We start from the raw sequence: 72,089 nt of genomic DNA, 5'->3' as shown, positions 1-72,089 counted from the left end.
ATCTAGAACCAACTCAAATTTTGACGGTTGTCACTGTCTCCCCCGGTTGAAAGAATTTTGTCCTGAAATTCAATTCCTGACGTATTCTATTATAACTCAGCCGAATACAATTGTATAGTTTGAGAGGTGGTGACTTGAAGTGTTCTTTGATTATTTTGGGTTTATTTCCTCAAAGGAAGATCCCAATTCTTTAGCTATAATCAAATTAGTGTTTCCTTAATTCGAGTTCTGTCGTCTAGATTATGGAAAATTTTGTTCATGGAATCAGGATCCAACCATGGCGATATAGACGAAAAGATTATATAATTAGATATTATCTTAATTAAGAGAGCTCTATAAGTTTGGCTGAAGCACTAACTACATTGAGTGTTAAATCCGTATTGATCCTTAAGTCGCATCCTAAATCAGCACTAAGTGTAAATTCGCAGCCTAATAAAGAAGAGATTAGGGAAAATTTGCTCACTTTCGTGTGGGCTACTAAATGTGGAAAAGATATATTCCGAAATAAGAAGGGGGTAGCACGAATGAAAGAGAAAAAATCGAGGGTAAGTTCCTAAAGATACGTGCCAAGGGTAGCCAACGAAGTTTTGGTTCATTTCAAACGTAAAGACTATTTAAGTGTCGTCTACAAAATAAATTACGAAATGATTTAGGATCTTCGAGGATATAATTACTACTATGGTTACTCTTACAATAATAGAACCATTTTCAAAGAGTATATATAATTAGAGAGTCATTGTTGCAAATGGAGGCGATGAACGTTTATGCTAAATTAAATCACATTGTGTAGATAGCATTTTGAGTGCTTAGAAACGATAAGTCATCTCACTATTATCAAAATGTGTAATAATTCCAAGAAAATGAAGATACATGTGTGGAGATCAAACGAAGTAGTAAAATAATAAGGAGATTAATCAAGGTTAAAGGTTTATGTCTTCAATAAGGGAGTTTATACAAAAAATATTTAGATTACGCTTTTGCAAAATTGCATAATTTTTTTTAAGGCAAGACAAATAAAAGTTTACGAGGAGTCATAATATTTATGGAAACAAGATTGAGAGTTTAGGAACTCACTGAAAAATGCAAAGTAAAATGCTATTTTAAGAAAGGTGTAAAAATGTCGATCTTTGAAAATAGTGCATTCGTAGTTTAGTGTTTCTACAAAAACAATCATTTAGAGAATAGATAATCATAAAATTCAAAACTTTTGATGTATTTAAAGAAAATAAAAACATATGGAACATATCCTTCACATATAATTTCCGAATATAGAAAAATGATAAGCATAAGAGTATTCATCTTGCGTATTAATTATAAAGAAAAATACAATGAAAATTGCATTTTAAATCAAGTTTCTGAATTTAGAACGAAAGAACAAATGTAAATAAGGATCACTTGTTTATATAGATTTCAAAATAAAAACAAGATGTATATGATAAAAGGCGTAATTGAATATATCAAATTTGACTAAATCAAAATTATGCCTCACGACTATACATGTATTAATCGCTCAAAACGAAAGGGTAGACTTCTAGTCCGTATGTGTACGAACATGATACCAGGAGAAGCAAAATATACAGAAACAAAGTTAGACAATGTATTATGTTACTATTATGGCCGTGCGAGATCTAAAATCAGAAGGAGAGCGAGAAATCAAGTTCGGGGGAAAGAAAAAGGAAGGTAGCGGCGGCAATGATTGCTATTGTTAAAATTATAAGAACAATACCTATAGGTAGATTTAAAACCAGGTTGAGATATATTTCAAACTTCAATATTTGACGTATGTTGATTATTAAATAGACATGTGGAAGTTTTAAAGTGTTTGCCAATAATTCGTGAGTTATCAATTAAGTTAAACTTCGTCTGTGAAAAAGTAAAAGCACTACAACTAGTAATTGAAAATCTGACAGTTTTGACCTTTTAGGCTTGAGTCCAACAATGGTTAAAACGGATAAGCTAAAACTCAGTATATTTAAAAATAATAATTACGTTTTGTTAAAAGTGAATCACTGGAAATTTAAAAGTGAACACTAAGTTTTCAAACGTTGTAAATTTTAGAAACTTTATAGATTATAAAACTAATTTGAAATAAAATAAACAAATAAGGTGTGTTTTGAAATTTAGGCATCAGTGATGTCTTGTAAACACATTTGGATTAGAAAGTTGTAAAAATACGATGTTGGGTTACAACAAAACACATTTAAGTAAACTACAATGCCTAAATGAGAAAGTGGTCAAAAGAGTCAAAACAAATGTGGTTTCAAGATCCGATGAAGCTTTTACACATAAAATGAACTTCAATGTCATATGTTTTAAGTTTTTTCATAGGGTTTAAACACATTATAAAGAAAATCTTTCTAAGTTTTTCGAAAACGTGCCAAAATGGTAATCAAGGTTTAAAATGGTGTATATGCCGTTAAAAGCACATATATCCATTGAAATGGATTTGAAACGAAACTGAAATTGCAAGGTTAAAACCAATATTGTTTAAATTGAGTTTTAGATAAAAGTGTTAAGTTAAAGCAAGTTTTCAAAAGTAAAGTGGGTTGTTTTTAGCGAGAAATATGGCTTACATTGTTAGGAAAGGTCTAATAAGTTGTATGAGGTGGTTATAAAGTATTTTATCGATGATAAATAAAACCGATGAAGCAAAATGACTTTTCGACGGAAGATGAAGAAGTAAGGAATAAGCAGATTAGTTTAGTTGATCGTACCTAAATACTAAGACGAGTACAAGACGCGTACCGACGTCTTTTCCCTAAGATAAAGGACAAGAAAATTTGTTTGTAAAACGTTTTATGGTGTTAATGCAGTTTTACAGCCTTTTATAGGGGTCAAAGGTTAAGTTATAGGTTTGGCGTCTGGCTCGCAGCGTAAGAGGATGTAATCCTTTATAACGATAGGAATGTTAGTAATGTCACTAAGGCTCAACCGGATGTATGAAAATAATAAAGTTCGAAGGAGGATTTGAAATTTGTAGGAAGGATTCGTAAAACGAAGTAGTGCGATGTTTGATCGGGCATGAAAATTTAAGTTTAAACGTTGGGCATGAAACATGCTAGCAAATTGGAAAGTGTAAGATGGTTGTATACTCGAGATGATCATTAGTGTATCTGGGAGTCTCGAACTAAGACTTGTAAGTTTTTCCAGAAGGGGATGGCTTGTACTTGAATACAAAGTAAAGATGTTAAGGTAAGAATCGCCAAAGATAAGTTTTATAATCAAAGAGGTATCCTAGACTAAGTTTTAAGGTCAAGATGGAAACAAATAATAACTAAAATCATAGCGTAGAAGAGAAGTCTCACGTATCAGTAGCAATGGGTTAAACTTATGTGTCTCCTCGTAAGTTGAATCGGGAATGCTCGCCAATGGTATTCATGTGACTACTCGTGACGACTCATATACCTCCTAAGGCGATGGTCCAATTGTCAATCATGTCGGTATCGAAACGCTTTCTTAGTTGTAACTCTAGTACGAAGACGATGAAGAGGTATTGAGGAATAATTGGTATAGGTTTCGACTAAAGATTATTACTAGTGTTTATCTAGCTACTAACCTTACATCTAAAGTTAAAAGCTACCAAGGAATATTCATTCTCGGTACTAAGTGGATTTCTCCTAGAATGGCTAGTGAGATAACCTAACTGCTTAGCCTAGCACTTGATAAGTATAAGAATATTTCTAAATAAAGACATTGTGATAAAAGCGCACTTAGTGTTTAAGTGTACCTAGATGCATGCCTATAATATACAATGCCCATATGTAACACCCCTATTCTCAGGTATTGTTTTTTGGTTATAAGATTTTCTTGATTTCAAGTTCTACTCGACAAGTTGGTTGCCCTGACTTGTCGAGTAGCAGCGGGTTGGTCCACGTGTTTAATTGACCTGTTGGGATTAAAACCCTAATTGAGATTTGATGAACAAGATGCGGAAAATAAGAACAAAAACAAATATGAAGATTATGCCGAATGATCACTCGATTAATTCAATTATGAGGAATAGATTACACTTTAAGAATAAGAATCTAACTCTACAATAAACCTCACAATGTTGCGGCTACGTTTTATCTCACTCTTAACCCTAATTATGAATAATACATGACTATTTATAGGGAAAAGACAAGTCTTGGGCTTTTAAGCTACACTTCATCAAGGGGGCCCATTTCCATAATCCATGGGGTACTTTGAAACCCTACAATCTCCCCCTCAAAGTATGGAATGGATGACAAGACTTCAACTTCCAAAACAAAGCATCTAGCAAATAAGAAATGATCTCGCAACGAGGAATATTTGAAGCAATCCACAAATCTTGATTCTTCAATAGTCTTCAAAAATGGGTTCTAGGATATATGAACTAAGCACTGAAGTAATGTTTTTAAACTTCATTTTCTGATGTAATCCCAAAGATCTTCAACAAAGCCTAACCCGCCAAAAAACCCATTTCTGAATTAAGAAACCAAATCACTTCTTGTCTTTGAAGAACTCCCCCTCCAAGTCACAATGATATTCAAATAAGCTAATGACATAAGCCATAAAAAATTATCATGTAACAACCCAAATTTTAAGATTTGTAACGTCACTTGATCGAGAAAATACTAGAAGTCGGAGATATAACAAGTCCTTAGAAGAGCTCGATGAAGAACTGCTACTGTAAAGGATATTTCTCTGTAAAAGCTTTAGAAGAGCTCGATGAAAAACTGCTACTGTAAAAGCTACCTTCATAATTCCACCACAAGCTTTATAAAAAATCTTCAAATTTAAAAAGTCACAAATCCAATTTCGAATGGCCATACCAAATTCTCCCCCAATTTATAATAAAAAAACATGATTATAAAGCCTTCAAATGGTCATGAGAATGATCTTGAATGGATAAAAAATTACTATGCTCTCCCGTGACAAAATGATATAACCGATGAAGTATAAAATCCGAAAAAGTCGAGAAAGTTTGACTTTATTGCGAAAAACGACTTTCCGAACCGCCAAGACTTGATGGAATCCATAATTTTCTGTTCACGAAAAAATATGTGAATTAAAGAATTCAAAACTATTCACCAACCCTCAAATTTGTAAACTTTTTGAAAAAATGGGCTGAAATTGTCACTTTGCAGAAATTCTGGGACTTAAATTGTAATTTTGCATCAATATTCCCCTCTATTTGTGACAAAAACTGGAAATGGTCCAAAAATGCCAAACTGTGAAAGCAACAGGGACGAAAAGTGTCAATTCGCTGATGTTGCAGGGACCATAAATGATACTTTGAGTTATCTTCCCCATTTAAGCTTTGACATATGAATACAGCGACTCAAACGAATGTTCGCAAATGAAAGCCAAAAACTGATTCCAATCAATTTCGTGTAGACTTTCGTTCCGAGCACACCGATACCAAAGCGAATCTAAGTTCGTTCCAAGCATCACGATGCGAATCCGATTCCATGACCTTTCGCTTCAACTCAATAGATCACAGACCAAATGTGAATCCTTAGCCAAACTGAATCCAATCACAGGTTTGCTTTCTGTCCTCCCTTCTTTCGTTCCAAGCACAATCACACGAACCCAAGTTCTTTCCAGGTTCGTTCCAAGTCCGTCGATTATACCCCCAAAGCGAATCCATGTCAACGAACGTTAGAGTGAGCCTAGAAATCAATTCCAAATCTTTTTGCTTTGAATCAATCGACCACAGTTCCAATGTGAATCACTGTCAACGAACAATATGAGTGCGAGTCCAAAAAAAACGAGCTTCGATCGTTCGCAGGTAAGGATTTTCACAACAATTTTGACTTTTGAGGTTTGACTCGTAAGAACATGTGTTCAATTTCCAACTGCAGAAGAATGTTGAGATTCCAGACATTCAAATCAATTCCGAACACAGTGAATACTAAACTCAGTATCACGATAAGCAACAGAGAATCTGACTGTTATAGGAACTTGATTCATTTCGACTAGAAAACCATCATCGATTCGGAAGACAATAAACAACAACCTCAAAACATAGATTAATTTTCAGATTAACAATCTCCATGTTCTTCATCGGTCCTTCATCTCAAAGAAAATTTCCAGAAAATTTCATCCACAAATTAAATCATAACTGGAGACACCATAAACTACACTCATCCAGTTAGATTTTCATCAAAAATCAAAAAAAAATTCATCTACATCAATCGTATTAGAATCGATTACAAGAGTCGATAAAAAAAATTAAGATTCATGATATAATTGAATCACGAAATCGATTTGATTAAGAAAATAAGATTGATAAGCTGGAACAAAAACATTAGATGATCTGGATAGAAAAATCGAGTGATAAAATCAAACAAGAGAATTTTATGAATCTGAATTTTCATTGAGACCTGATAATGTACGTTCCAAACGATGAACAATAGCGACAATAATGGGCTTAAGAACAGAAAGGGATTGGCTGAATAAATATCGATCAAAACAATTAGATCAAAACAATCCAGACAATAAAATCGATATTGGATCAAAGAATTGATCAGATTTAATCACAACATGCAAAACGGATTCGAATCGGATAAAAAGAAAATTACCCAGATGAATAGTAGAAGAAAATCATAGATCTTCATGAACAGTGGTTTGAACAAAATTTTGATTCCACAACGCCAAAACACTAAAAATCTTCAATATATGTGCAGAAAATCACCAAATCAAGAACCGATACTTCAAAAATCAATAGATCTTTTAAAGAGCCGCTCTGATACCACTTGTTGGGATTAAAACCCTAATTGAGATTTGATGAACAAGATTTGGAAAATAAAAACAAACACAAATATGAAGATTATGTCGAATGATCACTCGTTTTATTCAATTATGAGGAATAGATTACACTTTAAGAAAAAGAATCTAACTCTACAAGAAACCTCACAACATGGCGGCTACATTTTGTCTCACTCTTAACCCTAATTATGAATAATACATGACTATTTATAGGGAAAAGACAAGTCTTGGGCTTTTAACCTACACTTCATCAAGGGGGCCCATTGCCATAATCCATGGAGTACTTTGAAACCCTACATGACCTACTCGACGAGTCCAAGAAGGGACTCGACGAGTAGGAGCTGGAGGATAAAACCCTAATTTCCCGGTTTTTTTCACCCTATTTAAAGGATCATTGGCCTCCTCAGCCTCCCCTTATAGCCTCTTGATATACCATAAACCCTAATTCGTGTGAGTGTGCTCCATTTGTGTGTTCAAGCTTTGGAAGAGGATTTTTGGTGAGAAAAGCTTGGAGAACAAGTGACTAGAAGCAAGGAACGTGTGGGAATCAGAGATCTACCTCAGTTGGCATCCTTTAGAAGGTATTAAGCCGTTATCTTGACCTCATTTAATTCTAGATCTCATTTGGGTGGATTTTAGGGCTTTTGTAGCATATTAGGAAGCCTTTCTTGTGTTTGAGCTAAGATCTGAACTTGCAACTTCAAATCTGAACTCCCTTGGGTCTCTAAGTCCATACACCTTCCAGGTTTTGCAAGAATGAGACTCTCCTAAGGTGTAAAACTCCATTGCTGTAACAACGTAAATTTTCAAAACAGTTTTTCATTTTTCAAACAACATGATTTTCATTTAAACACTCTCAAATCTCATGTTCAACAATAGTCATCAAACAAAACATATCCCAAGATCACAAAACATAAACTCCATATGTATGTACTGATCATGCCGGCGCCTTCCCGCGATCCTCACTGGTACCTGAAACACATAACACAAAACACTGTAAGCATAAATGCTTAGTGAGTTCCCCAAAATACCACATATAACACATATTAGCCACTCGAGGCTATAACTCTGTGGGCCCACTGGCCCTAACTCTGTGGACCCTCTGGTCCTAGCTCTGTGGACCTTCCGGTCCTAACTCTGTGGACCTTTCGGTCCTAACTCTGTAAACTCTGAATCATACATAACACAGAATCACATAGATATCACATCATATAATACCATACAGCATACTCTGTCACATACTCTAATTACCACTCTAAGTAAAGTATAGTGAGAAGACTCACCTCGGGTATCTCGGATAATCTCGCACACGAACACACTGATCTAGCCCCCACCTAAACACATAAACAGTACTCTCGAGTAAATAATGGCTCACAAAGGCTAGATTACATCCACTCCTACAATCCCACAGAAGGGTAAAAGACCATTTTACCCCTCCCAGACCCCAAAAGTCCAAATGTTGACCAAAACCCTAAAAGTCAACGAAAGTCAACAGGGGCAGTACGCGGCGCGTACCAGGTCTTGTACGCGGGGCGTACTCCGGCGATCCAGAATCGGGGTCTCGGACCCTTACGCTGCGCGTACTAAGATTTACGCCCAGCGTAAGTCTCAGTTTCAGCCTTCCTTCGATTTTAGTCTTAAACGGTTAAGACATAAACTTAAACTCTAGATCTGACTTCTCTAAGATCACTTAATCCATAAAGTCGAGACCTTTAAGCCTTTGCATGGCTGTAAAGGTCCTTAATCACTCTAACACCTTTCCTTCTTCCTCATAAGGTCTAGATCTCATGCATGGCTCACTATTCACGTCCAAGATTGGATTTTTATGAACATACAACACCTATTACTCTGAAATATGGCAGATCTAGGCCAGTGGAGACCATTTGCTCATAAAGTCTCCACCTTGGGACCAAAAACTCTAAAAATTGGTCCAAGAAGCACAAATCACAAATGACAAGGAAAGCTTTGAGCTTTTTACCTCAGAAAGAAGCTTCAACCTCTGTAGAACTCAGATCTATTCTTGTCCACCAACTTCTAGCTCTTAAAATGGCCTCCTCTTCTCTTCCACCACCTTGGAATGATACTTTGAAGCTTAGAACTCACACACACAAGCTACAAACGAAGGGTAGCTCTCTATTAGGGTTTCACTCTCTGAAATGGTGGCTGAGGATAAGGCCTCAACATTCCTTTTATAGGGCACAAGCCACAATTAGGGTTTGCATCTGGGCCCGCTACGCCCAGCGTAACCCTGGGTACAGCCAGCGTACCTAGGCGTGTCCGCGTCCAAAATAAGCGCATGAGTACGCACAACATACTCTTCAGTATGCCCAGCGTACTCATTTGCCATAAAAATTCCTTTAAGGGCTAAACTTGTCAACTTGGAAAAGAAGAAGGGTTAAATGGATATACCTGAATTTCGGGATGTTACAATTCTCCCCCACTAGAACCAGACTTCGCCCTCGAAGTCTCATACCAAAAACAACTCCGGATGCTGCTCCCGCATCTACGACTCCGGCTCCCAAGTCAGCTCGGACCCTCTCCGATGTTGCCACTGGACTTGAACCAGGGGCACCTCCTTGTTCCTCAGAACCTTGATCTTCCGATCCACCATCGCGATTGGCCTCTCAACATAATTCAGGTCGCATCCACCTGAATATCCTCTAGTGGTATCATTACCGTCTCGTCGGCAATACACTTCCTCAACTGAGAGACATGGAAGGTATCATGAATCTGACTCAACTCTGCAGGTAGCTCCAAACGATACGCTACCCTGCCCACCCTCGCGGTCACCCTGAATGGACCAATATACCGGGGCCCTAACTTGCCCCTCTTCCTGAATCGGATCACTCCTTTCCAAGGAGATACCTTCAGGAGAACGAAGTCTCCCACCTGAAACTCAAGCTCGGACCGTCGCCTATCCGCATAACTCTTCTGGCGACTCTGAGCTGTCAACAACCTCTGCCTGACCTGTTGTATCTGCTCAGTCGTCTGAAGCACTATCTCAGTGTTACCCATCACACGCTGCCCTACCTCTCCCCAGAAAATGGGAGTCCGACATCTTCGCCTATACAACAACTCAAAGGGAGGCATACCAATACTCGAATGGTGGTTGTTGTTATAAGAAAACTCAGCCAACGGCAGATACGTGTACCAACTCCCTCCAAAATCCAACACACATGCGCTAAGCATATCTTCGAGCGTCTGAATCGTCCGCTCGCTCTGACCGTCCGTCTGTGGGTGGTATGCGGTACTGAAATGCAGCCTCGTACCCAACTCCTCATGGAATTTCTTCCAGAACCTGGAAGTAAAACGCACATCTCGGTCCGACACGATCGAGATCGGTACTCCATGCCGCGATACCACCTCTCTCACATACAACTCTGCCAGCCTCTCCGTAGAAGAGCTCTCACTGATAGCAAGAAAATGAGCGCTCTTCGTCAGCCGGTCAACAATCACCCAAATTGCATCGACACCTCTCGCAGTCCTCGGCAATTTGGTGATAAAATCCATGGAAATCTGTTCCCACTTCCACTGGGGGACCTCAAGTGGCTGCAACTTGCCATGCGGTCGCTGGTGCTCGGCCTTAACCCTGCGACAAGTCAAGCACCTCTCCACAAACCACGCAACATCCCTCTTCATACAGGGCCACCAATAGTCTCTCTTCAGGTCCAAATACATCTTAGTGGCCCTGGGATGGATCGAAAACCTCGATCTGTGCGCCTCCTCTATCAAAATGGTACGTGCCCCGCCCTCAAATGGCACCCAAATCCGACCCTGAAAGGTCATGAGCCCTCGGCTATCGGTAGTGAACTCAGATACCTGCCCGATCACTCGTTCTCTCTTGCGGTTCTCCGATCTCATGGCCTCTACCTGGGCCTCCCGAATGGTGTCCAACACCGGAGTCATTACCGTCAACCTCATACAAACATCTCGTATCGGGGCACTCTCCGCCCTACGACTCAAGGCATCGGCTACAACGTTAGCCTTGCCCGGGTGGTACAGGATCTCGCACTCATAATCCTTTACCACATCCAACCATCTCCTCTGGCGCATGTTCAGATTAGGCTGATCCATCAGATACTTCAAGCTCTTGTGGTCCGTGTAAATGGTACACCGAACCCCATACAAATAGTGATGCCAGATCTTGAGGGCGAACACCACAGCCCCCAACTCCAGATCGTGAGTAGGATACCTCGTCTCATGAGGCTTCAGCTGCCTCGATGCGTATGCTATCACATGCCCTCTCTGCATCAACACCGCACCCAAACCCGATATCGATAAGTCACAATACACCACAAAATCCTCCATCCCCTCCGGAAGGGCTAACATTGGGGCTTCTCATAATCTCTGGCAAAGTGTCTCGAATGAGGCCTGCTGCTCCGGGCCTTAACTGAAAGCCACGCCCTTCCGGGTCAACCTGGTGAGAGGAACAGCAATACTGGAGAAATCCTTGATAATTCTCCGATAATAGCCGGCCAACCCTAGAAAACTCCTGATCTTTGAAGGGGATCTCGGTACCTCCCAACTCATCACAGCCTTAATCTTGGCCGGATCGACCAATATCCCATTCTGGTTGATGAGGTGTCCTACGAACTGGACCCCTCGTAACCAGAAATCGCACTTGGAGAATTTGGTGTAAAGCCTCTCCGATCTCAGAACTCTGAGGATTTCCCTAAAATGCTCCTCGTGCTGCTCTCTGGATCTCGAATACACCAATATATCATCAATAAACACGATCACCGAACGATCCAACATCAGCCTGCACGCCCTGTTCATGAGATCCATGAACGCCGCTGGAGCATTGGTGAGCCCGAAAGGCATCACCACGAACTCGTAATGCCCATAACGAGTCCTGAACGCTGTCTTCTGGATATCCTCATCACGCACTCTCATCTGATGATATCTAGACCTCAGATCAATCTTGGAGAACCAAGACGCTCCCTACAACTGGTCGAATAAATCGTCGATCCTCGGCAAGGGTAACGGTTCTTGACCGTTAGCTTGTTCAACTCCCGGTAATCAATTCACATCCGGTGTGAACCGTCCTTTTTCTTGACAAAAAGGATCGGCGCTCCCCACGGCGAGCTACTCGGCCGGATAAACCCCTTCCCCAGCATCTCCTACAGCTGCGAGGATAACTCTTGTATCTCGGGTGGGGCAAGGCGATAGGGCGCCTTGGCGATAGGTGCTGCCCCCGGAACCAAATCGATACGGAACTCTACTTGCCTCTCGGGAGGCACTCCCGGCAACTCCTCGGGAAAAACGTCCGGGAACTCACGCACTATCGGGACCTCTTCGACCGACCTCGGTCTCTCTGCATCTACTCTCGTATCCACCACATAAGCCACAAACCCACTACAGCCGTGCTGTAGACTCTGCCTTACTCTAGCGGCCGAACAAAATGCTGACCCAGAACGGGTACCCTCGCCATAAACCATAAGAACTCCCCCACTAGGGTCTCGTATGGTCACCAACTGTCGCTCGCAGTCAATAACCGCTCCAAACCGGCTCAACCAGTCCATGCCCACGATGACACAGACATCTCCCATCGCAATCGGGACCAAATCAATCGGAAACTCAACGCCGAAGATCTCGAGTACACATCCTCGAATCACATCAGTGGCATACACCGCTCTCTCGTCAGCTATGGAAACTCGCAAAGGTCGACTCAACGCCTCTCGACAAATACTGATGTGCTGACTAAAGGCTAAAGATATAAAAGACTGACTCGCACCCGAGTCAAATAACACCAAAGCAGGCACAGAACTCACAAGAAATGTACCTACGCATATCATAATATAAGCATAACATCAAAACTCAAAATAAATAGATGAAAGAACACATACCAGCCACAACATCTGGCGCTGCGCGGACCTCCTCCGTTGTCAACTGGAAGGCTCTCCCGCGAGCCTTTGGCGCCTCGGCCTTCACTGGCCGACTCTCTGCAGCTCGAACGGCAGCAGGGGCAGATCCCTGCAACTGCGGACACTCGGCCTTCCGTTGTCCGGTCTGGTTGCAGTGAAAACAGACTGCAAACCCCTTGGGGCAATCCTTGGCCATGTGCCCCTCCTTGCCACACTTGTAGCAAGACTCCGCTCTGGAAACCCTCTCATGACTCTTGCCGCACTTGCCACAAGTGCGGCTCTTCTGTTTCCCTGATCTTGAATCGGCGGGCTCGGCCCGCTTGGCTGCCGGCTGGGACTGTGCCGGTCGTCGATCCATCCATTGAGACTCCGCCTCCTCCCTGGCCTGAGTCTCAAGCTCAATCTCCCTCTTCCGGGCATTTGCCTGAAGCTCGGCAAATGTCCGGTACGACGATTTCGCCACGAACTCGCGGATGTCTCTCCTCAAAATGCTCAAATACCGACTCATTCGTGCCTGCTCGGAAGACACGTGCTCAGGGCAGAACATCGCCCTCTCATGGAACATCCTGGTGATCACTGTAATAGACTCGGTACCCTGCTTGAGGGTCAAAAACTCCTGGGCCAAACGTTCCCTTTCCACCGGGGGATCGTACTCATCACGAAACATAACGGTGAACCTCTCTTAGGTCACCGCGGCAAGCTCTACAGGAGAGTAGTGCGCTGTCACAAACTTCCACCAGTCCTTCGCTCCCAAGCGAAGCTGGTTCAGCACGAACCAAACTCTCAGATGCTCCGGATAAGAACACATATAGAAGCATCCCTCGATGTCAGAAACCCATCTCATCGCAGCAATCGGATCCTGCGTCCCGTCGAACTCTAGTGGCTTCGTGTTGCTGAACTCCCGGAACAGCAACGCATCACCACCCTGAGGTCTAGGAGCAGCAACAGCGGCTGCAGCCTCATTAACCGCTGCATATATCTAATCAAAGGTCTCAATCAATGTGGTCTTAATAGACCCAAACATCTCCGGAATCTCTGCGCGGATAGCCGCGGCCACCTCCTCGTGGATCATCTGACGAAGCTCCTCGTCACTCACACCGCTGGTCTCTGGTCTATGGTGTGTCCCAACCATGATGTCTCTCTGAAATACAACATAAAAACATCAGAGACCCGCTCGAGCATACTCGCACTCGATAACTCAACCCTACTTGCTCTTCAGTACCCTAAGGATTCTTACTTGGACTGTGCACTTATCCGATGTCTTCAGTAGTACGGGCCCAATACTACCATCCACACCGCATCAGTATTCACCCCAAGTCCTCCTCCTAGCATCCCAAATCCCAAGCACTCTACTCTCACTATGCATAGGCTACTCTCTAGCAGACCTCTCATAAGCTCCTCGCTGCTATCTACTCACTCTCAAGCATCTCCCAGCAGCAAAACCTCTAGGCTAAGGCATCACGAATCAGGCCACTCTAGTCCTAATAAGAATACCTAGCCTACTCTAGCATATCATATCATATCTTATAACACATAATATAAGGGTATTTTGGGAAATCACCGTTCGGGCGCTGGCTGATCGTACACACTGCTCTGCTCTGCTCTTTTCAAAACCTTTATTCCTTTAAAACTTTTGTTTTATTTTGAAAAATTCCTCAAATGCTCAGTTTGAGTTCAAATGCGCCCGAAGGTGCATCCGAATCCCTCAAACCAAGGCTCTGATACCAACTTGTAACAACGTAAATTTTCAAAACAATTTTTCATTTTTCAAACAACATGATTTTCATTTAAACACTCTCAAATCTCATGTTCAACAATAGTCATCAAACAAAACATATCCCAAGATCACAAAACATAAACTCCATATGTGTGTACTGATCATGTCGGCGCCTTCCCGCGATCCTCACTGGTACCTGAAACACATAACACAAAACACTGTAAGCATAAATGCTTAGTGAGTTCCCCAAAATACCACATATAACACATATTAGCCACTCGAGGCTATATCTCTGTGGGCCCACTGGACCTAACTCTATGGACCCTCTGGTCCTAGCTCTGTGGACCTTCCGGTCCTAACTCTGTGGACCTTTCGGTCCTAACTCTGTAAACTCTGAATCACACATAACACATAATCACATAGATATCACATCATATAATACCATACAACATACTCTGTCACATACTCTAATTACCACTCTAGGTAAAGTATAGTGAGAAGACTCACCTCGGGTATCTCGGATAATCTCGCACACGAACACACTGATCTAGCCCCTCGCCTAAACACATAAACAGTACTCTCGAGTAAATAATGGGTCACAAAGGCTAGATTACATCCACTCCTACAATCCCACAGAAGGGTAAAAGACCATTTTACCCCTCCCTGGCCCCAAAAGTCCAAATGTTGACCAAAACCCTAAAAGTCAACGAAAGTCAGCAGGGGCAGTACGCGGCGCGTACCAGCTCTTGTACGCGGGGCGTACTCCGGCGATCCAGAATCGGGGTCTCGAACCCTTACGCTGCGCGTACTGAGATTTACGCCCAACATAAGTCTCAGTTTCAGCCTTCCTTCGATTTTAGTCTTAAACGGTTAAGACATAAACTCAAACTCTAGATCTGACTTCTCTAAGATCACTTAATCCATAAAGTCGAGACCTTTAAGCCTTTGCATGGCTGTAAAGGTCCTTAATCACTCTAACACCTTTCCTTCTTCCTCATAAGGTCTAGATCTCATGCATGGCTCACTATTCACGTCCAAGATTGGATTTTTATGAACATACAACACCTATTACTCTGAAATATGGCAGATCTAGGCCAATGGAGACCATTTGCTCATAAAGTCTCCACCTTGGGACCAAAAACACTAAAAATTGGTCCAAGAGGCACAAATCACAAATGACAAGGAAAGCTTTGAGCTTTTTACCTCAGAAAGAAGCTTCAACCTCTGTAGAACTCAGATCTATTCTTGTCCACCAACTTCTAGCTCTTAAAATGGCCTCCTCTTCTCTTCCACCACCTTGGAATGATACTTTGAAGCTTAGAACTCACACACACAAGCTAGAAACGAAGGGTAGCTCTCTATTAGGGTTTCACTCTCTGAAATGGTGGCTGAGGATAAGGCCTCAACATTCCTTTTATAAGGCACAAGCCACAATTAGGGTTTGCATCTGGGCCCGCTATGCCCAGCGTAACCCTGGGTACGCCCAGCGTACCTAGGCGTGTCCGCGTCCAAAATAAGCGCATGAGTACGCGCAGCGTACTCTTCAGTACGCCCAGCGTACTCATTTGCCAGAAAAATTCCTTTAAGGGCTAAACTTGTCAACTTGGAAAAGAAGAAGGGTTAAATGGATATACCTGAATTTCGGGATGTTACAATTGCAAGCTTGGATTTGTCATTTAGAGTCTCTAGAGCCTTGCATGCACGTAAAGTTTGCAACTTTACGTGATAACCATGCCTTGGGGATTTGGATCTGCAATATGGAACCTTAGCATGGCTTAAAAAGCATCTGTTTGGATGAAGGACTGAAGGGACTCGGCAAGTTGCATAGTCAACTCGGCGAGTCTAATGAAGATTGTCGTAGAATCGGCGAGTCAGTAGAGTGACTCGGCGAGTCAGCTAGGGTTCTCTCAACCTTTAGACACGCATGAACTTGGCGAGTTGCAAGGAAAACTCGATGAGATGGCCAAGGAGTTCACGGACATAAACATTAGCAGCTCGACGGGTCACTCAAGTGACTCGGCAAGTTGACGAGGTATGAAAGGAACTCGGCGAGTGGCTGTTTGTACTTGACGAGTTCATGTCAACATGAACTGTTGACCTTGGAAATTGACATTGACTATGACCAAGGGTTGACTATTGGCTTCTGGGGCATTTTGGGAATTTATGAACATGGTTGTGTGGCGAATATAGGTGGTGGAGTTGGTGGCGGTGATCCGAGAGTTTGAGCTTATCTTTCGAGTCGACAGTTGCGAGGTGAGTTATCCTCACTATACTAAGGGGTTTAAGGCACCAAGGCCAGCCCATTGGATATGATTTCCTAGCAGTTGGTAGTATGTTGAGTATGAGTTAGTGTTGCATGTTAGTTGCTATGCCAGTTAGGTAGATCTGTAGGACTACCTGTAGTATCATGTGATTATATGTATGTGCATTAGTTGTGTTATATGTCGACATATTATGTGAGATGGGTTGAGGTGATACAGCTTCGCGCGGTAACCAACAAATTCGGGAGCATTCCAGATACGAGCTGAGGGAGACTCGTACTGTGGGCTCGGTGTCAATCCAGATGTGAGCTGTGGGCCTGGAAGGCAATCCAGACTCACACTGTGGGCCCAGGGGGTAATCCAGTCTGTAAAGCTGTGGACCCAGTATATGTTGTTGTTTGTATATGTTGTTGTTTGTATATGTGTGTATGAGCAGTGTATCGGTATTTTGGTGGAACTCACTAAGCTATCGGGCTTACAGTTTCAGTTTATTGTTTTAGGTACATCAGGGATCGCGGCAAGGTGAAGGCATGATCGTACAGCTCCTCATGTTTTGTTTATGTTTCTAGGAAAACTCTGATATAGACTATTTTGAAAACCAGTCTGTAATAACTGTTGGTTTTTAATGTTTTGAAAAGTTTTAATTTGGCTTGAATTTTATGGGTGTTACAAGTTGGTATCAGAGCCTTGGTTTGAGTGAATTTGAGGAGCACTCGTGTGACTCCAGTCTTAAATCAAGGAAAATATTTTTCAAATGGTTTTCAAAATATGTAAAGGAGGATGCAGGGTGTACGATCAACCGGAGCTAGTAAGTAGACCCCAAAATACCATACGATTATTTGATGTTGTGATATGTTATAACAGCATGCTAGTACTAGGCTAGGGATCTTCAGGAATTGCATGATAGAATTGCCTGATTTCATGATGTCTGCTAGCCTAGGGTTTCCTTATATGAGATTGACATCATTACTGTAGTTACTTGTGTATGTACCACGGCTGTACATAATTAAGATCTTATAGCCTAAGAATGCTTGATTCGACCTTATGTTCTGTTCTCGTCGATTAGGAACTTAGTGTAGGATCAGATATTCGAAAGTCTATAGGGTACAGTGTTATGTATGACTAGCATACGCTACTGCTGCAGGGTTGGTGGAAGTTTCATAGATGAGCGGGTTGTGTGAGGCCGGTAGGTCAGTTGTGAGACAGTTAGCCTTCCTCTAGGGGTGAGGTTGAGCGACCACCAGGTGCATGTGTATTGTTAGGGTGTTGTGGTGATACTTGAGACAAATATGGGTAGGTGTGGAAGGTAGTATGGGCCCGTACTACTGAAAGCACATGACCCATATGCGTAGCAAGGAAGTCACAACCCTTAGGGTCTAGTCGGGAGTTGGTTCCCATTTATTATCTTATATCTTTTGGTATGTTTCAGAATGGTGATGACGATACGCTTTGTGACTGGATCCGGTTCAGGATCAGGATCAGGAGACGAAGGCCAGGAGGGGCCAACAGCACCTGAGCCTGTGGTGTAGACAGGGACAGATGAGTTAGACGCCAGGATTCGGGAGATCCTGCATGATGAGGTTGCCACTTTGTTATGGGCACAGTTACCAGAGATGTTTGGGTCTATTAAGACCACCATGGTCAATTTCTTCGACGAGCGATACACAGCCCTTACAGAGACGGCTGCCGTTGCGGCTGCATCAGCTGTAACAGCGGCAGGGGGAGGAGTAGGAGCCACTCGGGGATTCCAGTATAGGGACTTCGATAACACGAAGCCCCCTACTTTTGATGGGACACAGGACCCCATCAAGGCTATGAGGTGGGTTTCAGATGTGGAGGGGTGTTTCTTTACTTGCTCGTGTCCTACTGACCAGAAGGTCAGGTGTGCTCTGAACCTGCTAAGGTTCGGGGCCAAGGACTAGTGGAGATTGACGACTGGGTCGTACACTGATGATCAGAGAGCTGTTGTTACTTGGGAGCAGTTCAGGGATGTGTTCCTCGCCCGATACATTCCACGGGTTGAGCGAGAACGGTTGTCACAGGAGTTTTTGAGTTTTAGACAGGATGGGGAGTCGGTGACGGAGATCACCCGCATGTTCACAGAGATGGCGATGTTATGCCCAGAGTTTGCTTCCGAGCAAGCTCAAATGACCCGTTATCTGCGCATGCTCAACACTGACATCCGTCAGTTTGTGTCTACCCAGCGATGTGATACTCTGTTGGAGTTGCAAGAGACTGCTAGGCGGCGTGAGTTGGAGATTGAGCTGCAGTTGAGGGAGCAACGGCAGGCCCCGACACAGTCGCAGCCGACGCCTAAGCGGTGTAAGACCTCCGATTCTAGGACCAGTGGTCACCAAAGCCATACTTGTGGAAAGTGTTGCAAGGGTCATTCTGGGGTTTGTCGAGCTGGTAGTGGGTGCCACAGGTGTGGCAAGGAGAGGCATTATGCAAAGGATTGTTGTCACTTTGTAGAACATGAAGCAGCAAGAACACCCCCTGGAACATGAGAATTGAATAAATTTGGATGATGTGTTTTGCTTTCGTTAACTCCTTCCCCTTTCATGTTATGTTGATCGGACAAGAAGAGATGACTGGCCCATGAATACCAACACCTTGCTTTAATAATTGAGACTATTTGATAATCAAGACTACAAGATTCACTCAAGCAATTAATCGAAAACTTAGTGGGCAGATGGTTTCATACACAAACCAACATCACTAGCACTTCTACCCTACCTGTTACAACCAGAAACAACAAGGATCCTGGAAGTAACTTACATACATACATAATCACGAGTTATTGTAACTACAAGTTTCTAACATTGTTTCAATTCAACAAGATTCAACCTGGTAACATATGTACATACATATCCCTGAACTCAACTGAATTCTATAGCACTTGATTAAGAAATTAAAAACCAAATAATCTTACATAATTAGGAAAACGAACACTTGGTGTCGACGGGAAAATGAGGTTGTGTCGACTGTGTGTCTGCGATTCCGCAATAAGTGAAATAACTCTCCAATCAGACAGCAATCGGTGACTAGCGAGCCTGCGAGAGAGATCCGTATGAGTTTGAATTGAAGGTGAATCTGAGTCGATTTCAATCAAAATGTTCCCGGATAGCAGTGGGGTTGTTCGATTGAGAGAGAGAAAGGAGGTTAGATCGAGAGAGAAATATGGGGAAGGAGATGCAAAGTAGGGAAGAAAGAGATTCATAAAAGATATATTAAACAATTAAAAGTTCATCCCACATCGTTGGTAGGATAGCAGATGAATGCAAAAGTTATTCTATAAAAAAAGAGGCTAGCTCCTTTGAGACTCAAACCCAGCTAAGCTTTGGGCTAGCCGGCTCCTTTAAGCTAGTGGGTCTTTTAGAGTTAGCCGAGCTGTCACACCCCACTAAAGTGGAAATACGGGGCATGGCAGTACAAAGGGTTTCATAGCAAAAGTTAAAAGAAAACACCAGCCATAGTATTAAAAATCATTACAAATTTACAATGAGTTTGAACGAATTTTTAAAAGAAATTACAATGTAAACTGAAATACAACACATGCGAATGCTCCTAAAAGTGAAGTGTCCCTAACTTCCACTTACTCGATGATTTCTAAAAAAGCATGTAAAACGAGCGTCAACTATAAAAATAGTTGGTGAGTACTCACAAGTTTATAACATAGTATAGTTTGAAATCATGATAATCAGAATATTGATAATAGTTTCCATAAACAAATGTTCATTGCTAAAATAAGTAAATAAGTTTTCATAAATAAAAGTTCGTTGCTAAAGCGAGTAATAAAGTTTCCATAAATAGAAATGTATTGCAAAAATGAGTAATAAGTTTGCATAGACCAAGTTCGTTGTCATCATGAGAGATGAAGTATGTTGCTCAAATGAGATGCAACGTTCATATTCTCATGGGAAATAAAGTTCGTTACTAAAACGAGTAAACAAGTTTCATTGCTACAATGAGAAAACAAGTTCTTTACTAAGACAAGTAAATAAGTTTCTAGTAACAAAAGTTCGTATTTATAATGAGAAACAAAGTTTATTGCTATAATGAGAAACAAAGTTCATTGCTATAATGAGAAACAAAGTTCATTACTATAATTAATAAGCAAGTTTGTATGTGTATGAGCAAACGATGAGTTCACAACCAGACCTATGAATGATGCCCTATCAAGATCTGTGCTTATCGTTCCATAGATTATATGGTATCATGCACTCAAACAATCAGGCGAGTGAGGAGTTGTCAATTCCTAATAGCGCTATCCATAATGACCATTTGCTCAAAGAGTTAATGGTTGGATTAAAGTATAAGGGAAGGGACTTAAGACGACAAGTTCTCATGTTTCGTGTTGCATAGACATACATAGCAAAATATAGCAAATTATAGCAAAATATAGCAATCAAGTTTGATACAATTCAATTTAAATACAATGAATAATAATTAGCTTTTCGTCCATGCTTTTCCACCCCAAAACATAAAAACCGAAAATAGGGGGAGTCGTAAATACTCACAATGAATTGATATGATGCAAAATGGTGCCTTGAACTACATTCCACTTGTACCACTACCGATTCCTTCAAGAACACCACAAGATGGTGAAGATTTTGAGTTTAAGGAGTGTTATTGAGTCCTATTCTCTGTAAATTTCGTGGTTTAGAGGGTGGAGAAGATAGAGAATGAAGTTGATGTTAGAGAGTGTGAGAGAGAGTGAAGTGTGGAGAAAAGGAGAAATGATTTAAATTTTTGGGGAAATAGAGTATTAGGGTTTTCAAGTAAGAGAGAGAGGAGAGAGGTCCGAATTTAAGAGGCTTATTACCATCTTTTTCTCCTTTTTATTTATAAAATTTAAATCTTTTATAAAAATATCAACTATTTATAAAATATGCAACTTAACCAACTTTTTATGCATAAAACTCTTGATTTTTGATTTATAAATTAAAGGTAAATGTTAATGAGTTAAATTTTATTTTCCTTGAATGCATTTTCATAATTTTTATTATTATAAAATCATATTATAAGGTTCATAACTATTTTTATAAAAATTTTAGGGTTAAATTTTATAAATTTAGGTTTTTAGGGCATTTAGGGTTTTTGAGAGTTTGTAAATCTTTGGATATTGAAATAAATAGAATCTTTGAGACTTCAAATTATTTTTGTGTTTTCTAAATCTTGTTCAAGTTATAAATAATGTTTGTAATTTATTTTGATCGATTTATTGGCATTCTATGTAGTGATTCCGAGATTCAAACGAAATTGAGGAATCAAGTATACTAGCCCTAGTTTTCAACTTTAACTTAAGTTCCTACGAGACTCGGACCTAATTTATACCACTATGTCAAGTGCATAATGTGTCTACATGAATCATGCAAAGATGTTCAAGTCAAAGATTGACCCTAATATGGATAGTCGTTACAGTTAACTAGTTGTAGAATTCACATACCAATGTGAAATCTACGTACACTATCCTTCGATTCTACTTGTTTCCAAATTTCTAGTAGGTTGTAACTTAGCTTCTAGTTACTAAGTCTAGTATGTGTCGTGCCTATACGTGCAACTAAGTTTAGTCAAATCTAGAACCGACTCGAATTTTGACGTTGTCACACGAGCCAAGGCCGATTAGGACCGAATTGGTCCGATTAGGACCGAATTGGATCGGTTTTGACCGATATTGACCAAGGCCGATTATTTTACCCTCTAACCCTTATTTGTAGGCGGTTGGAGGCTGCCAAGCGCCTAGGTTTCGAGCGGCCGATTTTTACAACACTGGTATATATATATATATATATATATATATATATATATATATATATATATATATATATATATATATATATATATATATAAGTATTGAATGCCTAAGGTATGGTGAGGCGATAAGTTCCCTTATAGAGATGCTTTGGTCCAGTCTAGAATGGTAAAGTTGTTGAAGATCTACGAGTTGATTAGTTCATATGTGGACTCGAAAGTTAAGCAATCCCCCTATTTTCTTTTCATATGGAATCTATATGATTTCGTTTTATTAAGTTTTCGTAATAAGGCCTATAAGCATATTCCTACACATTTGTGACTTCACGGTTCAGATTGACTTGCTTGTGTTTTATTGGTGATTTGTTTTTATCATGATTTGTTTTGAGAAATCAGATTACAGAAGTTTATACAAGTTTTGAAAATATTTTACTGAGTCAAAACCCATGTAACTCACGGGTCGTTAGACTTACGTAGTTATTGCTATATACTCGGGTATAGAAGTAGACAAAAAGGATATACGCAGAGAAGATGATGAAAGGAAATAAATGAGGCTTTGATTATTTTCTCTTACGCTATAACTGTGGGTATTATTTTGTAACACCAGAAATATAAATTTTGATAATTGGTGCTTTTTTTATTTTTAAAAGTATATTTTTATTAATATAAAATGATATTTAAAAGTTACAGTGTTACACTTCCACTAAAAGTATATTTTTATTAATATGAAATGATATTTTTTGCTTTCAGGAAACTAGTTTATCTTGTGTATCATTTAGCTTTTCTCTGACTAATTTAGGCTAAATTTGATGATCTAGTTGTACTAACGAACATGGAAATCAGGAGATGTGATATGGAAACACTTCAAGGCACAAAGAAAAACTTGTATTATAGAACTCAACTACTTTGTAATGTAACTTCTCGTGAATGCTACACATGAATCCTACTTCCTATTTATAGGAATTGTCCACTCCTCAAAAGGAAGCTTCTAGAATCCATACTGTCTTGACTATCTATATTTATCTACCTTTATTATGTTAATTTACAAGGCTTCCATATTGTTCTATAATATTCGTTAATGTCCTAAATAGGCCTAGGACTTTCTTGGTTCTTCTAATGTGTACAAGAATGTTTCATACTCTTCTAGGGACTTCCATGATAAACTAGAATTTTCTAGCGACTTCTGCTATGTTTTAGAACATTCTAGTATCTTCTAGGATATTCTAGATCCTTCCAACGCCTTCCGGGATGTTGTAGAATATTTCACTATCTTTCGAAACATTCTATAATCTTTTTTTTTTCTTCTAGTGTGTCCTAGATTTGACTATTTTCTTCCTGATAATTCTTAAATGTTCCAACGTTCTTTAGATGGGCCTAAAAACAGCAAGAAAGATGGCCTGTGACACCAAGCGCCAAATGAATCAAGTGCTAAAGAATACTCCAAAAGACAATGCTCTAAGCAAGCGTTCCCATCAGTTTCTGATGTAAATCCACAAAGACCACAAACTCCACAATCTACAATCCAATTATAAGTGTTGATTTGAAAGATCTTCCAAAAGACCCGACGGATAGACCATTGATAAAATAAAAACTTATTTGTGTCAAGGACATTATCAACCAAGGGGCTATACATTTCTATCAAATGAAATAGGGGCGGTGTGAAACCACCATAGGGACAACGTTGTGCTGAGGTGGAGCCATGACCGTGGCATTATCTGGTGTACGCCACGGCCTTTCCATGAACGTGTTGCCTCTCCTTTTTTTCTCTTCTTTCTCTCATGGATTATATAGAGAGTTGATGTAGTGGTGGTTTTGGCATGCATATAAAATCTCATGACACAAATGATTCAAAAGTGAAAGAACAAGAGGTGTTTGTGTTTGAAAATGCGTAATAAAGAGAGAACAATAAACATAAAAGGATTTTAATAAAGAAAGTTAAACTTGGTTTTAATTTGACTCAAATGGAACTGGCAGGGGCAAAACCTTTATTTCCTGTGAAAAGAAGAATATTTGAAAGACTCATGGAATGTTGTGGCTTTTTTACAAATATATATATATATATATATATATATATATATATATATATATATATATATATATATATATATATATATATATGTTTGGATTCTATGGAAAACAAAAAACCCTAAAAAAAAACCCTAAAAATCATTAAAATCGCTGAAAAAAAAAATTTACAAAACAAAAAAAAAGATTGCTTTTTTATTTTTTTTTCAGCGAAATTGTTAAAAATGCTGCGATTTTTTGATAAAAAAAATCAAAAAAAAAGTTTTGTGATGTCTTGGTATTTTTTTATGCATTTTTATGATTTTTAGGGTTTTTTTGTTTTCCAAATAACCCTTCCCTTTATATATATATATATATATATATATATATATATATATATATATATATATATATATATATATATATATATAGAAAAGTTCAATAGAGAACCATTATTAATAAAGGAACCAAAGAACCAATCCAAAGCGTCGAAATTTAAAGCGATCAACGGCAAAAGGAATGGTGACAGGATGTGAAAACTGCATCGTATAATTGTCGTTGAAGTGTGACAAGATGTGAAGAACTGCATTGTATAATTCATCAGAACCTACGCAGATTGTCTACAAAGAAGCATTAGGTCGGTCGTTTTCTTCTGAATTTGATCTTGACTTGTCGATTTGGAGAAGACAGCCCTATCGAATGTCTAGTTGGAGTGGAATCGATTGTATGGAGATCCAATTGAATGTTTGGTTGGAGAAGATGATCCTCTGTCGATCGAGTATTACAGCTCCTCCGATGGATCGATTTTTTGATGCCTTCTGATCTCACCAAAAACGTACACAGCTACAGATCTTAAATCTACAGTAGGCGACGATTTCTCCTTCCAGTGGTAAATATCTCGTTCTGGTGTCTTCTTCCTCGATTGATCAAGCCGCGAAGATTTCTCTTTCCTATGGTATAAATATATTTTATTCTATTTATTTTAATCGATTAATTGAGTGACAGAGTCTTCATTAAGACAATTTCTCAAATGTAATTGCAATTAGAAGGTATTGTGAACTGATAGAAACATAAATTCCTTCATTCTAGCACTTAGTTCTTGTTATCTGTGTTACTTCTTTTCTTTTTCAACGATTAGGTTCTGAACTTTTACAAATTATCATATAGTGATATTATGCTCTTTAAATCGATTAAGTTCGTTTATGTGATAACTGATCACTGGATTCACTAATCTAGCAGTAGAGATGAGCATGCAGTAGGTGAAGGGTCTAGTGTATAAATCTTATAAGTGTGATATGATATATATAATTCTTGCACTTCTTTTTCTTTGTAAAAGTTCCTGCCATTTTGCCCCTAAACCTATTTGACCCTGTTTTGGACACATTTTCCCTTCAAAGTATCCCTGTTCATCCTGTTTTGGACACATAAACCTATTTTGGCTACACCTCTACAACTTTTCATCCTGATGGTCTCATTCTAGGAACTGGTATTTCTGGATCTATTGTTAAAATCTGGGATGTGAAGAGTCAGGTAAAATTCCAAAACTGCCCCTGGTTCATTGTTTTTCTGTATCTTATATCATTTGAGTTTTGTAGGCAAATGTTGCAAGGTTTGATGGGCATGTTGGGGCTGTTACTTCAATATCATTTTTAGAAAATGGTTACTTCCTTGTTGTAAGTGTTTAGCTCTAAATGCAATATTTAATAAAATGGCCCCTATACTTTTTTGAATTTAACAATTTTTTGTCAAAAATAGAAACTTTTATTACTTTTGGTCCTTTTTTCAAGGTTTCATATCGGTTCTGGTCCCTGAAAGTTTAAAATGAAGAACAAAATCATAAAAAGCATGAGGGACCAAAATTGAAAAATGTTTTAACTAAGGGAGAAATTATATCACCTGCCGTTTTGTAAAAGTTCATTTTCACTATAGTCTCTTTCAAATAGTTTCATAACTTTAATATCTTATAGGGATATTTTAGCCTTCTGATTACATGTGATTTACATGTGAATCACATGTAATTCATATGTGATTCACATGTAAGTTACATATGATTCACATGTAAATCACATGTGATTCACATGTAAATAACAAGTGAATCATATATGAATTACATGTGATTCACATGTAAATCACATGTGATTCACATGTAAATCACAAGTGAATCACGTATGAATTACATGATTCACATGTAAATCACATGTGGTTCAAATGTAAATCACAAGTGAATCACATATGAATTACATGATTCACATGTAAATTACAAGTGAATCACATATACATTACATGATTCACATGTAAATCACATGTGGTTCACATGTAAATCACAAGTGATTTACATATGAATTACATGTGAATCAAATGTAGATCACAAGTGAATCACATAAGAATTACATGTGATTCACGTATAAATAATGTGTAACTCACATATGAATTACATGTGATTCACATATAAATCACATGTAATTCACATATGAATCACATATAAATCTTATATGATATATGCATGTGCATTTTTGTGAGTGTTCTTGTATTAATCATTTTTTTTTAAATTTTCTTGTAGATTTTGAAGAATTTGTGGAAAATATTGAAGAGGTGAAAAGTGATAAATTGAAGAAAATATGAAAATCTTGATATGAAGAAATGATAACATTGTGAATCTTCTTAGCATTTTTTTTATATTTTATTTTGTATCGAATAAAATACTTGTACTATTATGTTTATAGATTGATTAATAAAAATGAGATTTTTTATGATTTACTTACGAATATTATAGTATAAGAAATATGCATATATTCATTTGAAAAAAATATGAATATATGTACCTAAAATGTTAATTTTTTTTTGTTAAAAAAATTAAAGTTTTTTTTTTTAAATATTATAGTTTTTCTTTATATAAATTTACTGATTTTTAAAAATTTATATTTTTAAAAAAATGCAGCTTTATTAAAAAAATTGCAGTTTTTTAAAAAAAATTGTAGTTTTTTTTTGAAAAAGTTACACTTTTTTTGAAAAAAATTGCAATATTTTAGAAAAAAATACAGTTTTTTTTGAAAAAATTACATTATATATATATATATATATATATATATATATATATATATATATATATATATATATATATATATATATATATAGACATGGTTTTTTTTATATATTTCTATATTTTGTATGTTTTGATTCAACCTATTTTGGTCATGTCATCATTTTTTTGGATGAACTTTTATTTACCCAAAAAAAAAAAAAAAAATTCAATTATCAAAATCATTTGGTGGGTGTTTCATATAACCAACTTTTTTATAGAACTACCACACATTCACCCTGATTTATTCTTAAAATAAAATATCTCTTTTTATTTTGTATTTTACCCTTTGTCGTCCTATTAGTAAATGTTACTTTGTATCGACATATAGTCAGGGGTAAAATATGTAAGTTTATTTATAAATAATAGTAACGTTTTCACCTTTCCATTTATTTATACAAAAACTCCAGCGATCGGAAGCTTTTTGAATTAATATATATACCCAACCACACTGCCTTCCCAAGAGCACTCCACACCCCATTGTCATCCTCCACCACCGTGAATGGAGCTTGCACAGTGTCTTCTCCCACAACTCCTTGTCCTCCTCCTTTCCGTCGTCTCCGCCCATTCCCTAAACCCAACCTGCAACTCAAACGACAATGACTCCACCCTCAAAGTCTACCACGTCTCCAGTCCTTGCTCCCCCTTCCGCCCCAAAACACCAGTCTCCTGGGCGGAGACTGTCCTCCAAATGCAGGCTGACGACAAAAATCGCCTCTCCTACCTCTCAAACCTAGTCGCCGGACGCTCCTTCGTCCCCATTGGCTCCGGCAGACAGATCGTGCAAAGTCCTACGTACATCGTGAAGGCGAAGATCGGAACTCCGGCTCAGACATTGCTTATGGCGTTGGATACCAGCACTGATATGGCCATGGTTCCTTGCTCCGGCTGCGTCGGTTGTGCTTCTGCTGGCTTTGCTTTTGCCAAGTCGACTACTTTTTCGTCTCTTAACTGCGGTGCTGCTAAATGCAAACAGGTACGTACGTATACAGTATACAGTAGCTTAACTATTACTATTTAATACAGTAGTAGATGACGCATTGATGTTTGTATAGTAATAATTGTACATGACGCATTGATGGTTGTAAAGACAACATTACAGTAAAGGAACTTTTTTTCACATAATTTTTTTTCAGGTTTTTGGCGTTTTGTTTGAGGGTGACAACTAAGTTCTTTTTATGAAAAAAGAAAAAAAAATATTATATTTATATAATAAAAGTGTGCTTTAGTTTCTTTATTTATTTGAGTTTGTGGACGTCTATCATAATTATTTGAAATGAAATGCTGGTGTTTGTAAATTTATAACTTTATTGAAAAGCTTTGATTTGAAAAAACTACTCTAATAATTTGTTTCATATTTTAAAAAAATTATTGGCTTGAAATAACTCAAGTGTTGATGCTTTTATAGCCGAATCGATAACCTAATAAGTTTAACATACCTGTACAATAGGATTATTGATAGCGTTTTTCACATGGTTTATTTATGAAACCGATTTATTTTAACTTAAAGGTATGGTTAGATGAAAAGTTAGTTTGATGGTGAAAATGATAACTGAAAGTGGGAACATATTAGCAGACAGCTGAAACTGAAAATTTAACTAATAATTGAAAACCGAAAAACTGACTAAAGTTTGAAAAACTAACTAATAGTTGATTAGCTTGATAAAAAAAAATTATGCTAGTAAAGATATATATCTTGAATGTTAAAAAAAACTCCATAAATTTGTTGAAATGTAGTCTTAGTTTTTATATAGCCACGTTTCGTAACTTTATAAAATGAAAAACCTCCATTAATATTTGTACTTAGTTATAAATAAGTTATAGGGTTATGTTTGGAAGAATTTTAGACCATGAGATTGGGATTTGTCAGAAGGGCCTCTGGTGAACCCGTGACTCTGCTTTTGGTCGGATGCCATGGTACTCACGACAACTTTATGCACCGTCAAGTTAAATTTATAGGGTTATGTTCTATTTCTCTTAAGAAAGTCGTACTATTTTCCAAGTTTTTTATATTATTATAAAGATAATAATAATATTCCCTCCGTCCCAAAATATAGTCCATCTTTCCTTTTTGGTTTGTCCCAAAATAATAGTTCACTTCTAAAAATAAATGTTATACCCCTCATTATTACTTAACCAACTAAGCATTTTAATGAAACATTAAATTCAAAGTAAGGACAAAACTATCATTTTATTAAATAAAGTTAGTGGTAATTAATGTTTTTCTTAATATGTGTGTTTTTGTCTGTGGACAATAATATTAGGACGGATGGAGTATATTTTATTTTTATTTATAATATCAACTTATATTTCTATAGATTTTGCCTCCAATGTAGATAACTTTGTATGTAGCACTTGCATAATGCTATTATCGTTATAAAATTTAGTTATGTTATTTGGAAAAACAAATATAAATACATTCCCATTATATGTAGATATATTAGTTATTATGTGTTGGTATAATTATTATAAAACTTTCAATCTGTCATATTGCTTTTATGGTTACATCGTGACATTATTATTGAAAAAGAAATTTAATTTATACGTGTACAATCATATCTAGCATGGGCTAACGGCATAAATGTACTTTCTTATCTTTTTTTATCATGGGTTTTTTTATTATTTAATATAACAAACTTATATTTTCATCATTTGTCATTAATGGTCCTTAAGATCTTGATCTAGCTACAAGAATTTACTACCAAATACCAATAACAATGGATGTTTTTTCAGGTGCAAAACTCCAACTGTTTAGGAAACGCTTGCTCGATGAACATAACATATGGAAGTTCCTCTATAGCTGCGAATTTGGCACAAGATAATCTAACCCTAGCAACAGACACTGTCCTCGGTTACTCCTTCGGTTGCATTTCTAAGGCCACAGGGACGTCTCTCCCTCCACAAGGTGTTTTAGGACTCGGTCGTGGCCCACTTTCATTGTTATCTCAATCAAAAAGCCTTTACAAATCAACATTCTCATACTGTCTGCCTAGTTTCAAATCTCCCAAATACTCGGGAACCCTAAGATTGGGTCCTAATGGTCAACCGAAAAACATCAAGTTCACTCCACTACTAACAAACCCTAGAAGGCCATCACTATACTATGTTAAACTCATCGGAATCAAGGTTGGCCCTAAGCTAGTCAACATCCCTCCAAGTAACTTCGCACTTAACCCGAACAATGGAGCTGGCACCATTGTGGATTCTGGTAATTCATTCGGTTCCTAAAATGTTACATGAACTTAAATATATTTTCGATAACCATCATAATTAAATCATTATAGTTTACTTTTACGGATATTATTACGGTTAAAATACTTGTTTACTTACGAATTTCCATTTTTTTTTTCAATTTATGCTACAAAGTGGTTTTTCGGACAAAATAAGTTATCGACTTTCGTCCTAACACCAAAATATATAACATTGTGACCGAGAACCCATAACCTTATGAAATGACATTAGCTAAACAGTTATTTATGTAACAATGTTTTACTGTTTTACCAATTTATATAATAATTTTTCATTTTTTTTAAAAGGTTATTTAGTAATATTTTATTTTTTACAGATGTCTTAAACGATTTAACAAATTGCACATAAAAAGTAGCTTATTTTCGTCCCTTGACAATAAATAGTTGAATATCTCATGTAAAAAAATAATATGATTTCCTATAATTAGTTAATATCTAACAAATCTAACCATTAAATTCTTATTTTATGAATTTGATTAAAACAGAATAAATATGATATAATTACGCAATCATCTTTTTAGTAATAATTTGGCTCTGATTTTTGTTGGTTTCCCAGGGACTGTATTCACAAGGCTAGTGACTCCGGCATACACGGCGGTGAGAGATGAGTTCAGGCGGAGAATGGGGAAAAAGACCGTGGTAACATCGTTAGGAGGGTTTGACACATGCTACACAGTCCCAATCGGAAAACAGGTTCCGACGATGACATTCATGTTTGAAGGAGCAGATTTGTCAATGAAGCAAGAGAACTTTCTGATCTACAGCTCCACCGGCACCACCACGTGCCTGGCTATGTCGGCGTCACCTTCCCTGAATGTCATCGCGAATATGCAGCAACAGAATCATCGGATCCTTTTTGACCTGCCAAATTCCAGGATCGGCATCTCGGCAGAAAGCTGCTCTTGAAAGTTGAATCACGTGATCTTAGTTATCGTTTCTGGTTTATGTTCTTGTTTTGTATTAGTAAGAATCGCCGTCACATGGGGTTTCAAGTTTAAGTTTTCTCTTTCATGTACGAGGATGACATATCGTTTTCAGAATTATTATATATTTATCTATGGAATTTAAATGTTATAATATTTTGTGCAAGTGTTACTTATGAGAAATTGTTAGGTTTTTTATACTCTAGCATTAATTGTAGCTTTTATATAGTTTAATTTGTATTTCTTATTTTATTATTGTTGCGAGTAAATAATTATTTTTTTTAAAGAATGGCATACTATTTTATTAAAAAGAAGTACACAGCTATTTAACAATTACATAGAATCCGGGCTAGTCCTAAGGAGGTGTAGTATATGCGACCACATAGAACCCATGTCGTGAAGTACCTAATATTTAATCCATTGTTAATTTGTCGTTAATTTGTTGTTTGTCGTCACTGTCATTATTCGTTGCTAATCCATAACATTTGTTACTAATCCGAAATTCTAGTGGCCAATTTTTACTGTTTGTTTAAGGCGTTCAAAATCAACAAACCTGTCCTGCATAAAATAGATTATTAAACCTAGATTTTGAAATAAACCAACCTAATTTTCTTTCGACAAAGCATTTCTGGATAAATACTAAAAAAACGCTAACATAGTTATATTATCAAAGAGGATGTCTTTTTCTAGGTTTTTTCGATCTAAATATCCAAAAAGTTTGGAAGTATCAAAGCACCTAATAAGTTGTCAAAGTGATCACATTCAAACCTTGTCTCTCCATCATCGTAAAAGTCGACTCGTCCTCCCAAGTTATTTGATCTCGAACCATGTGAATATTAGGAAAATCCAAATCCCAATGTGTTCAATTTTCCTCCAAATAGAAACCGTCATGGCACATGAAATCAACAAATGATCAATTGTCTCAATACATGAATCGGAAATGAGGCAAAGAATTGATCGAACGCCTCTTTTATTGAGGCCGACTCTAGTAGGAACACAATCTAAGTAAATTCTACAAGCCAAAATATTACTTTAATTTAAACCATTTGTTCAATCTTTCCCCCACAACCAACATACTGGGATCTATAAAAATCCTAGTCGGAGAATCTTATGTATACCCCTATCGAATCAAGTTCCCATATCCATCGATCTTGTTGATCGAATATCAAGAAATGTTGCAAAAGATCCTAAAAACCTATGAACAATTGCCTATTTTGTTTATAAAAAATTGATCTATATTAATATCTTTTGACCGTAGATGATCAAAGACTGAATAATAGTACTCCATACTCCCTAATCGATTCTTATGCAAGTAAAATCTCTCATCTCCACCATGAATTGTGTTTCTATAATCACCTAAAAAGAACTGAGCTTATTTAGATATAATCATCTTTGTTTATAAATCAAAGTGTTATTGAAAGAAAAAAAGGTTCCTTATACCAAGACCACCTGACTTTTTAGTTGCCAAAACGTTTTTTTTTCTATTTAATCCACCACATCTTTTTTCTCTTAACTCAGTTTCCAGAAGAACATGATCTTAAAAAAGTCTCAATTTTTTATCACCACATCTATGAACTTAAATAACAACATATATTAAATACTAAATCTCCTCAAAACCGTCATTAGTAAGTTAACTATTCCTCACACAGACGCCATCTTAATTTTAAAATTGGAAGGTTTTTATCGGAATAATCCAATAACGTTTGTTTCATCCTTTCATAGGGGACATATTTCCTAACATAGGTAATAAGGTACAAAAATGGAAGTCTTGTTTGAAAACACCCAACAAAATTGGATTAATCCTCAACCTTTCAAACTATGACACATAACCTGTTAACATGCTTTTTTTTAAAAAAAAATTATCTTTAAACTCGATGCAAGATAAAAACAACGTACAACCCGAATAATAATTTTAGAATTATGTTGTAACCACTCGCTGAAAATATATCATCATCTGTAAAACCAAAATGAGAGAGAACTAGGAATTTCTTGGTCAATTAAGTTGTAAAAACATATTGTGTGTAATAGACTCTTATAAACGACAATACATGCCTTCCATCATTAATATAAACAATAAAGGTGAAATCCCTAATATTAATAAATTTTAATCTAAAACTTCAATTTTGAGGACCCATTCACCAAATATAACTCATAGGAGAGGTTAAACCTTGAATAGATCACCTTCATTTTTCACAAAAACATGTCTTCAAAGGAATGTCATCTAAGTGATGAGTTATAAGGCATTCTAAACACATGATTATAACAGCGAAAGACTTAAACAAAAATCATGTGTGTTATGCAACCTATAAAAATCTAAGCTTCATTATATTATTGAAACTATTAGATAGATAGAATAACATACCTCTTCTTAATCTAGAAATCTTCTTACTAAAGATCTTATTCTTCCCACCTTACTTGGATGAAAGGACCCAAAGTAGAATCCCTCTAGTGGTATCACACACAAGACACCAAAAGAGCAAACCAAAAAAACCCTAGCACAAGGGATGGAAAAATAAAAAACAAAATATAAAACCTAAAGGGTTTATTTTTGTCCACCTTTAGAAGATAAAGAAGGAGAACAAAAATTTCCGGAAGAAAGTGCATTTAGGGTTTGATCCCTAGCTCCCTATTTATATGATTCAACTGCTTAGTCTGAAAGCAACTCCAAAACCCTACATCAGCCTTATCATTTTCGTCCACCTTTATCCCTTAGGGAAATATTCCAACTAATTAAATTTTAATTAATTAAAATTCAACCACTTGAATTTATTAATTCCTAATTAGTTCCAAAAATAGTTTTCAATTAATTTACCATAACAGAACAAATTAAAAGACTAACTTCTATTAAATTGTTTTTTTTTCTTTTCATTGCTCAAATGGATCATGAGGGAAACCCAAAAGGACACTATGATTACTAAAAATATTACCAATAGTGAATGACCTTCGACACTCTTTCCAACAGTCTCCCACTTAGACACTACGAGGTCTAATACTTGTCAAATAATCCACAAAGAGTATAACATCCAATGTAGCTTCTGAACTCTGATCTAATCAAGATTCAACCCTTAGATAAGTGATCAAATATTCCTTTGTTCTACCATATATATATATATATATATATATATATATATATATATATATATATATATATATATATATATATATATATATATATATATATATATATATATATGAACCTGAGACATAGATAAGGGTCTATCTCAGTGTTCAAGCTTATGTTTCTCGATAAATATATGTGATAACTACATCAAACTACAAAATTGAATATATCAATTTCATTCAGGGCTCACCCAAGCACTTTAGATGTTAGCACCAAACCATCGAGGGGCCTATAGGTACAAATTCTCCTATTAAGGTAGAAGAAACAAATAAACTTACACTACATAGTTTTTTTCTACTCATCAAGTCAAATATGGACATACCCTTTATTACTACTAGTTATGGATAGCGTTGGATAGACCAATGCATAACAAATTTGTAAAAAAAACCATATAACTCGGTTCGAAGAACAAGAGATATTGTCATATTAGAATTACTTGTGACTTGATCCATGAAGTAATATCTAAGTGCAGGTTGATCCAATACTTATATCTCCATTTAAGAACTCATGAGTGTTAGCCGTAATCTCAATGCTATGTCTGTTGGAGAATGGTTCATATAGCTACAACAAGTCGGTAATATTACTATAAATAGAGTGTACTTTTGGGTTACACGTGAGAACAAATATGAGTAGAACTGGAAAGAGAACAATTATAGGGACTAGTTTGTTAACTAATTAATAGTTTAATTAACTAAATGAAACTTAGAGATTCTGAAATGTTGCAGACATAGGTTATAAATATCAGGATAATTACCAAAGTTAGAGATAATTAATCTGAGCCTAGATATTTATCTGTTAGGATTTGAATTCTTGACCCATAATGACCATGTTGGGTACAAAGTTATTCTTGAATGACTTTGTAAATGTTTAACTTTTGTAGACCTACTTGCATATGCTGCATTAGCCTTGTGACATGAGAGATAGAGAGTGAGAGAGAGACATGTAAACACCTCTATATAAGGTGTGTTTATTCCACATGTAGAGGTGTGCTTGAGAGATGTAACATTGAGCGTGTGTGTGTGTGTGTGTTAATTATGTAGATTTAGATCTAGATCCTTTTTTGTGTAACATCGTACATAATCGAATGCATCTCTTAAACACCCAAATCACCGTGTTCTTTGTGTGTTCTTTAATTTCGCATGCCAAACAAATGCTCATAATTCACATCAATTGGTATCAGAGCAGGTCTTCGAAGATCAACATGATTTTTTGAAGAAACGATTCTCGATTTGGCAACAATCATCACAATTGGAACATTTATGGTGAGTCTCTCTATGATCTCTCTAAATCTCTTCAATTTGTGCTTGCGTTCTTGAATTTTTGATCGTTTTGACTCATTAGATCAAATTTTTTTTTTGAAAAACCCATTTGTTATGATCCAATAATTTTTTCATTGATCAAGCCCAATCCAATCCTATATTTTTTTTTGTTTGATTCGATCTTCAATTGCAATTATTCATATGAATCAAAATTTGGCCCAAAATGTTTTCCATCTAAGATCCAAGATATCGAACTCTGTCAATTTATTTTTAACCCAATCTTGAGTTACTGTTCGTGTTATCACTTCATAAGCCCAATCTTCAATCCAATACTGTTCATAATCGGATTACCCTAAGCCCATTCATATTTGTTTTAATCCAATATCATTTGGTGTCATTCTAAAAATAGTTGTTCATCAATCTACTTGTACGCTTGCTTATCCAGTTGTACCATCGAAGACTTATGTCTCAGATTATAATCGAAATTGTTCTTGAAGTATAATCGCACTGTTTCAGTTTCTGCTTGATCATCAGTTATTCATTGATTATTCAATTAGTTCTTGATTATCGATTGTTCATTGATAATTTCAATTTGTTCTTGATCGTATTCAATTTTCTCCACAAAATCGATTTGAAGAACTCTATGATGAACTGATGTAGACAGATCTGATTTTGTTTGAAAATGGAAATTTGATTTCTAATTCGATTTTGGAAGATGAAGATAAGATAAAGAACTGTTTGATTTCAGTGAAGAACATTTAAAGAACAGACGAAAAGGATTTGAAATTTGTGTTTGATCTGAAAATCGAATTAAGAAAATCGATTTGTGTTTGTCGACTTTGCAGTAGAACAAACTAGTTTCGATGGGTTAAGGACAAGTCAAACAGAAAGTCAAAATTGATTTTTTGATTTTCGATCAGTGAATTACGACTGTCGAGTGGGTTGATTGAAGCCAAACTCACACGCTAGAATTGATTTCGAATTGGAAATCAAATGGCTAAGGAGTCGAACTCAATTTTGACTGGTATTGGGTTTTGATTATGAATCAAAATCGATTGGTGATTTGAAGTTGATTGGTGAGGATGATTCGATTTTGGGGTCCTTGTTGATTAAAAGCTAAGTCACAGATCGATCAATTTTTAAGTGATGGGATCGTTGTCGATTTTTGATTTTGGTTTCGAAATGGGGACGACGAAACGAAGTCTGGGAAATTGAATGGATTGGAGTCGATTATTCGATGGTCGATGGTCGATACCTTGGTTGATGTCGATCTTGGAACTCAATATTCGAAGCCATAGATATCGACATGGATAATTTGGATTCAAAGAACGAAGGATTGTGTTGGTGTTAGTTTTTGATGTCGATTGATCGGGAACATACTGGCTGGGAGAGCTCGACAATTGAAGGAAAATGGTTGATTTCGAAATTGAGTTGGAGTCGGTATTTGTTGTCAATGGCAATGTGTTAAAAGCGAAGACTGTATGGCTTGTGATGTCGACAGATTTATATGCGCTTGTGAAAGTGTTAGAGACCGATTCGAAGTGGTCAACCTCCCGAGAATAATAGGTAAGGATGATGGTAAAGCCGATTATGGATGGCTATTCCCCAGAACAAAGTTAATGAAATGGACTAAAACATACTTTTCCTATTCCCTCATAATGTGATTACATAAGATTTAAATAGTAAAAGAAATCCTAAAAATAAGGAAATAGTGGTGCTAAAAACTAACCATGATCCTACAACTAAAATGATGATACGTTAATTAAAGTTAGTGGGGAGTTAAACTCCATGCAAATGAAAGCAGTAGCATGCATCGTGGACAAGATAAGGTGTGGGGAATCCATGATATAATGACAAGTAGATAATTGTCACGAAGTTCTGTCGCGAAAGGATCTGGCCATGGAGGTGGCCTTAAATACAACACTAGAACCAGGCTTGTGAATGCTTTGATGTCGATGGTTTTGAAATTGATTATAATTTCGAAATCTGGTCATGGATTAGAGTTAAGACCAAGAGGCGAGATTAATTTCGAAGGTTTTGATGAATTGGGTTACAAAGTTTCGAAAGTTTGGTAACGAGTTGGAAATCTTCGTCATCTGGTGTCACCGAGCAACAAGCGAATTGAAGAAGACAATGGATATGTTTCGATATTGGTCCTTAAACTTTCGAAAGTTTGACAGTTTACACCCATATTCGAAAGAAGGATATAATTTTTGAAATTTTGGAAAGCAAAGGAAGAAGTTTCGAAATTGGACCCTGTAATTTCGAAAGTTTGCCAATATGCACTCATTTTCGAAATTTTGAATGGCAAAGGGAAGTAGTTTCGAAAGTTGCACCTACACTTTCGAAAGTTTGGCAGTTTTTACGTAATTTCGAAATTGGACTGATTTTGCTGAGAAATTGAAGAATATGCATTTCAGGCCCCTACAGTTAATGCGAATTAACGCTTTCTATCCAGTTTCGCAAATGGGGGAGAGTTTTCGCATTTTTGGCTGTTTTGGGCGCACCGGGTCACTGCAGAATTTTGAAATTGATAATTTCTACCCATTTTTGAGAAATTTTGTCAAAGGCGGTCCGTGAACGAAGATAAAAATTGAAGATTTTTTGGATTTTCCGGATTGAAGAAAAAAGTTTATGCCACATGTTAAGGGGGAGTTTTGGAAAGAAAAATTCCGAATAGAGCACGTTCTCTTTCCTTGTTGGTTTTATAATCAAATTTCGATTATAAAAGGGGGGGAAATTTATATGGAAATTCGAAAGTTGAATTTTTCATATTACGCGAACTTGAAGACCGAAGTGACCTCGAGTATTTGAAGTTTATGAAATGATTCGATTGGAAATTCGGAAGTGATTTCGGTTCATGATTGGTTTGGAGTTATTGAAGATTTTTGGGGTATGTTTTTATGCTAAACTTTTGGGTGATTATTTGGAGTTTGAGAAGCTCTTGATCATTTGTTGATGCTCGGTTCGTATGGTCTCACATCCTAGAACCCAAATTGAAGAATCATGGAAGAATTGAAGATTTGAAGTTAATCTCAACATGTGTCACGCTTGAGGCTTGGATCGTGTAGTTGCTCGAGTTTGGAAGATTTGAAGCGGGTCATCCATTCCTAACTTTGAGGGGTAGAATGTTGGGTACAAAGTTATTCATGAATGACTTTGTAAATGTTTGACTTTTGTAGACCTACTTGCATGTGCTGCATTAGCCTTGTGACATGAGAGATAGAGAGTGAGAGAGAGACATGTAAACACCTCTATATAAGGTGGGTTTATTCCACATGTAGAGGTGTGCTTGAGAGATGTAACATTGAGCGTGTGTGTGTGTGTTAATTATGTAGATTTAGATCTAGATCCTTTTTTGTGTAACACCGTACATAATCGAATGCATCTCTTAAACACCCAAATCACTGTGTTCTTTAATTCCGCATGCCAAACCAATGCTCATAATTCACATCAGACCAGATTCAAAAGTTAGAGAAATCAGTCAAACACCTAGAGAATTTGGTGTTTCTCTCAGAGATCCAGAAAAATCCTAAGAAGCCTCCATGCGCAGCGTAGCTTATCCCAAACACCGCGTAGCTGTGTTCTAGTGTCAGATCATTCCAATTTTTGGTGTGCTTTCTGTTGAGGTGTTTTCCAACCTGTTGTTTGTTTCTTGGGTGCGATCATAAGAGAGGGATTCTATGTTGGATCCTCCAAGTTCGATAAACTGAAAAAATCAAAGAAATCAAATATTCAAGTGTTTGTTTTCTATCCCTCTTGATTTTGTTTGTATACCAGATGCCTAGATCTGATGAACAACAGTCCTTATGGTTAATGATTATTATGTTGTTTCTGTTGTCCCTATCATTGTCTAAGGAATCTCATATGCTAACACTGGTATCAGAGTCTACATGTTCATATCTATGGCACTTAGGGTTTCTAGTTTTTATGTTTAATTGAGTTTGGATCAACATATCTAATCTGGCTTTCTAAATTTTAAATAGATTTAAATGTTTAAGAAGTTGCCTAATTAAATTTCTTAGGTTCATTAATTGTTTAACATCTACGCGGCTTGTAGGTCACTCTACGTGACACGTAGGGGTCGTAACAATAAACCCTAATTTTTATCTGCTGAAATCTTGATGAAAATCAAGGAACGTGGTGTATAGCCTTCATTCCGAAAATCTATTCCCTGCCCATTTTTTATCTGCCTCAATTTTAGCACATGAAGATTTGTCAATTTTACGAAAGCTGGAAATCATAATTCTAATTAGTTTTATTATTTGATAAATGCCTAATTAATTAATTAAAAGACAAAGATTGAATGTTAATGTTTAAATTAATTATTAACTTGCATCCTTGTATGTGCAATGGAATTAAAAGACATAGAATTTAAAAATGTATATATATATATATATATATATATATATATATATATATATATATATATATATATATATATATATATATACTAGTAGCGTACCCGCGCGATGCTGCGGCGGCGATTTGTTACATTCCGGCGATTAGTTTCCGTACGAAAGTTAGTGTCATTTCGACGGTCGTCAAATTGTTTCCTTTCGATTTGTTTCATTCCGACGATTTGTTCCTTTTGGCGATCAGTTGTTTCTAGACGGACAGCAAATAATAATTTTCGTCCATTACTCTTTATATGACAGCAGCGCCAGATAGTTTTTATGCGTCCGTTAGTTATATTTTTGTGTTTGATAGTTCGTTTCAGCCTTCTGACGAATTGTTTCTTCGGCGATTAGTTTTCTTTGGGCATGTTGTTGTTTTAGGATAAAAAGCAAAGTATGTTGTTAATTTGCAATGTGACATTGTGCCAGGGTGGTGAATTATTTATTTTCGGCAAATAGTTTCTTTTCGACGATTATGGTTCTCGGTTCCCCATTAATTCCATAATCAGTTTTTGGTCAGTTTAGTTCCGGTGGCGGCCGCAGAAAAAAAGTATGAAGGTTGCACAAATTTTTTAAGGGTGCACAGCTAAAAAGAACTTGTTTTCGTCATATAATTCGTCACTAAAAGGGTTACATCGACATATTTACATTAAATTTACATTTATTACGAATTAATTTGACGAATTTTCAACGGATTTGTGATGGATTTCTGATGAATTTATGATGGACTTGTGGCGTATTTCGACGAATTTACATTAAATTTTGCACTTAACGGTAAAATTTAAGGGTTTCCTGTGCACCCCGGGACACCATGTAAATGCGCCTCTGGGTTCCGGTCCGAAACCATTAAATCCTAGCTCAGCGGTACCAGGTGTTGCCCTCATTCCTTGAGGTTGAGGGTTCAAGTTTCCTCCAAGACATAGGTAGTATTAATATAAATGTATATTTAAATATGTATAATTAAGAAGTATATGAAAATAAGTTATTGTTTTGTTGTTCGTTAAAAGTGAAGGCGTATTCGGCACGCAGCGTTTGAGAGCTTCTAACTTCTAGCTTTTAAAAAAACGCTAGTAAAAAAGAAAAATTTTCGTTCGGCGATAGGAACGTTTAGCTTTTAAACTAAACAAAACGCTCCAAAATTAAAAGCTACATGGAGTAGTTTTCAACAAAACGCTTCAAAATTAAACGCTACCTGCTACCAGCTATTTTGCCGAACTTTTTTTTTGAAACGGCAAACTATCTACTCCTAATTTAATCCTAAACACCACTTATGTCTCGTAGTGAGACTTGAACCCATCACCTCTCATTTGAGAGAGTCACTCCTTACCGCTTGACCTCTCATTTTGCCGAACACGCCCTTAATTATTTATGCGGTTAACTCCTATAAATGACTAAACATAAAAATAAAAAGCTACCTTATTTTAAATGTTCATATTATAGTTTTCAAAACTAATATCAAATAAAAGTTTCAAATTATTTTATTTAATTATGTTAGCCAATTTTTTGTGAAAACTGAAAATGAAATTAAATGCATAATTCTTGGATTCTTGGAAACACATGCACACGTTTTCCTTTTTATGTTTGAATAATTAAAATATGTTAACGCTATACCCATTTTGTTGCAGATAATGCTTTTGTGTTTCACTACCAAATGACTTTTGCCTCGAATTGTACTTTATGAAAATTCTATAATTTACATTCTTCTTTTTATATAGAAATGACTGCCCCATATTTTACTTTATGAAATTTCTATAATTTACATTATTGTTTTTATATAGAAATGAAATGATGAAAACTAAACTTACTTTGCTTTCAAATACTAACGTCATTAATAATAAAAATCAAAATACTATTATGTGGCCGATTGGTGTTGTGACTAACATCGAAAACATGTCACCCTAAAAAAGAGTTGTATAGGAGTATCTTTTATATATAAAAAAAACTTTTCAAACGCCATCTTTAAATAGGATGACAATTGTCTTCTTCTATAATATCTTTAAATAGGATGAGATAATAGATTTTTCTAATATAATATATTCTCTAATATTTTGTTTGCTTTTTAAATTGAGATTATACTCAAATGGAAATTGTACCCAGTTTTTATTCTTTTGTGCCGGAGATAGTACTCAGTTTGATATCCATAAATCAAAATAAAATACCTAATTTTTAGTTTAATTTTTACAAACTATAAATTAAATAGAATTTATTATCATTTCTATACCAAATCTTTTTCTTTCCGATACCAAGCACACGAAAAATATCAAATATAAAACATATAAAAATTAATACAAATGTGTTGTAATGGAATAAGAATAATTCATTTTCTACATCAAACGCAGTTTAGCATCTTCAAATGTGTTTTAACAACAGAAAATAAGAAATCAATACCCACAAACACAAGAGATACATTACTAAATACATATAAGATTAGAGTAAACTATTAGTACTACAACACAAAATTTTAATATTTTTATTAAATATGAATTACACAAACGATCTAGCAAATCAATATATCAAATGTTGTTTATTCAAAACGTAACCGGATCTGATGTCGTAAAAGAGATCCTAGGCTCTTGATTCAAGTTCAAATAAAAGTCAAAGTTCATTAAAAAAAATCAAAGGTTGTTTTAATAAATAAATAAACAAAAACATAAATTAATATATGCATCAAACATAATTTTTGCACTTCCAACATATGGTCCTCGATCAATTAAAAATGAATACATTTTTTTTTTCTGAAGATGATTTCACATAGAGCATACATTGGAAACTTTTTCTTCCAGACAAATACATACATAAACCATAGATCTGAAACCTATCGCTAAAACTTTTAATAAATACAAATACTCAAAACATGAATCTCAAACACAGAGCTTATAAAAGAATTACAAAGGGAAAATTCAATCCAAAATCTTTACACCAGAAATTGAAATTTCAAAAAACAATTATTAGACAATCACACATATAGTTAAATACAAAAAGTACAATCGAAATAAAGAAAGAAGCCAAGATCTAGTGTAAGTGGATCGTCTGTTGGTGGAAGGAAGATATTCAAAAGCCAGTTAAAGATCTGGGGATTTTAGATCTATGGTTTTTAGTAATGTTTAGAGAAGCACAAGTAGGCGAAGAAAGACAGATATGGATAGTTTTGAAGAGCACAGGTGGTGCATGGTTAGTAGTGTTTGGCGACGTTTGGTGACCTTGGCGGGGGAGAAGAAACAGTTATAGAGAATGAGTAGTTAGGGTCGTGGTGGTGGAAGCTGTATTACTGTCGGTGATAACGTCGGGAAGGGAAATCGCCGGTGGAGGAGAAGAAACTGGTTGAGGCTGTTCTTTAGATTTTTAGAGAAAACAGGAGAGAAGGGTTTAAGAGAGAGAGAGAGAGATAAATGCAGCATTCAAATTAAAGCTTCGTGTGATTTATTAATATAGTATATGTTTGTAAATGTATGCGTCTAATTTTGTGTTTCTTTTGTGTGTAATAATATAGGTATTTGTTTTGATTGGTTAATTTTCTTTTACTTGGATCACAATCTTAACCATTCATTTTGTATCTAATGGCCAAAAAATCTTCTCCTTGTTTTTAAGATAGATGTCTTAAAATTGAAAGGGACCCACCACATATATGCATTATAAGTAGTTATATATATATATATATATATATATATATATATATATATATATATATATATATATATATATATATATATATATAATGAAAAGACAACGTTGTGTCCTTGCATGTTTAAACGCATTGTCAATCTTACCATGACTAGGCTCACCTAATCTTAAGCTATAAGGAGGGTTCTTCGTTTCCTAATAAGGTTGAATTTTAAAAGCATTTGTGCTTGCCACCCTCACTGCCTTCTTGCATTTGAGTGGAGTTACCGAAATGGTTTGATAGGACGATGTGTCTCGTTAAAAAGTATCAACTTAAAAGTATAAAACAAAATCATGTTTTTATAAGTAAAATGTGAGTCTTATGTTATCCATGAATAATACACCTTGCAGTATATTATGTTGGCGTTTCGTGTGTGGCTTACTGTCACGTAAATGTGAAAATATGATTGTAATAAGATATGATAATCAAGATTCTCAAGAGTTAGTTAAGTTGAATATCATTTTATTTTTGCATGGTCGATTCACCGTTTGGATTCATGATCCTCAGCTAATCCAGTCATGAATGCTAAAGGAGCATGGAAGAGATTAACATGATATTGATATATGTTAATAAATTTTGAAAGATATAGGAATTTCATCAAGATTGAAATTGGAAAATGATTGTCTACCTAAATAACTTCATTGTGTAATTTTGCCTAATCTACTTTCCATCTTGAAGCCAAATATGGATCCTAGCCCTTTATTAAATAATTTGTAACTAGGTAATTATTTTAAAAAGATTTTGATCGAACAAATAAAAACTTTGTTTACACTTATAGATTTCTGATAGTGAAGGTGCACCTCTTCCTCCTCCTCCCCTCCTCTTACCTCATCAACAAACTTCTCACTACTCCAACTCCTTTAACAAGATAAACTTACTGGTCTGAACTATCTTCACAAGATTTATTGTTTGTGGATCACCCTTAGATACAAAAATAAGGAATATGTTGTAGATAAGTGTCAGCCTGAGGCGCCTTATGAGGATGCTACAACTGAAGATATAGCCAAGCATGAAAAGCATCATTTTGATTCCATTGAAGTCGTATGTATCATGTTAAAGACCATGGTTCCTGAGCTCCAAAAGAGTTTTGAGAATCCTGGGTCATATGAAATGAATGAACAACTCAAGGAAATGTTCCAAGATCAAGCTCGACATGAAAGGTTACATTGATAGAAAGGGTACATTAATAGAATCGAGTGGCTAGGATTTCTGTTTCCTCAAGAGTTGGTAGTCAACATTGTTCTTAACTCGTTGAGTGATTCATATCATCAATTTATTATGAATTTCAATATGAAAATATGTAAAAGTCCTTAATGGAGCTACACAGCATGTTAAAGACTACCTAGGGTAGTATGGTTAAACCTCGTAGCACCAGCTCAACCACTCCTGTTCTGGCCATTATGAAAGGTGGTGTCAAAAGAAAGAAAAGTTCTTATCTCAAAGGAAATGGAAAAGGAAAAGTTAGAGGGTCCAACCCAAACCCTAAGAAGGATAATTCTTACATAACACTAGTTAGTAACCCTAAGGAGTCTGTTTGCTTTTACTGTCAGGAAAAAAGGTATTGGAAACCTAGTTGCCTAAAGTAACTGAGCTCGGTCGATTGCATAACAAACATGTATTGGTATTTTGGGAACCACTTACTTGAGCTCGGTCGATTGCACACATCACACCCCTTTCTTTGCTTAGAAATTCTTTTTATAGAAAAATGATTTTCTTTTGAAAATTTTCATACCAAGTCCTCAGTTTGAGTTCATACACACTCGAGAGTATGCCCGAATCCCTCAAACCAAGGCTCTGATACCAACTTTTAACACCCCAAAATTCATGACCAAAAATTTTATTTTTAATATAACTAAAACAAATTTGTAACTCGGTTCACACATTGAAAAGCATTTCAAATAAGACATTTATCAGAGTTCATTCCTAGAAATAACATATTGCGGAAAAACATAGGTGTATGCGTTGTGATCGTCCCGAGCTCCTTTGTTTGAAAACTGGAGGTACCTGAAACCAAAACTGAAAACCGTAAGCATGAAGCTTAGTGAGTTCCCCAAATACCACATACCATACATATCAACATACTGCCTAGCATATCTAGGTGCTGGCCTACCCTTTCGGTCTCTTTCAACCGGATACTGTCTAGCATATAAGCACATAAATCACATACTCTTATACATAACCATGAGCCATACATATCACTCATATATCATAATCAATAAAGGTGCTATGTGCCGATACATTGTCTTTCCATTATGCCACAGGCCGCTACATGGTCTTTCTTGCCAAGCCGGGGGCCACCCCTTGGGTCTTACAGACAAGTGCCAAGAGCCACCTCCTGGTCTTCCATGCAAGCATCACAAAGACAACTAGCATACATACTACTCTACTTAGCTAATTGGCATACAGTGTGCCAAGAGCCACCTCATGGTCTTTCATACATAATACCTAGGGCTAACCCCCGGGTCATCCTACAATACATAATAACATTCAGTATGCCAAGAGCCGCCTCCTGGTCTTTCATACATAATGCCTAGGGCTAACCCCCGGGTCTTCCTACCATACATAAACCAAATGGGCTGGCATTGGTGCCTTCGACCCATATAAATAGTGAGGAGACTGACCTCAAATGTTGAAGCTCACTGCACGAAATCCTTAGCTGATGCCATGACGATTCCACGAGCTATCCATACAAAAACATCACCAAATTAGCAATTAGGTTCCAAACCATGATCCATACTCCTTACTTTGGGTGAAATGATCGTTTCACCCCCGGCCCATCAAGGCCCAAACTATACAATCCATGAAAGCCCATTAATTGCCCAATTTTCCAAATTGGGCCCAAACCCTTACATGGAACTACCCCTTTAGAACCCATTTCATACTTCATAATCCTCCAGGGGTCAACCTCGGTCAAGTCAAGTCAAGGTCAAAGTCAACATCCAAGTCGTGGTCAAAGTCAACGCTCCGAGTTGACTCAACTCGTTGAGTTTGCTCTTCAACTCGCCGAGTTCCCATAAATCACAGAATCGTGAAATCGCGATCCAACTCGTCTATTTCTTCCATGAATTCGTCGAGTTCTTCATCATCAACAGAATCGGGACATTTCGAATAAACTCGTCGAGTCTATCCTTGCACTTGTCGAGTTCCTCTGTCTGTTAGCCCCTTCTTAGCTTATTAAGCCATTAATATTCAGATCTAAACCCTATACTTCAGATCTCGACTGGAAATGCCTCTGGAAGGGAAAAGTTTCCAACTTTACCCATTAAGAACCTCTTCGAAGGCTTAAAGCTCAAACCCTAATCCAAAAAGGTTATAGCTTCACTCCAAAAATCCTTATATCTTCAAGACAATGCACAAGGACATAGATGTGGACCTTGAAGGCTTAAAGGTCACGTAAAGTCTCCAACTTTACTCATATGCATGACCTTATGGAGCTTAAAAAAAGGTCACAACAAAGGGCTTAGGGTTTGCATGGGGCTTCTAGGGCCATAAAGTTGGCACCGTTATGCCATGAGAGCCCCTCAAGACTATAGATCTGGAATGTTTTGCCTCAATAGAACATCTACCTTCCATTACACACTCCAAGGTGACCCAAACAAGCAAAATTATCCTAAATAGGAGATCTAAGCATAAACTAAACAAGGTTGAAGCTTTATACCTCAACTGAATTAGAAATGTAGCCCAACTTCTGGATCTATAGTCCTTTTACACGTCCTTACTCCTTCTTCAAGTTCCTTCTTATTCAAAATCACCAAGAATGCACAAAAATTGGCTCAAAACTCTCAAAAGTGAATTAGGGTTTCGAGGCTAGGGTTTGGGACGATGAAGGCTGGAAATGAGGCCAAACCCAAGGACTTAAGTTGTTTAAATAGGGTGCAAAGTGTGACAACCCGTAAATTTCTATCTTGTAAAGTCAATCCAATCAACCAAAAGTCAGACTTAATTTGATTTCCTTTTAGCCTTGTTAAGGGTCATTCTAATGAGTTCTAAGCCTAGTACACTTAAGGATTGAGTGTTTTGAAGTATTAGCTCGAGATCAGAAGGCTGCACCCGAACCAGAAAATCCAACACATGAGGTTCACGGGCGTAAACCATGTTCACAGTCGTGAACACTATTGTAGCCATGAACCATCCTCTATATATAAGAGTTTGCTTCATTTTTCTTCATTTCTCCAGGTTCCAGCCGCAAACACTCCATTCTATCTCAAGTATCATCCAAGAAAAGCTCTCATTTCACTCCCAAAACGTAAGCATCTCATCCCTTACTTGTTCATGCTTAACAACCTCTTTGTTCTAGACTTGATTCATCACTCTTAGTCACCATCTTCAAGATCTTCAAGATCTTCAAGGGTTTACGGCCATAAACCCTTCATAAGAGCCGTAAACCCTTCAAAAGATCTTGGGCCGTAAATCCTCCCAAGGCCGTGAACTCATAGAGTTTGGCCGTGAACTCCATGTGATCAATCACATGTGATTCTAACACTCCATTGAGAGTGTTTCCTAGTTCCTAAGGTTGTTTCCCTTCATGTTAGTTTTTTTAAACACTAATTATATACATATATGTATCAATATATGTCATTTAGGACTCATTTGTGCCTCGGGACTTCATTCGTGGAACTTCTCATCCTTACTTGAATCTTAAATTGAATCACCCACATAAGGTGTGTTCATACCCCTATAATCAATCTTTTAAATGTTTTTAAATGCTTTTAAGGGGGGGGGGGGAATACAAGTTGAACACAATGATATTGTGTAAATATTTACCTGTGATAACCATCACATTAAGGGATTTCTTATGCTTTTGTAAGTGATCAAATCTATTCAACAACTCTTTTAAAAAGATGTTAGTTTATTGTTTATAAAACTCTGTTTTAAGGTACATGCTTAACTCAGTAGATAATTGAGTCTTTTCTTCAAGTCAGTAACAGTTCAAACAATCATACTAGTAAACTATAATAGGTATAGTTTAGGGGTTTAGTTCATACTATAACTAGGACAGGAATGAACATACGATAACAAGAACAGAGGAACAAATCATGATTCACGAACTTATACTTTACATTTCCAGTAACCTAGGAAGGGAACATATCATTAACTCATTGTTTATAACAAAATATGATAATATACAAGGTATAAGGATATATATGGGGTACATCTACAAAGTACCAGGTTTTTTTTATATATGGGGTACATCCATAAAGTACCGGAGTTATATATGGGGTACATCTACAAAGTACCAGATGTTATTTACAAAGGGTACATCTACAAAGTATCGGACAATAATAAATAAAACATATTAATATATACAAAACTCACAACAGTATCGACTGAGGCGTTTAGAGTACAGGATTTCATTACTTCTAGTAGTCTTCCTAACAAATAGAACAACGCTACATAACTTCCTAGTAACATGAACATTCAGTTAGAAGGGGGCCTATAATGCTAACTTTATGATTCCTCGGTAGATACATCAGGGATATATATTAATCGGGTCCAACAGACAGTAGGATGTGTGCTTTCCGCTTCATTTCCTGTTCCTTGTTTGGTTGTGGGCTTAGAGCTGATTCACCTAGTCTACTATCTATTCGATCTTAGCTATATATATATATATATATATATATATATATATATATATATATCTTGTATACACCAAGTAATCATAAGGAGTATCAGGTATGGGTCAGGTCATAGCATACAAATTAAGTATACCGTTTTCTAGTACAAAAACATACTTTTCAGATAGAACATTTAGTAGGCTAAACTAGAAACTTTTCATTAAAAGGTTTAATTTGTTTTATTAAACCAGTACAACTTAAAGGACCTTTAGTGGTTAATTCTATAATACCTTAGTTTATACATCAGGGTTATATATAATTAATATCCGATAGGCAGTTGGATGTGTGCTTTCCGTCTTAATTCCCGTTCCTTGTTTGGTTGTGGGCTTAGGGCAGATTCACATAATTAACTGTCCGTTCGATATTAGATTATATATAGCTAGTAAAAACTAAGTGATTATAGAAGGAACTATTGTGGTTACCATTTTTACTAAAGGAGATATATGATTTTCTTAAAGAATGTTTTCATCAAATATAAAGAAATATTATAGTTAACTCCGTAAGTACCAAATGAATACGCGAGGGTTATATACAATGAATATCTAACAAACTGTGGGATGTGTGCTTTCCGCCTTATTTATTGGTCCTTGTTTGGTTGTGGGCTCAGGGCAGATTCACACAACCGATTGTCTGTTTGATTTGGATTGTATACAACTTGTATCCATTTAGTACTCATAGAAGGAATTGTAGAGTCATTTTTACTTGTCATTTATCACATCAGAAAATATAGGATTTTCTGGAGGATTAGACGAACTTTTCTAAAGAACTTACAACTCATTTTTCATTACTTAAATACTTATGAACTCACCAGCTTAAATGCTGATCTACTCTTTTAAAATAACTTGTATTCTCAGGAAACTAGTAGACAGGTACGTGCACTGGGATTTAGAAGATGGAGTATAGTAGCTTCATGTCTTGTTTTGTTATTTACTTTTGGAGTCAACCTTTTGTGAATCACAAACTTTGTAAACACTTTAATATTAATGGAATGGTTGTTTGTTACTTTGATTACTATGATGCATGTGTTGTGATACTACATATGACGTCCTCCGCCCCCGAACGTTTCTGTCGTTCCGGTTTGGGGGTGTGACAGATTGGTATCAGAGCATTGTTTATAGTGAACTAAGTATATAAGCCTATAAAAGATATACAACTATAAATGCAATGGGGCCGAAGTGCTTTGACTAAAAGTATATTTTAAGATATAACAATATTTTATAAAAGTATACATACATGCTTATACATATAGACATACTAGAACAAGTATCACAAGAAGAACAGAACATAAGTATTTAAAGGTTGGACACTGCAGTCAAACCTGGACAGTTATGTAATCATATCTAGGATCAATATAGCCTGATCAACTATATTCATTTGAGATGTGACCAACATGTGTTTGGGAGTGATGTGGTGTTGCAACAGTGTTAAAACTTACCTAACTCTACGTACAAGGGATTTCTAGATCAGAACATAAAGTTAAAATACTATAGGAGTATTTTATGATACTATAAGACAACAACAAGTTTAAAACATACTAACTTCATTACATTAAAATACTATAGGAGTATTTTAGGCACTATAACTTATGTGATAATTTAAAGACCCTTCTGGTAGGTCTATAATTCCGGAGTGTGTACTTCCAAGGATTTATATAATTGAGATTTTATAGACTTAGAATTTGTGATCCATGCTCTACTTCCTGTTCCTTGTTTGGTTGTGGTTTTAGAGTAGGATCACTTATTCGAAGGTCTATTTAATCTTAAATTATATACAACTTGTATACACTGCGTAATTATAGAAGGAACCGGTAAGGATCACCCCATAATGTTTCACTTAATCTCATAGATTCTTTAGACACTTCCATTCTCGCACGACAAACGCAGATAGATGTAACCACTCCGTCGTAGCAGTCAACAGAGGATTCAAGGAGGAACAAGAAGAGATTCATAGAGAATTTTCCAAGGAGGGATTAGACGAAGAAACTAAAACGTCCTATGCGTCACACTAATAAATAATAACCTTAATTGACTTAGTGAGCTAGTGAATACACTACTCACATTATGTGTTAGGATTATTTCTTTTCATGCAGCCAGTAACGGATATTCAATTCACAGCGATTCATTCGAGGATAGCCACTTCTGATTCATAAAGTTTATTTTATATAGACTCCCTTTATGAATTGTTTCCAGAACCCTATGAAAGTCAGAACCAGATACATTCAGAACTAGGATAACTTAGTCTTTTAGCTTTCGGCTAGTAACCTCTGCTATAGACTTATTTCCATCTTTGTATTCTTTTTAGCAAAAGATTCCTCGCGGTAGACCTGTAAGGCGCGTAGCCAATAGCACAACAGGGAATCCACCACCATAATTCGATCCCGCTGCTCTCCAAGCAGTGATATCAGCCGTAGTAACAGCTGCTATGAATCAATTCCGCACAAGTGGTACCAGTGGAACTGGTAGCGGTACCCACTTAACTAATCCCAGAGTTACCCACGGACACCCACGGGAGTGTTAGTATAAGGACTTTATGAACTGCAAACCCAAATCTTTTAATGGAAATGGGGGAGTCATTGCGCTGATGCGATAGTTCGAGAAAACAGATTCGGTCTTCAAAATCTGGCTGTGCCCAGAAGGGAGCAAAGTGAAGTTTGCTGCCTGTACTTTCTCTGACAGAGCCCTAACATGGTGGAATAGCCATGTTAAGTCACTGACCCTATCAGTGGCTAACTCTATAGGTTGGGAGAACCTAAAAGAGATGATGTTGAAAGAATACTGCCCAAGAGGCGAAGTTCAAAAGCTGGAACAAGAACTATGGGAGCATACCATGGTCGGCTCAGACATAGTTACCTACACTGACAGGTTTAGGGATCTGACAGCACTGTGCCCCAGGATGGTTACCCCGGAGAGTAAGAAGATAGAAAGGTACATCTGGGGTTTAACTACCCTGACTCAGGGGGATGTACTGTCTTCTAACCCAACAACCTTCGATAACGCCAAACGCCTGGCCCAGCGACTCATTGACCATGGAGTCCGCCATGGTGTGGCAGTCCCCGTTCCCGAGCTAACAATGGGAGGGGACTATAAACGAAAGTCGGGGAACAAGAGGAAGGAGCGAACGACACAAGAACCCCCGCAGGAGAAATAAGTGGTTACTGTGTACGCCGTGACAACACCTGCCACTCCATCATCTGTCAGTGGATATGCTGGAACTCTCCCCAAGTGTGGTAAGTGTAACTACCACCACACTGGAGTATGTCGGGAAATGCAGTGCATGAACTGCCGCAGGAAGGGGCACACTGCCCGTTTCTGCAGGGCGCCAACACAACCGATCTCCCAAGTCCCTGGAGGAGAAGTAAACCATGCCTGCTATGGCTGTGGTGAGATTGGGCACTACAAGAGGGACTTCCCGATAACGAAGAACTCAGGCGCGGATGGACGAATTCTGATGATCACCGCAGGAGAAACTACCCTGAAATCACCAGCGAGCAGCGGTACGTCTTCGAAATAAAACAATTACTTTAAAATTTTAATTTATATTTATATAAGATTAAAACTTGGGGAACATTTAAAAGTAATTATAATAACTCACTCGTCTGAACAAGTCACAACATTCATAAGAGAACTAAAGATCCGTACAGTTGAACTATGATGGCTTAGTATGTACATCAGGTTTGTGCATAACTAAGATTTTGCAGACTTAGAGTGAGTGATTCCGCCTTAATTCCTGTTCCTTGTTTGGTTGTGGATTTAGGGCAGAGTCACTTAGTTGACCGTCTTATTTATCTTAATTATACATAGCTTGTATATGCCAGGTGATCATAGAGGTACCAAGGAGGATTATAATATAGAGTATCGAAACTAGTTATCAAATCACTTTCAATGTTAGTACTCGCTCATCGCGGTACGATTTGTGGTAGTGGTAATATCAAGGAGAAAATTGAAATCACTAGAAAGTCTACACAGAATACATTGTCGAGCACACTTGGGATACACCATTGTATAACAAACGTTTCATTGAAATCGGCCTAACATTTGTTTCTGTAAAGAGTCCATTGTCATCATTCGTCATGGATTGGCATGGTCCTCACCATACCAAGTTCATGTGTTTCAAAATTCCATCGCCTTAACCGACAAATTAATGAAACCCTCGTCATTCGTAACGACAACCCGACCTAGACCTCAGTATTGTCTCTTGCCTTCTAAACCCCGAAGTACTCATGCGAGGAGTACCTTGCCCTCCGAAACCTTGCCACCGTATACTCAGTAGACCTTCCTAAACTACCACTCGTCCAACAGATCAAGTTCAAGCACAGAGGCTAAGGACGAATACAGCCTACCTATCACAATTAAATGTATACGCAAGAGTGGTATATAATTATGATTATGCAGATTTAGTATGTGTGTTTCCACCCTATCTCTTGTTCCTTGTTTGGTTGTGGACCTGGGGCAGAGTCGCACATCCGACCGTCTTACTAATCTTAATTATATACGACTTGTATACACGAGCTATTGATAGATGGACCAGGTATGAATCTTATCATGAGTGTAAGGGCAAATTTGCCCAGGTATACGAGTGGGTATTCTGCCATTCAGAGAAGAACAACCCCAGGAGTACTGCTAAGAAAGCTAATTTCGGGACGAAATTCCATCTAACGGGGGGATGATGTGACAACCCGTAAATTTCTATCTTGTAAAGTCAATCCAATCAACCAAAAGTCAGACTTAATTTTATTTCCTTTTAGCCTTGTTAAGGGTTATTCTAATGAGTTCTAAGCCTAGTACACTTAAGGATTGAGTGTTTTGAAGTATTAGCTCGAGATCAGAAGGCTGCACCCGAACCAAAAAATCCAACACATGAGGTTCACGACCGTAAACCATGTTCACGGCCGTGAACACTCTTGTAGCCGTGAACCACCCTCTATATATAAGAGTTTGCTTCATTTTTCTTCATTTCTCCAAGTTCCAGCTGCAAACACTCCATTCTCTCTCAAGTATCATCCAAGAAAAGCTCTCATTTCACTCCCAAAATGTAAGCATCTCATCCCTTACTTGTTCATGCTTAACAACCCCTTTGTTCTAGCCTTGATTCATCACTCTTAGTCACCATCTTCAAGATCTTCAAGATCTTCAAGGGTTTATGGCCGTAAACCCTTCATAAGGGCCGTAAACCCTTCAAAAGATCTTGGGTCGTAAACCCTCCCACGGCCGTGAACTCATAGAGTTTGGCCGTGAACTCCTTGTGATCAATCACATGTGATTCTAACACTCCATTGAGAGTGTTTCCTAGTTCTTAATATTGTTTCCCTTCATGTTAGTTGTTTTAAACACTAATTATATACATATATGTATCAATATATGTCATTTAGGACTCGTTTGTGCCTCGGGACTTCATTCGTGGAACTTCTCATCCTTACTTGAATCTTAAATTGAATCACCCACATAAGGTGTGTTCATACCCCTATAATCAATCTTTTAAATGTTTTTAAATGCTTTTAAGGGGGGGGGGGGGAATACAAGTTGAACACAATGATATTGTGTAAATATTTACCTGTGATAACCATCACATTAAGGGATTTCTTATGCTTTTGTAAGTGATCAAATCTATTCAACAACTCTTTTAAAAAGATGTTAGTTTATTGTTTATAAAACTCTGTTTTAAGGTACATGCTTAACTCAGTAGATAATTGAGTCTTTTCTTCAAGTCAGTAACAGTTCAAACAATCATACTAGTAAACTATAATAGGTATAGTTTAGGGGTTTAGTTCATACTATAACTAGGACAGGAATGAACATACGATAACAAGAACAGAGGAACAAATCATGATTCACGAACTTATACTTTACATTTCCAGTAACCTAGGAAGGGAACATATCATTAACTCATTGTTTATAACAAAATATGATAATATACAAGGTATAAGGATATATATGGGGTACATCTACAAAGTACCAGGTTTTTTTTATATATGGGGTACATCCATAAAGTACCGGAGTTATATATGGGGTACATCTACAAAGTACCAGATGTTATTTACAAAGGGTACATCTACAAAGTATCGGACAATAATAAATAAAACATATTAATATATACAAAACTCACAACAGTATCGACTGAGGCGTTTAGAGTACAGGATTTCATTACTTCTAGTAGTCTTCCTAACAAATAGAACAACGCTACATAACTTCCTAGTAACATGAACATTCAGTTAGAAGGGGGCCTATAATGCTAACTTTATGATTCCTCGGTAGATACATCAGGGATATATATTAATCGGGTCCGACAGACAGTAGGATGTGTGCTTTCCGCTTCATATCATGTTCCTTGTTTGGTTGTGGGCTTAGAGCTGATTCACCTAGTCTACTATCTATTCGATCTTAGCTATACGTATATATATATATATATATATATATATATATATATATATATATATATATATATATATATATATATATTGTATGCACCAAGTAATCATAAGGAGTATCAGGTATGGGTCAGGTCATAGCATACAAATTTAGTATACCGTTTTCTAGTACAAAAACATACTTTTCAGATAGAACATTTAGTAGGCTAAACTAGAAACTTTTCATTAAAAGGTTTAATTCGTTTTATTAAACCAGTACAACTTAAAGGACCTTTAGTGGTTAATTCTACAATACCTTAGTTTATACATCAGGGTTATATATAATTAATATGCGATAGGTAGTTGGATGTGTGCTTTCCGCCTTACTTCCCGTTCCTTGTTTGGTTGTGGGATTAGGGCAGATTCACACAATTAACTGTCCGTTCGATATTAGATTATATATAGCTAGTATAAACTAAGTGATTATAGAAGGAACTATTGTGGTTACCATTTTTACTAAAGGAGATATATGATTTTCTTAAAGAATGTTTTCATCTAATATAAAGAACTATTACAGTTAACTCCGTAAGTACCAAATGAATACGCCAGGGTTGTATACAATGAAGATCTAACAAACAATGGATGTGTGCTTTCTGCCTTATTTCCTGTTCCTTGTTTGGTTGTGGGCTTAGGGCAGATTCACACAACCGATTGTCTGTTTGATCTGGATTGTATATAACTTGTATCTATTTAGTACTCATAGAAGGAATTGTAGAGTCATTTTTACTTATCATTTATCACATCAGAAGATATAGGATTTTCTGGAGGAACAGGCGAACTTTTCTAAAGAACTTACAACTCACTTTTCATCACTTAAATACTTATGAACTCACCAGCTTAAATGTTGATCTACTCTTTCAAAATAACTTGTATTCTCAGGAAACTAGTAGATAGGTACACACACTGGGATTCAGAAGATGGAGTATAGTAGCTTCATGTCTTGTTTTTCTTATTTACTTTTGGAGTCAACCTTTTGTGAATCACATACTTTATAAACACTTTAATATTAATGCAATGGTTGTTTGTTACTTTGATTACTATGATGCATGTGTTGTGATACTACATATGACATCCTCCGCCCCCGAACGTTTCCACCGTTTCGGTTTGGGGGTGTGACAGATTAGTATCAGAGCGTTGTTTATATTGAACTAAGTATATATGCCTATAAAAGATATACAACTGTAAATGAAATGGGGCCGAAGTGCTCTGACTAAAAGTATATTTTAGTATATAACAATATTTTATAAAAGTATACATACATGCTTATACATATATACATACTAGAACAAGTATCACAAGAAGAACAAAACATAAATATTTAAAGGTTGGACACTGCTGTCAAACCTGGACAGAACAGAACAGACGTTTCCGCCGTTCGGTTTGGGGGTGTGACACAAAGTCCCGATTTTAGGGTTTCCCAAACCATGTCCAACTCGTCGAGTTGGTCCTCCCAAACTCGTCGAGTTGGCTATTAAATTCCCGCGTGCCAAATTATTCCAATACGTCGAGTTCTCCCTTTTGAACTCGACGAGTTGACCTCTTAATATGACCATTATCTTTCCTTAATTGGCCTTCTAGATTCTGGGTTTTGCAACTCTCCCCCACTTAAACTAGACTTCGTCATCGAAGTCCACTGCAATCACCTACCCCGGAAACGGCTCACGCGCTACGCCCACGGCTCACGCGCTACGCCCACGGCTCCCACTATTTGCCATGACCCAACTGTTGTTTCCCACGAGTACTGACACCCGCCATCATCAGGGTACAAACACCACGCAAATAATGGCCTTCCCAAGGCAACCAAAATTTCTATCCTAGAAATATCACCCGAACCTTTAACCCTTGCAAGCCATTTCTACCTTCTGATACTTGAGATATACAATAACTTGACTTCCTGACAGCTCGCCCGTGCTGAAATAACTCTCTGTCAATCTCTCGACTGATGGCAACCAAACAAAATTCCTCCAACGAATCCTTAGATTAATTCTTCAAGCCTGGTGAAGAACGAATCCATAATCTCTTAAGCAAAACAATTCCTACTTCACCTGAAGATCGAAGTTTATGTCTCAATGGCCTGACTCCTTGTCAGATCTGCCACCATACCAACCCCATAGAGTCTCGCATCATGCAAATTGCTTCCAATCCCTGATCATATTGCCATCTCGACGGAGACAAAGTCACTGATCCTATACTTAAGTCGACAGGAGGCTCAGATGATTCTTCGAGTAGAAGATTCATACCTGCAACGGTTAGACTCAGACGAGAGTTGCGCAGCAGCGTCAAATCAATTACTCTGAGATGATTTAATCCAACTGCAAGTGACTCAGCGTCTTCTTGTCCACAAGCTATTCTATGCAAAATCCCAAACCAGAATACCAGATTCCTACCCGATTACTGAGCCAAAGGGCAACCTCTCAGTTACTTCCCGTGACTTCCGAAAAGAACTTCGACTATCGAATTCTGCCCTAACCATATTGCCATTCATGGCTCCATCATTCCTTCTGATCTTCCTGATCGTAACAGTCCAACTACCCGTCGCCACCGAAACTAATACAAAAAGTGAATGCTACCAGAACCACTGTAGTCTTACATCACGCCTGGTCTCCAATGACCTACCGTTTCCCGAATCCGATCATACTGTGGCCTACTCACATTCGTGCGGCTGGCCCGCTCTGGCCTAAATCATTTGATGGAATCCGTGCGTAAATCAAAAATATGTCACATTCTCACTGTCGAATAGGGGCCGATGAATGCAATGGGCCACCCCACAGTCTTACTGTTGGATTAGATGTCTAAGCCCACAACTATAATTGGTATGTACTTGAATCGAGAGCAGCATGGTCCATTTCGGGTTACATATCACCAGGACAATTTGAGGATGGATATTTGAGTAATAGGTTATTTATGATTTATTAATATATTATAAGTTCTAATATATTAATATGAAATCATATTATTTAATTAGTATTGATCAAGAAGTAATTTGGAATTAATTTAGTGATAAAAAGAGACTAATTAAATTAACGGGGACTGATTATGTAAATCAATGATATATATATATATATATATATATATATATATATATATATATATATATATATATATATATATATATATATATATATATATATATATATATATATATATATATATATGGTTTGGGCTATTGATCCACGATCGGCTAAGCTTATGGAAGTCCATGAAGAGTTAGCCTACATGAAATATGGATCATAACCCAAAGTATATGGATTAGGGTTTACCCATGACTCTTGGATTCCTACATATATATTGTTAGAACAAAGTTCAATTAGGATCGTTAGATTCTATGCAGGCAAACAATTAAGAACGTAATTATGAACATGAGAATGGCTTTGAATGTGTCGTATGATTAAAACTTCAACACCTCAGAAGAGCTCGATTAAGAACTTCGACTGTAGAGGTGTTTAGGGTTACAAAACAATAAACGTAATAATCAACAGCATCTAATGCATACATGCATGCATATTTATAGTATAACCCTACTAGAGAATCACGGATGGACAGGCCCAATCCAGATACAAAACATAAGCCCATGACGCAACACAATTAAAGTCAACAATCTCCCTCTTTGCGTCAATGAAGCCGAAAGCTCACTTTGGTTGAGCTGCAGAAGACTTCTTTATTGTTTTGAACACCTTCGGTATGATGGCCAAAAGATGATAGCGAAACGTAATATACCACCGAAGCATGTCCGTGAAGTTCTTCTTATCTGCTTCCGGGTTCTGCTTGCACCGATGAATGATGTTAATGATGTGCTCCAAGCAGTCGGTTGAAAATAAATGTTTATCAACAAGAGCGAATAAAAATCTGTGTGCTTCGCCTTTTGTAAACATCACAGTAGGATGTGTTGAATCTATTTGGCCCATCTTCATTTTATTCACATCCCCTGGTTTCGGTGTTGGCTTAACCGTCGGTTTCTTGTTCATGACTTTCGCTATCTCCTGATCCATAGCAGCAACCTCATGGATGTAAGAAGCCAACATCCTCTTCAAGTGCTCTAATATCGGCTCATATTCCCTCGGATTTGTGAGAAGAATGTTAAACAACAGAATCCAGTCATGAGGATTTAGATTTGGAAGGTCTGTCAGGGAGATCATCGACACCGAGTTTGCTGATCCTCGTGTGATTTTGAAATTGACATTTACAAATTTCCCAGCAGGCAAAGGCTTGAGTACCTTGACAGTAACAATCTTCTGTGCACTCCATGTCAAGTACTGAGGTTGTCCATACTTCAGATAGAAATCAATAAGCTCTCGGTCAACCTTTGGATGAGGGAAAGGAACTTCAACAGTCGAGTCAAAACAGTGAAATGTGAATGCCTTTCTTGTTATTGGCATGTCGAACTGCGAGTCCTTAGAGTTGTCACAATCAAATGAAGCAACAGGTTCCAACCAGTAAACACTTGGAAACTCTATAGCCTCATTGATAAGTTTTTCTTTTGTCCACAGGGGAAACAAGGCCTTTTTGCAGTTTAAGGCTTCTTCTTCTTCCTTGTTCCTCTTTTCCCTCTCCTCAGCCTCCTTCGCAACCTTTATATTTTCATCCAACTCTCGGTCTCTCTTCTTTCTTTTGAGAGCCTCAGCAATGGTTTCTTCAACGTCATCATCACTGTCATCATTGATCACCTTCTGCTTGATAAAAGAACCAGAACCCGAAGCTTCATTACCCTTCGGTTCGGTTGTGACTTTCGGTTGAGCAGATTCTGTCTTAACGATAACCCTCGGTTGAGCATGAGCACCTTCTCCCCCTTGTTTTGGAGGTGTGAATCTCTCCGAAACACCCTTCATCTCGTGTAACATGGCAAGGGCAGGAAGACGTTTTGTAGTTAGATGATTCCTTATGGTTAAAGTAAGGATAGGATCATGAGCACCAAGAAGATTGGTCAGCATGTCCTTGACATCCCCAGCACAGCTACGAAAGACGGCCCTTTTGGTTTTCAACAAAGAAATTTCTTTTTCTGCTTGGGCGAGCTGCACTTTCTGTACTTCAATTGTGGATGCTTGTCGGGCAAGATTTTCCTTCAGAGCACTTTCTTTTGCCAAATCAGCGTGAAGAGATTCAAGTCGAGAATTCACCGAACTGATAAGTGAAGTGTTCTCGGCTTGGATGGAGGAACGCACAGCCTCAAACTTTGTTTGCTCTTCTTGAAGAGACTTGGAGAAAGAATCCACAGAAGCATTCACCTTTGCTGCATTTGTATCAGCATGCCCTTTAAGTGACTCAAGAAAGATCTGAGTACTATGAACAATCTCATTAATATCAGTGGTGGCCTTTTGGCAAGAGGAGGTAGACTCATTAACAGCTTTGGTGGACTTTTCAATGGACTCAATGTATTGTTCAAGAGCAGTGTCCAAAAAGGCTTTAAGCACAACACCACTATAGGACTTGTTGTCATCAAGCAATTTATCCAATTTCTCATGAATGCTCTGCAAGTGTTGGCTGGTGATAGGAGCATCATCATCCTCATCGATAGGAAGTCGATAGGGACTGAAGTATGTAGAATCATACTCATCATTAGCACCACCGAGAGTGGCACCAGAATCGGTTGAATTTGAGGGTGAAAGAGGTTTAGTGATGACTGGAGGTTCGGTTTCAGTAGTTGCCCCCGTATTGGATACGTTGATTCCTACTGTCGGTTCAGGAATAGTAGTGGTAGTGGATTGGGAAATTATAGGAGGGGGTAAGGGAGTTGTAGAAATAGGAATGGAAGAAACTGCTGGTGGTGGTATAGAAGTTGTTGTTGGAGATGTGGTAGGTGGTGGAATAGGAGGAACCGAAACTGGAACTGTCTGTTTCGGTGATGGAGGTGGTGTTGGAAGTTTGTTATGAGGAGATTCGGTTGGAGTAGGAGATCGGGGAGGAGTGTTACCTCTCGGTGATTCATGATGAACTTCCTCTTCTTCATCCTCATCATCGTGTTGTGAACTGGGAGGAGTAGGACTCTTGGACCTTTTTGCCATCTTTTTAAGCTTCTTCGGTTTAGAAGAATCCCCTTTCTCAGACTTTCGCTTCTTGGACTTGGCAGTCTTAGACTTATCATCCTCTGTTGGCTCTTTCTTGGTAGTAGTCCGTTTCCCTCGGTTACTAGGCTTGTCCACAGCATCTAGGGCAGCCTGCTGTTCAGGAGATAGGACTCTCGGTTCCGTGGGAGGAAGTTTGCGATATTCAGCTATGAGTTTACTCTCAGTGGAGACACATCTGTACATTGTCTCTGGGATAGAACCAATGTGAGGAAAATTTCTGGGATCAGAGATAATGATTTTCTTGGTGTGAAACGTCGCAATAGACGCGACTAGGGCATCCTTAATTACCGGAATATCCAAAGAAGTAATCGCCCTTCGTGTTATGATAGTCCAGAATCGACCACACGAAATTTCTGAATGTCTTTTAGAAGTGTTGAGGCTTTGCACCACTTGGGACCAGATAATCGTCCCGTAATCAAGATTGAGACCATTGTAAAGGCCGTAGAGAAGAGTTAGAAAACCCTTACTGGTGCCATCAGATCCACCACTCCTCTCCGCCAAACTCTTGATGAGGAGGGTTAGCAATCCATTCCAATGGGGTGGTAAGCAAGACTTCTTGACCTTCGTAACCGTGGTAAGTACGTCAGTATAGCCCATCTCGTAAAGCATCGAGAACAGTTGGGTAGTGGTGATGAAGTCTGGCGAGATTACAGATGAATCTACAGCAAGTTGTAACTGGGAACAAAATTTCCCTTTTGAAATTGAAGCCTTATGAGAATGGATTTGAAAGTAGATTCGTTCCTTGTTCTTGTCATAAGAGGCAGTAGAGTAAACATGTGATAAAAGTGACATAGGAACGGCTTCCACCTGTGTTAGGGCTAGAACCAGTGGTGAATACTTCAAACACTCAACCACCTGTAGCATATACGAATCGTATAGAAACGGATTTAGTTCAATAATCATGTTCTAATTTTGATTTATCGAAAGCAATGTGGACGAAGCAGTTTGATCGTGAACTGATGAAGAAGTCGCCATTGTTGATCGAAGAAAGAAGATGAACAGTTTCAACTTGCCTTGTAATTTGAGAGAATTTGTTGCTGGTAAAAGACAAATAAAATTAGAAACCCTTTATATACCGTTGCCAGGAGAGAGAAAAATCATCATGATAATGACGCAATCACTAAAACGTCGCCTGAAAAAGCGCGATGTGACAGGTTGGTTACTCCCAAGTATACGTCAGCACGCGTGGGTATAGAGACCGTTCAAATTCACGCGCCCAAAATCTTATCCTCAATCGTCGTTTGAAATTCAGTATCGCTCCAAGATTTAGGATTACCCCTGTTTCGCCAAAAGATAAACAAAAATCGAACTAACAGCAACCAGAATGTTGGAAAATAAAAATTTTCGTGCAATAGAGTGACAAAAGATAAAGAAATAAAGCAAAATGTGTATTGGATGTGAGTGATGTCTCATTAGAAGACAGAAAGCAGGTGATTCCGGGCAAGAATCGCTTCCTTCAAAGTCAAGAGAGACTTGAAGTGTTTGTGTGGGTCCCCGTGAAATAACGATCAAGTATTTGTAGAGAAACATTGAAAGGCTTCTTTTTAATTCATAGGCTTAGCGTGGCTTATCTTCAACCAAACGTCGATTCTTAACATAAGATCGAACATTGGAAGAAGTACTTGTGAGACCAATGTGGTCTGTTGAACAATTAGGTGGGATATGATTTATAGTGACTAAAGAAGTGATAGAAATCTCAAAAACAAAAATAAACTGGATCTTTTTGGGAAGAAAAGCCTTGGTGTTAGACAAATTCATAATAGATCACTCAAAAATAAAAAATGAGATTTCATTAGGTAAACAGTACGATCTTGAATATTACAATTCACCGTCAATTCGTTGTTGGTGTTGGATTGTGGGTTTCACTCAGCACGTGGTATACGTATCTAAGATCACAAACACAGATTTTGTGCAACCATAAACCTCAGTGGTAAAGACTGAGAGTCTCAAGGGTTACAGTGGTGAACCGAAAGTTGATGGAGAATATAAGGAGGTTGACTAAAGAACCGAAAGTACCTTCTGCTATAAAGTCATGAATAAGCAGAAAAACTCTTAACTCATTTGAGAAGAGTAAGGTAGCTCTTGACTGAGTTGATTTGAACAGCCTGATTGGGAAGAAACGATAGGTATAGATCGAATCATTAAGGCCTTGCTCTAAGTCATAGAGGCTTTGGTCAACATGCAGCAGCATGCTTCTAGGGATCCTTAACTAGTTCAGATGGAAATGATTATACCTGCCTTAGCTCCAAATTCTGTTGTACTGGAACACTTGTGACCTAATTAAAAGAACAAGCAAACAAACACACCACAAAAAATATTTTTGAAGTTTTGAGATTTTCTGAAAAATAATAAAAACAGAAAAAGAAAATATTTTTGGATTTTTGAAGTTTTCTGAAAAATAATAAAAACAGAAAAAGAAAATATTTTTGGATTTTTGAAGTGTTCTGAAAAATAATAAAAACAGAAAAAGAAAATATTTTTGGATGAACTAAGTGAACAAAGTGTACAACCGAAACCTTATCTTAAAAGAATGAAGCGAAATAGACCGAGCGTTCAGTTCATTTCGGTTCCTTAAAATTTTAGAGCCGAAATAGACCGAGCGTTCGGTGCATTTCGGTTCCCGAAAATTATAGAGCCGAAATAGACCGAGCGTTCGGTTCATTTCGGTTCCTTAAAATTCCAGAGCCGAAATAGACCGAGTGTTCAGTTCATTTCGGTTCTCGAAAATTATGGAGCCGAAATAGACCGAGCGTTCGCTCCATTTCGCTTGTCTAATTTTTAGTGAGAGAGTTGAGGATTCGGTACAGACTCTGCTTCCATCATTCCCAGGCCTTGTAAAATTTTATTGAAACTCGCTTCAGGTAAGGCTTTAGTGAATATGTCAGCCAGTTGATCAGAGGACCGAACGAAATGTACTTCCACGTTCCCATCTTCTACGTGGTCCTTGATAAAATGATATCTAAGTGCAATATGCTTAGTCTTAGAGTGTTGCACAGGATTGTGACAGATCCTTATTGCACTTTCTGAGTCACAATAGAGAGGAATCTTCTTCATACTCAGCCCATAATCTCTTAGTTGACTTTGAATCCATATGACTTGAGAGGTACAAGATGCTGCTGCTATATACTCAGCTTCGGCTGTCGAAAGTGACACACAGGTTTGCTTCTTGGACTGCCAGCTAACTAGTTTTCCGTCAAGAAATTGGCATCCACCTGTAGTGCTCTTTCGGTCCAGACCACATCCTCCAAGATCAGCATCAGAAAAAGCTTGAATGAAGAATCCAGATCTAGCAGGATACCAGAGACCGAGAGATGAGGTTCGCTTCAGGTAACGGAAAATATTTTTCACCGCCACCATGTGAGGTTCTCTTGGATTAGCTTGAAACCTGGCACAATAACAAACAGAAAACATAATGTCCGGTCTACTAGCTGTTAGATACATAAGGGACCCTATCATTTGTCGATATAGTGTTATGTCAACGGCAGGTTTTTCCAGAGAAGGTGTTAACTTAGTGCCAAACGCCATAGGAACCTTCACTTTTGAGTCTCCTGTCATGCCAAATTTTGTTAGCAGGTTCTTTGTATACGCCTCCTGGTTGATAAAGATACCTTCTGGGCCCTGTCTAATATTCAAACCAAGGAAAAAATTAATCGGAACCATTGCGTTCATTTCAAATTTAGTCTCCATCAACTTCCTGAATTCAGCCGTTAAGCTGGGATTCGTGGAGCCGAAGATGATGTCATCGACATAAATTTGAACTATCATTAGATGTTCGCCTTCTTTCTTTCGGAAGAAGGTTAGGTCAACCGAACCTTGCTTAAATTTTGACATTTTCAGAAAGCGAGTTAAAGTTTCATACCAGGCTCTCGGTGCTTGCTTCAAACCATATACTGCTTTATCCAACACATAGCAATGATCAAGGAATTTCTCGTTCACGAACCCGGGAGGTTGCTCAACATACACTGTTTCTTCTACTTCTCCATTCAAGAGAGCACATTTGACATCCATTTGGAAAACTTCGAAGTTTTTATGAGCAGCATATGCCAGGAAGATTCTAACTGATTCCAACCTAGCTACTGGAGCGAAGGTCTCCTCATAATCTATCCCTTCCTCTTGGCAATATCCTTTAACCACCAACCGAGCCTTGTTTCTAATGACGTTCCCCTCTTTGTCCAATTTATTCCTGAATACCCATTTCAATCCAACCACTGAAGCATCCTTTGGTGTGGGAATCAGCCTCCAAACTCGATTTCTTTCGAACTCATGAAGCTCATCTTGCATTGCTTGAACCCAATCAAAATGATCAAGTGCATCATTAACTGTTTTTGGTTCGACTTTGGAGACAAACGAATTAAACATACAGAATTCAACTTTAGAGAATAATGCAGTTTGTTTCGCTTTCAATTGAGAACGAGTGAGAACTTTCTCAGATGATTCACCAATGATTTGTGCTTTGGGATGATCCTTGGTCCATTTCACTAATGGAGGATAATTTGGGTCATAGGCTGGATCCAACTCTGCATTTACTTCCTCTTCAAGTTCTGATTGATCACCTTCGTCAGTTGTTGTTTCTTTCTCCCCCTCGACTGGCGAAGTGTAACCCGTGTCAGGATCAAAGTTGTCACCCTTTGTGGAAGTCGGACTCTCCCCCTCGATTGGACTATTATGGGGTGGGTTTGGAGCTGTATGGTCACCCTCGCCTGGACCTTTATGAGTTGGGGATGTAATAGGATTCTCCCCCTCGAAAGACATTTCGGTTGTCTTTGGTGCTGATGAACTCCCACCCTTGAACATTGAGCCGTTGTTTGGAGAGTCAGTTGAGGGTTGACCACCTTTAGTTTTAGGAGGATCACTTTCCATTTCTTTGGCAGCTTCATCTATGATCCTTTTGAGATTATCAATTTTGTTATCTGCTGCTTTCTCTGAGTGTGCCGCTTTCTCTGGTTCATCAAATAAGCGAATGTACTCTTCAAACAAGTTGGATATTGGAACCGAGACCTGTCCAGATTCAGGAAATATTTCACCTAAGTCACTTTCACTCCTTTGAATTTTCTTCATGTAATTATCGTCAAAGGTGACATAATATGTTTCTTCAATTCGTTTGGAGCGTTTGTTCAACACCCTGTATGCTTTTGAAGTGAGTGAATAACCAAGAAAAATTCCTTCATCTGCTTTGACGTCAAACTTGTTTCGGTTCTCCTTTGAATTAAAGATGAAACACCTTGAACCGAACACGTGGAAAAATTTGATGTTGGGCTTTCGATTGTTTAAGATCTCATATGGAGTGATTGAGAATCTTTTATTGAGCAAAGATCGGTTCTGAGTGTAGCACGCGGCTGCAACTGCATCAGCCCAAAAGTATAGTGGAAGAGAGGCGAAGCTGAGCATAGTTCTGGTTGCTTCACACAATGAACGGTTTCGTCTTTCGACAATCCCATTCTGTTGTGGAGTATAGGGGGCTGAAAAGTTGTGAGATATCCCCCTGTCTGCCAGAAAATCCTCAAAATCTTTATTCTTGAATTCCAGCCCATTGTCGCTTCTGATATTCCTCACTGTCTTTCGCATCTGTACTTCCACTTGCTTGATGAACGTCTTCAGCTTGGGAGTTGCATCTGATTTCTGTTTAAGAAAGAAAACCCAGGTGAAGCGAGAAAAATCATCAACTATGACAAGAATGAATTTACTACCACCGAAGCTATCGATAGCCGAAGGTCCACATAAGTCAATGTGCAGAAGTTCAAGAGCTTCAACGATCTTCGTATTGATGCGTGTAGGATGGCTCTTTCTGCTTTTTTTGCCCATTTCACACGCTGCACATAGATGTTCCTTGTCAAACTTAAGAAGAGGAAGGCCTCGAACATGATCACCAAGCACCAACTTATTAATGTCTTTGAAGTTCAGGTGCGATAGCCGTCGATGCCACAACCAGCTTTCATCAGTGTTCACTTTTGATAGCAGACATATAGCTGGTTCTCCTCGAATTGGGTTGAGATTTAAAGGATACATCTCTCCCTTGCGCTCAGACTTCAACATAACCTTTTTGGATTGTTTCTCGATTATCTCTGATCCCTCATCATCAAATGAAACTTTTAAGCCTGTTCCCACAACTAATTGTGACACACTGATGAGGTTATACTGCAATCCTTCCACATACGCTACTTTGCGAATCGAGAAATCTCCGTTGGTTATCATCCCATATCCTTTGATTATTCCATACGAGTTATTGCCATACTTCACATATCCACCATCCTTGAGGGACCGAAACTCCCTCAGCTCTTCCTTCCTTCCTGTCATGTGACGCGAGCAGCCACTGTCTATATACCATTCATCATCGAACTGCTCGTCACTGATTACCTGCAAATTCAGGCAGATTTAGGAACCCAAAGTTTCTTGGGTCCTTGTGAGTCTTTTACAGAAATAGGAATTGTAGTAGAAACATCAACCAGATATGTTCGTTTTACTAGAGTGGTTTGATCTTTTCTTTTGATGGTATACACCTTGATTTTAGTTATATCTTCTTTAAGTTTTGGTGTATTAGATTGTGTGTTGTTAGATGGTTTTGGTGTTTTCTTTTGAATCCTAGGGTTAGCTGACTTTTTCTTATTATGGAACTCAGAATCAAGCTTTCCTTTGCCTTTGATATTCTTTATTGAATTTAATTTGCTTTGTGAGTTGGAAGGACCGAAACTAGACTTAGGACCGAAACTTGTCTTAGGACCGAAAGTAGGCTTTTGGTTGTTGGGACCGAAAGTAGGCTTTTGGTTGTTGGCCTTGACGTTTGGACCGAAACTTGACTTTCGATTCGACGCGCTAGTTTTGGGACCGAAAGTAGATGTTCGGTTCTGAGATTTGGAATAGTAGGAATTTGGACTGAAGTTTTCTTTTCCATTTGGCTTTTCCTTTCCTTTGTCAGTGGATTCTTTCTTAGGAGATACGTAGTTGGGATTTGGAGATTGCCAATGACGTTTTCGCTCATTCAGATTCTTCATGTATCTTTGATTTCTTAAGCGTTTCTATTCAGCTAACTCCTTCTGCGATTTGTGGATATTGAGGCTAGCCTTTGGCTTCTCTTTTTGAGTTTCGGCTGTCCTTGTTGGAACTATCGGTTCTTTCTTTGGTTCTTCAGGGATTTTTTTAGTTCCACTTGTGCTAGGTTTGTCAAAACTCGAGGGTTTGTTGATGGGTTCAGCAACATATCTTCCTTTAACCCTCCATGAAGTTTGCTCAGATAAGCCTATGGTTTCATCTGCGTTGTCAATGGGGGCTGACCAGAAGTAATCGTCACACCCTTCATCATTGTCTTTGTCGACCAGGATTTTCAACTCTGCTGTTTGTTTTGCAGTGACTCCTGTAACTGCATAGACCTGATTCGACACTGTTTGAACTTTTTGATAGACCATAGCTTTTTCTTTGAGTTTCTGTGGCTTTTCTTTTGACAGGCGAGCGAATTCAACCGAATTTTCAGATATGAGGGGTTTCTCATTCTCGGTTTCGCTTTTCATAATCTCAGAGCAATCAACAACGTCTTCCACTGAGATTTCGCTCATCTCACTTTCCTCATCAAATTCAGACGTATTTTCTAAGTTCATTTTATTTTCAGAAATTAATTTGGCGTTTGAAGAGTCAAAAGATTGAATAGTTTCAGACTTTATTTTTAACCTGTCATTTTCATTTAAAAGATTTTTGAGCATACATTTATGTTCCTTAGAGTCAATGAAGGTCTCTATCTTGTCCAGTCCGATTTTGTAAGACATGGATGTCTCTTCTGAGGACACTATTGATTCACACTCAGCGATGACCTCATCCTCCATAAATTCAAGGAAGGGCGAGATCATCTTGTGAATCTTTTTCCCTATCTCACAACTTAGATGCAATTGAGTAATATTAGTATATAAGCGCTTAGCAATCAGACAAAAAACATTCCTTTGTTTTAAAAACTTTAAATTGTCTCTTTGCAAATAAATACTTTCATCCCTAACTCTATTTAATTCCGCCTCCTTCAGCTCAATCCACATCCTTCTCTCCTCACTTTTTGAAGACACCCTGCTGAGTTGGTCAGTTAGGTTAGAATTCGCTAAGCGAGTTTGCATGAGACTACCACTTAAGTTAGAAAATTTAAATTTTAATTCTTTTAGTTCTTCTTCATAATCTATTACTGGAACTTTAAGTGATTCAAGGATGGATTGTACCTTTTTGATCAGCCGATCGCAGTCGTTGATCTTTTCACTTACAGGCTTGGTTGCAAAACATTTGTCCTCATTCAGGTTCGGTTCCTCACTTTCACTTTCGGTTGAGGCACCAGCTGTGACCATCAAACATCTTCCAGCCGAACCTACATCCTTTGCCACATAAGCTCTTCCATGAGTGGGCTTTCTCACCTCTTCATCTTCAGAATCGGTTGACCAAACTTCAACGCCACCGAACTCATCTTCATCTGCATTCTCCTGCACAATTAAGGCATTCATAGAACTGTTAGTCGCCTTCTGTTTCTTGATCTCTTCCAACTTGCGCATGTAGTACGCCTCATCATCTTCACTATCTCTTTTCTCAGCCATTTTCCTCAGCATGCAATCTTTGGCAAAGTGGTTCTTGCCGTGACAGTAATTGCAGTCGAACCCAGAGTCTCCTTCTTGTCTTCATCCTTTTGAGAAGAGATCTTCGCTTCATCCTTCACCTTCTCAGAACTATAACTTCCCTGCCAGTTTCGGTTCTTGTTGACAGGGAATTTTCTTCGTGCAAACTTCTTTGGATTGGTGACCATCATAGCATACTCCTCGCTTGTAAGGTCACACTCAGACATATCAGACTCTTCTTCTTCTTCTGCAACGCTTTTTCCTTTTGAGACAAGGGCCAGCGATCCCACACCAGAAACTACCTTTGCTTCTTTGGTTACTACACTTTCATGGGACTTGAGTATTCCCACAAGTTTCGCTAGTGAGTAAGTTTTAAACTGTTCATGCGCTTTCACGGTTGAAACCACAGCCATCCATTCTGGTCTCAGACCGTTCATGAAGGTCAACTTCTGCTCGATCAACTTTCTTTCTATTCCATGCTTCATCATCTTACTTAGGAGATGACTGAACCGATCGAAAGTTTGTATGAGTTTTTCTTCTGGTTTCTGTTCGAAAACTCCAAATTCTGACAGCAGCAAGGTCTGAATGGAGTGTTCTAGATCTTCATCGGTTGAATAAAGTTCTTTCAACCTATCCCAGATTTCTTTTGCCGTCGTACATGAGCCAACCAACCGAAAAGTGTCAGATTGCAAGGCGAATCTGATCATTCTCATGGCCTTCACGTTACACAACAATTTGTCTTTCTCATCCTGTGGCATCTTCTCTACATCCGCCACCAGCTTGTTATAATTCTTTTGTGACTTAACTGTCGTGTTCATTCCTGAGTGAACAAACGGCCCAAGTGTGATAGCTTCCCAGATGAGATAGCCATTGTCTTCAGATCCAACCACGTAATCTTCAAAGTGATGTGCCCATACTTCATAGTCTTGAGTGTAAAGAATGGGAATTCTGGTAGTGGATCCAATGCTGTTTGAGATGTTGATGGGATTTGTTTGCGAATCTTCGTGAGACATGGTGAGCTGCTAGAATCAAACCTGTAAACTTGAGATTAGGGTTTTATCTGAAACAGAGTTACCGTCGATATGAAGAAGACAACTTCTATTTATACGATAAAAGCGGAAACCCTAAAGAATTCTGAATACAGAAGGAATGTGTACTGATCACACAGTCTCCTGCTCTGATACCAATTGTTAGAACAAAGTTCAATTAGGATCGTTAAATTCTATGCAGACAAACAATTAAGAACGTAATTATGAACACGAGAATGGCTTTGAATGTGTCGTATGATTAAAACTTCAACACCTCAGAAGAGCTCGATTAAGAACTTTGACTGTAGAGGTGTTTAGGGTTACAAAACAATAAATGTAATAATCAACAGCATCTAATGCATACATGCATGCATATTTATAGTATAAC

General features: G+C 37.6%; 1 protein-coding gene across 1 annotated transcript; it reads left to right on the top strand.

The window, feature by feature from the left end:
- The first annotated feature begins 27,850 nt into the window (after positions 1 to 27,850).
- LOC145166194 (aspartyl protease AED3-like) lies at positions 27,851 to 31,736 on the top strand. The gene is made up of 3 exons (XM_079085136.1): positions 27,851 to 28,387; positions 30,145 to 30,619; positions 31,216 to 31,736. The coding sequence occupies exons 1-3, from the start codon at positions 27,914 to 27,916 to the stop codon at positions 31,563 to 31,565; spliced, it is 1,299 nt and encodes a 432-aa protein (XP_078941262.1). The 5' UTR covers positions 27,851 to 27,913; the 3' UTR covers positions 31,566 to 31,736.
- The last annotated feature ends 40,353 nt before the right edge of the window (positions 31,737 to 72,089 follow it).

The sequence above is a fragment of the Lactuca virosa genome, chromosome 1 (genome assembly GCF_052849685.1).
Source record: "Lactuca virosa cultivar CGN04683 chromosome 1, Lactuca_virosa_CGN04683_v6, whole genome shotgun sequence".
NCBI classification, from domain to species: domain Eukaryota; kingdom Viridiplantae; phylum Streptophyta; class Magnoliopsida; order Asterales; family Asteraceae; genus Lactuca; species Lactuca virosa.
This window is presented reverse-complemented; position numbering and strand designations above follow the sequence as displayed.

What these genes read in the sequence shown, in the direction of transcription:
- LOC145166194 (XM_079085136.1), top strand. Translation starts at nt 27,914, where the DNA reads ATGGAGCTTGCACAGTGTCTTCTCCCACAACTCCTTGTCCTCCTCCTT. An exon ending in GTGCTGCTAAATGCAAACAG is followed by an intron (nt 28,388 to 30,144) that starts GTACGTACGTAT and finishes ATGTTTTTTCAG; the next exon opens with GTGCAAAACTCCAACTGTTT. An exon ending in TGGCACCATTGTGGATTCTG is followed by an intron (nt 30,620 to 31,215) that starts GTAATTCATTCG and finishes TTGGTTTCCCAG; the next exon opens with GGACTGTATTCACAAGGCTA.